The sequence below is a fragment of the Canis lupus genome, chromosome 34 (assembly GCF_048164855.1).
Source record: "Canis lupus baileyi chromosome 34, mCanLup2.hap1, whole genome shotgun sequence".
Taxonomy (NCBI): Eukaryota; Metazoa; Chordata; class Mammalia; order Carnivora; family Canidae; genus Canis; species Canis lupus.
The window spans coordinates 2,225,059-2,297,147 of NC_132871.1; the positions used below are offsets into that span (position 1 = coordinate 2,225,059).

At 36.7% G+C, this 72,089-nt stretch overlaps 1 long non-coding RNA gene across 1 annotated transcript; it reads left to right on the forward strand.

Annotated features, from left to right (window-relative positions):
• The first annotated feature begins 2,255 nt into the window (after nucleotides 1-2,255).
• LOC140624289 (uncharacterized) lies at nucleotides 2,256-57,332 on the forward strand. The gene is made up of 3 exons (XR_012023774.1): nucleotides 2,256-2,318; nucleotides 33,631-33,673; nucleotides 57,247-57,332. It is a non-coding gene; the product is annotated as an uncharacterized lncRNA (long non-coding RNA).
• The last annotated feature ends 14,757 nt before the right edge of the window (nucleotides 57,333-72,089 follow it).

Consider the following 72,089-nt stretch of genomic DNA (forward strand, 5'->3'; position numbering starts at 1 on the left):
TAGCTTTTTATTTCCCTCAACTCCGAGTTTATGACAAAAATGAATTTTTAAAATTATCAGTATATCTGAGTCCTGTTGGGAAAATATAATTAAAAATAAAATCTCCTGCCAACCCCGTGAATCTTTTCCACAAGGTGTAGGTAGCAAAGAATGAAACAATTTTAATATTTATAGTCATTAAACCCAACTGTGGTGTGCATCACAGGCAATATGCTAAAGAGATTGCAAAGACAAAAGGAAATACTCCTTTTTTATGTAGCCAGGCAGATACAATCCATTACACACATGTTAATTGTCTTTATCCAAGGAAGAATAAAACTGCATTTATCTTCTTGACAACCAGGAGGTTACAACTTGGAGCCCAGGCACCTAGGCTCAACTCTGACAGAGACAGGGAGCTGGGGCTTCGTCCTCCCTGATGAGTTCACAGGTTAAGGGGACAGTTCAGGCCTCCACCCCCAACCCCTCCCAGAAAGACCTTCCCAGAGTACAAAGCTGCCAAAGAGCTCATTTAACATTTTTTGGAGGATCATTTAACTTTTAAGAAGATTTACATATATTTAAATCTCGAAAGACGGAGAAAGCGTTTATTTATTTATTTTCTAAAGATTTTATTTATTTATTCATGAGAGACACAGAGAGAGGCAGAGGGAGAAGTAGGCTCCGTGCAGGGAGCCCGACGTGGGACTCGATCCCAGATCCTGGGATCATGCCCTGAGCTGAAGGCAGATGCTTAACTGCTGAGCCACCCAGGCGTCCCGAGAAAGCGTTTATAATTTCAGATCTTTTAGAAGGAATGCTAACGGTAAGGGAGGGGTGGGGAAGTGTGACCCAACCCACATGAGTTTGCACGTCACAGAACTGCACCAGGTGAGTTGTTGCACAGACAACTTTACTTGCAGCAGATAAGGAGATCCTGGGAAGGCTTCCAAAGCTCTAACTCTCTGAGAGGGGGTGGATGGGTATCTTTTGTGTAGGGCTGGGATGCATATTTAGATAGGGAGGCCTCCTTGTTGTATGTAGAGGGGGCATGAAGTCGCCCACCCATTAAGGGGCAGTGCCTTTACATACATTGTATGTTATGTAAATGAGGCTGAGGTTCCTCCCTGGGTGGGGAGTTTGCTATGATAATAAGGTAAACGTAACTGTAGGTCTTCCAGAGGTTACTCCATGGTCCGTCTGCGCAGTTGGGAGTCTGGGGTGTAGCTCCACCGCCTGGGAGGTCTGGGCCGGGGGGAGGTCTCATCAGGAAAGTCCCCATCACCTGAGGGCTGGTTTCAGGTGTCACTGCATGAGTGAAGAGGTGAGCTGGAAGAAGAGCTGAAGGAAAAACGAAGACCAGCATTAGTGAGGGCAAAGCAGATGAGGAGTCAAGGTCAGGTCTTGGGTTCGAGCTGGCGACACAGTTCTGCGTTCTCCTTCACAAAGGGGGAACTTTTACACGGAGATATTTTAGATTTGTGTTCACCCTTATAATCTGTGCAACTTTCTTTTAAACTATTTTCTCCAACTTTAAACTTACAGGACCAAAGGTAATGTATTTAACCATTTAGCAGCTAAAAGTCCCAGATAAGTGCTTCCTTGGTTAAAGGTATCCTTTGTGAATTATTGAGACCACCTTGACATTTTATCAGAAATTATTTTTAAAACCTCACAAAATCTGTTTATTTAAAACACAATAAAAAGGAATTAGAGGCATATCTGAATTTTTTTAGTGATTGCAAATCAATGAGTTTGAGTAAGTAATTAGTTTGAATAAGTAATTAATTGTGAGAACATTTATTTGCCTATGTCTCTATTCTAACTGTGCCCAAATTGCACAGCAAGATTCTTAAAGCTTCACATTTATTCATGAAATTGGAAAATTTGGATGGACATATTACTTTCAAACCGAATCATGTTTAGAATTTTTAAATTCGTTCTTTCATTCATTCACGGATTATTTATTGAAGGTCGACTCTGTATAAATCACTCTTCAGGGATCGGAGAAAGATTTAGTGAACAAGGGACTAGATGTTTCCAGGTGCTAATGTTTGTCATGATCCTACAATGTTCAGGGAGTCAGAATGAAAATAATATTTGCATTTATATAATGTATTGGAAAGAAATATGTGTTCCTTAAGAAAAATGTTAATAGATATTCGTGCATTTCCATATTTTAAGGTTCCTCCATTTGCAACTTTTCCACATATGCCCGCGAGGTGATCACTTACAGTGTTGCTGAGGCACAGATTTTTTTTTTTTTTTTTTTTTTTTGAGGCACAGATTTGAATTTAAGTTGCTGCAAAACACGTGAGCTGCAACAAGTAAATGATCTGGTAAGTGAAGTTAGCTGGCTGCCACAAAGCACATCACAATTTGACTCTGTAATTCTCTACTTATTGTTAAGTGTGAATGTAATAATTCTTGTGAAGTTATTTGGTTTTGGAATCTTGGAGTAAATTTATATCCATTGTTTCCACGTTTAAGAGAGTTTTAGGATATATCATTTCGTAAGCTGAGATTATTTTATGCTTTTGGTGATTCATTGCCTCTTTTTTAGTTTTTCACTTAGCATTTTTATTAAACCTTTTTTGGAAAGTTTAAATGGTAGCAGTGGAAGGATAAGAATGTCTATCAAAGATTTTTTTTTCTTCTTTTTTTTTTGAGGTTGTTGATGGGTCAAAGCTATAAAAACTTTATAAGGAGTGAGCAGAGTGAGGAGTAACATTGGGGTTGGCGGTACTGATCAGGGTAAAGGAATCCCATGGAGAAGATCTAACAGGACCAGAATCACTGCTCAAAGGAAGGTCATTACCCAGGAATAAAAGAACTCGAACTTGCGTTTTTCTTCTTTTGTTTCTTTTTGTTTTTAATGCAGGAGATCATGTTCCATGTTGGTAAGACATACAAGATATTAATTATTCCGAGAAAAAAGGCCGTGTCGTTTTATTTAGAATGGTTTATTTTGTTCAAGTTCTTAAAGTTTACCCAAGGAAGGGGAAGGTTGAGTAGTTTTTTTTTTTTTTTTTAATACTGGTTGTCACTCTTTGGCCTCAGACTCTTCAATCATTTTTCGCTGCTGTTACAGTGAAGTCCAACGTCCCCAGTGTGGACTGGGAAGCCTTCCACGGTAGAGCCCATGGTGACTGGTCTAGGCCTGTGCTTCGCAGTGCACAGTGACAGTTCTCTCTGCTGTGCTGTTTCAAGCCGCTGCGACTTGGCTGATTCTTTCCCCATCCTGCCCTCCTGGGAGCGAATCACTCAGGGAAGATTTCCTGGGTGATAGGACACCTTAGCAGAAAAATAGCTTACTCAAAGAGTTCTCAAGCTCTGGAGTTTGGAGAGTACTCCAGAAGCTCGCTTGTTGGACTACAGATTCCTAGGTTTCCAGGAAATTTCAGATTCAGCAGGCCTGGGAGGTGAACCCCAGAAGCAGCATTTTTAGCAACCACTACAGGGGATTCGATGCAGGCGGTTCATGATCACGCTCTGGAATAACCTGCCTTACAAGATGAGGGGCCCTCAGAGAGGCAGGAAAGAGTCTGGATAACGGAATAAAATGGCATTCCAGGCGCAGGAACACCTTGAACAAAGCCATATAAAAGCGGTGGTATGCTGGAGCTCGCTCATACTGGCTTGCCAAAGTTGGCAGCTAAATCTTCAGGAATTTTGTGTGCTGCTTGTTAAACGCAGCCATTATTAAAATTAGATTTATATGAATTTGCAATTAAACAGATCACATTAAAAGCATCAGTAATAAACAGAAAACTCATCACTTTCTAATTATTTCACCACATTCACTATTATCTATGCTTTGTTAAGGTTACTTATGTCTGTTGTGTCTGTGTGGTGGGACCGCTACGTAATTATGTGCTGCTGGGAATGTCTTCCTAGGTCCATCTTCAGTGACTCCATGCCGGTAGCTTGGCGTAGGCCGTAACAGGAGTATTTGCTGTTTAGGAATGAGCAAATGTTACAAACCAGGTTCTACCTACATCCCCTTCTCCCCCAGGCCTATTTATACCGCTTCGCTGCATAAGGAGTGAAAACAGGAATTGGTTATATCTCGTAAAATATAAGCAGTGTGATACTTCTGGAATTTCCACTGGATGTAGCTAACTATGGAACTCAGGAAGCAGGCATTGCCGTGTCGCAGTGTGCTTTGTGACCCAGTTTTGAGACACACGGACTTCATTCTATTGATGACGGGAAACCATTGTGTCAGGTTAGGCTGTAGAGTGCTTTCATCAGATTTGTTTTGAAAAGGGGGCTCCGCGGAGGATAATTTTGAAGCTGACAAAACCGAAGACCAGGAGACCATATCCATTTAAGCATTGGTGATGAATTGGACCATGGTATTGGGGAAATATTTAGAAGTTAAATTTGATAATGATTAGGGAGATCGTGAGAAAGAGGCAAGGGTCATGTACGACTGACATCTCCAACCTAGATGACTGGGTGGGTGACGATAACAAGCCAGTGAGATAGAGAATCCAAGACTAAGAAGAGCAAGTCAAGATGAGGAAAATGATGTTTACACTAGAGATTTGTTGTTAGATATGTTAAATCTCCTTATCGCACTTCCCAAACTTTTTCATGTTATGACACCTGCAGAGAATGATAATGTGGCATATGAGCTAAAAGGAAGAGGCTACTTAAGATTAGATGGAACCGAGTTCTGGGTTCTAGTCTCCTTGGCTCCTGCTCTGATTGGATCAAAGCTGAAGAGATCCATATGGTGACCCACATATTACCCGGGGGGACATGTTTCATTTCAGAAGCTTCCATATTATACTCATTATCGTCTTGTATCTCTAAACTCATAAGCAACACCAGGAAAGGGCGTTGGGGTGAACGTGCATGTGTGGGAGTGTATGTTTGTGTTACATAATACGATTCATGTGGTCAAACGCTCACAGAGCTCAGTTAAGTTACACATTTAATATTGATGTGACCCGCTGGAAGGTGAGAGAGTTGAGAATGAGACACATAAATTAAGACTCTAGCATTTCTTTCAAAATTAGAGCAATTGCAGTCACTCTGATTGAGGTTTCTGTCACCACCACTATAGCCTTGTGTTTCTTTGTTATCGCTGAAAAGAAGGAGGAAAATGCAATTGAGAATTGAGTTCCCTTAATCTAATTGGGAGTGCAAAAGGAAGCAAGTTAATGTCTTTTTTTTCCCCAGATAATCTTAATTGGCAATTATAGTACAAAGAAAATTGAATATTTTTAGTAGAAATTGAGAGAGGAGACTGCCCAAGTTCTGGCCTACAGCCAGAAGACTTCTAACAGTAAGAAATACCTAAATGTCTATATCCTTTAAGGCCTGAGAAAGTTGTTATTTTTATTTACGATAACGTACCAGCGCATATGACTTTATTTTCTTTCTCAGACCCATATCCAGTTAAATCTATGCTTGTCATCATATTTTTGTATGCTAAAAATGAAGAAGTAGCATCCCTGGAATGTTATTCTGTATTTATGGCAGCCATGAGATAAACTATATGATAAAATAAAAAGATCCAGGTTGGTATAGAAACAGTATCCACATGAGTGTTACGTAAAAATTAAAAACCATTTCATCCTTTTGGAGCTCCCAGGTTGGGCAGGAGGAGACAAGCACACCGGCAGTGTGGTGGTAGTATAAATACGGCAGGTGCAGAGTGTGAAGGAGATGCTCTTTACTCCCGGAGCCTGAGAGGAAGGCAAAGGGGAAGGCCAGGGAGGTAGTGTGAGTGGGGACCAAGTCTTCCAGGCACATGAGGGCATCAGAGAACACTGTTCCTGTGGCATTTCAGGTGGTGCTATATTATTAGGTTTTATGAGACGATAGAATGGGAGATGGGATAGGCAAGCAAGGACCACAACATGGAAACCAGGAAAAATTGCTGAAAGTTTAGAGCTTAGCCTGAAAACAAATGGAGACCCATTGGGAGATCTTATAAGGGGACAGATAAGAATAGTTTTGAGATTCTTTCTTTCTTTCTTTCTTTCTTTCTTTCTTTCTTTCTTTCTTTCTTTCTTTCTTTCTTTCTTTCTTCTTTCTTTCTTTCTTTCTTTCTTTCTTTTCCTTCTTTTCTTTCTCTTCTTTCTTTCTTTCTTTCTTTCTTTCTTTCTTTCTTTCTTCTTTCTTTCTTTCTTTTCCTTCTTTTCTTTCTCTTCTTTCTTTCTTTCTTTCTTTCTTTCTTTCTTTCTTTCTTTCTTTCTTTCTTTTCTTTCTTTCTTTTCTTTCTCTTTTCTTTCTTTCATTTTGAGTTTTAGAGAGGATCCTTCATCAGGGATGTGGAGAATAGAGAGGAGGGGGGATGACCGAGGTAGCAGGGCAGGAGACCAGTTGAGGGACTTAGTAGTCCAAGTGAAAAGTCCTGTAAACCTGAATTTAAGCAATGGCAGTGTGGGTATTGAAGAAGGGAGGGATTCAGACCTGTTTAGGAAAGGGAGTTTAGAGACTAGTTGAGAAAATGAGACAGAAGGGGCAAATCGAGATTCATTTGGTCTAATGTGTTGGGTACATAGTGGTACTTTTTCCTGGCAGAGACGATAAAGCAGTTGAGCACATTGCAGTGCGTTACACTGATTGCCATCACTACCAAAGCCTCTATGTCTAACGACATCTTGTCATCACCAAGATGACGTCTTATGAGAAGTTAATTATGGATGTCACATGACTGGAATAGTGAGAAGACAAGAAAATTAATTTTGCATTTCTGATGAGAAATGAACATTTCTACGAGGAAATATATGTAAATACTTAAGGTAACAAAGGTGTTGCTGCTGCATATTATTTTTTTTATAGCTACAACTTCTTCTACTTGGAATGACCGAATAAAAAGTGGTGCAATATAATGAGGTATTCGATAAATTAGGCCAGTTTAGTTATGTGAAGAATAGATGTTAAAACAAGGGTAGGTTTTACTTAACAAGGTGAACTGTAGGAGATAAAAGTAGTTTTACTTGTAATTTTGAAATCTGTATGCCCTGCACCATTTTCATATTTGTGATGTATTGGACATCTTCTGGCCATTGCTAGTGATTGCTAAGGAGTGGAGAAATTAAATAAATCTTCTCAACTTTACTGTCAAAGTTATGCACATGTAGCTTAAAAAGTTGGGAAAATATGTAGATGATGATAGATGTACTGTGGCTGTAATGCCTACCCTAACACAGTAGGCCCGTGACACGTTTCTTCAATTTGTGATCTCATTTAAAATATGTACAGAAGATACTAGAGTGAATCCCTTGTTCGTATTGGGAACCAATGAGTGAGGAATAAAAGCAACTTTTTTGTTGGTTTCTAATCATTGCATATTTCATTGAATGGATTTAAAAAAATATTATTGTGAAAGCATAATTTTTTTTTTTTTTGCTAAAAATGGTCATGTTTACTTTACATTTTGGACCCAGACCATTTTTCTTTTTCTTATGAACACACGGGGTTAGAAACCAGGATGTTCTTCATTAATTTTGATAAAATGTCAGAAATGTTATATTTTAAAAAGTCGGCAGTCTGTAGTTATGACTGCCAAGGTCAATGCAAACACATTACAAAGATTAACAAGGAAAATCGCACTAAAAACTTACACAGAACTTTTTCTGTGTAAGAGCTGTGAAAACCTGAAGCCTAATGATATGTCAGCCTACTCTTATAACAAACGGGCACAGGATGCCTTTAAAGCAACGGGATGTTGGTATGAAGTAATTACTGAGAAGCAAGTTGAGGTGTTAAGTTTGATACTTGGGTCTCTCCTAGCTGGTCCAATTTGCCTCCATGGTAACCGTTGCTACTTCTCCAGCCTGACTACCATCCGGCTCTCAACATTTCCTTTTAATGAGAGATCTTCTTTGGTTGGGTGCAATTTCACTTACCACCATTTAGTTGGATTTTTTAAGCAAAATAATTCAATGCTTAATTATATGTAAACTGTTGATCTTCAGGGTATTGATCTATGGAGAAGTTTATGTTTAGAATTGGATTTCTGGCCCCTTTCACTTTATGCCTTTTACTGGACTATGTATTCAGTTAAAAAAAATTTCACATTAGCTTTGAACACCTTAGAGAAAACAACCACGTAACGGTCATGACATCAGTATTATGAGTTACTGGGTCCAAATTTTGCCTCAGAAAGCTGAGAGGACAAAGAGCCATGAAGAATATTATGTTAATTTTTCATACTCACCTATTCAATGTTTTCCTTCTTTAATAAAATATCAATAAAATTTTTATATTTATATAATTTATATTTTATAATTTATAATTTTTCTCTCACACTTTCCCCAGATATTGAAAAATAATTACATGCTTTTTTTTTTTTTTTTTTTTTCTGTGAGAAGAACCTGGACTTCGGAGGTAGATAATGTGCACTGTGAGTCTTGCCTTTGCCACGTACCACTGTAGCCTCTGGTTAAGTTACTCAACATCTGTTTTTCACCATCCTCATCTGCATCGTTAAGAGCAATCACATTTGTTCTATCAAATGATATGCATGACAGTTCCTAGCACAAAGTAAGAAGTGAGAACATGTTACACAAAAGGTAGCTTTATTTTTACAAAAATTTATAGTTTATTTGTTTTTTTAAGTAATCTCCATACTCAATGTGGGGCTCAAATTCCAGACCCTGAGATCGAGAATCGCATTCCCTCCCGAGCCAGCTAAGCACCCCTAGCTCTATTTTTGTTCTAAGGATAGGGAAGAGTTCTGATTATCTAGGGTTCTTCAGAAATCTTTGTGTTCTATCCCAATTTTATATTATTTTTACTTAATTTTACTTAATTTCAAATCACAAAAAATGATTTGAAACCATTGATGAACACAACAGTAAGTATTACAAATTTTTTACAAGGAAAATGGTGGTTCTCCTTTTGAGGTCTTACATGAAATTCAAGAAAGTATTGTGTGACGCTGTTAAACAGGAATTAAAATATAATAAAGTGGTGCATGCAATATTCAGTCCTGAGAGCATTTTTTTCTCTAGAAATATATAAAATCATGAATTTGAGTATTTTTATTACTATTATAAAAGTAAAACATGTGCTACATGATGCAAAAAAAGAATTGAGAACACTCATTGCCTATGCTCCTACGATCGAAAGAGAAATGACATTTAAATTCAGATCAATGTGAAGGGAATTTCAATTCTGTACAAGTAAAGAAGAAAAGTCTTTTTCCACTGGCTCAAAAGCTCTACATAGGAAACTTAAAAAGATTCAATTTTTTCACAGTAATTGAATGGCCATGTAATTTCGGTTTTTACCCTATAACTACAAAAGTGAACCTTGGTTATGGGATGGAAAAAACTGAAACTATTTAAGTTTTACTTCTACCCATTTTCTCCTTCCACAGGCAATTATATAAAATGTATTTTTATGTTGCTATGGAAGAAAATGCAGTATTAACTTTTTTGCAATATTAAATATTTATTCAATGCAATATTATATATAAAATATATTCTAATTCTATTAATTTAATTAGAATAGAAAATAGTTCATGTAGAATATATAACAAAATTTTTGAGGGGCTTGGAAAGTAAAGGAGAAAAAGCTCTTTAGACTAAATAATATTTGTTAGTAAAGAATACTGTCGGTATCTAAATAGAGGGAATAAACGTATTGAAGTCTATTCTTGCATATCTTACAATAATTATGGTATCCTGCACTGCACTCTTGAGCTTCCCTGAAAAATTCCTTTATGTGCCATTTTTTTTTCCTTTTTTTTAAATGGAAACACCATCTATTTGTTTGCTTAAATCAGAAATATGTGTTACTTTAACCCCTTCCCCTCACCTCACATCCTAGCAATCAAGGCTGTTAATCCTGCCCCCTCTCAAAAACTTTTCCAGGCTTATTCACTTCTCTCCATTTCCACCGCCATTGCCCTAATCTGATTCGACTTTTTGGCAATTATGAGTAATGCTGTTAGGACCATTCACGCTCACATGTTTGCATGACTATGATCTCGTTTCCTTAGGTGTAAACCTAAGGGTAGACTTGCTGTGTCATATGGTTATAACTATGTGTTGAGCATTTTAAGAAACTGTCAGGCTATTTTATTCTAGAAAGATTGCACCAGTTTGCATTTCCACCAGTCAAGTATGGGGATTCCAGGTTTTCCCACATCCTCACCAATACTTGTTACTGTTTATCACAGCCGTGCTCGCAGGTGTGGAATGGCAGCTCTTTATGATTTTGATAATGATGTTGAGCATCTTTTCATGTGCTTATTGGATACTCACGGATCTTTGGAGAAATGTCTCAGTAGGGCCTTCCTCCCACCTTTCTTAAAAATAAGCCCCATGCCCAGCAGAGTCCAAACCAGGCTTAAACTCAACCCCGAGATCAAGATCTGAGCTGAGATTGAGTCCGATGTTTCGCTGACTGAACCACCCAGTAGCCCCAAAGTAGGGCTTAATTCTTAAATGTGAGTGGTCAACCAAGGCTCTCGAGGGATAGAGAAAAGCCTAATCCACAAGAATTGAGATAAACATATAGAAAAAAATGACCCTAGGAAAGCAGTAATAATTCAGGAGGCAGAAATAAGCAAAGAAAACACACTGTGATAAGCAGCCTCCGAGACATGTGAGATCTACGACAGCCACAAGAGGATGCACAGCAAAGACTGTTTTCCTGAAACTTCTCCAACGGGGGAGAGGTGAGCTCGGAGACATGCAGCTGGGGGTGGAAGAGGCTCGGGACCCAGAGCATGTGCTTTCCAGGTAACGCGTGGGTTAGTGGGTAGTTTCTTCATTACATCCTGTTGGGGATGAGCTCATCTTGTACTTTGAGGTTTTTCTTTTGTAGGACATGGTTATTATTTTCTGTCCTTGAAACAGAGAAATACATCCTGTATTAATGTTAATTAGTCAGATAATAAGCATGTTTTGGCTTAAAATGTAAAATTTATAAAAGTGAATATTGGGGACGCCTGGATGGCTGAGATGGTTAATTGTCTGACTCTTGGTTTCGGCTCAGGTCACGATCTCTGGGTCCTGGGATCGAGCCCCACATTGGGCTCCATGCTCAGCAGGGAGTCTGCTTGAGATGCTCTCTCTCTCTCTCCCTCTCTCCCCCCTCCCCGTCTAAAAAATAAATCTTTAAAAAGCAAAAGTAAGTTGGGTACTGACTGCACATGAAGACCTTGAATGATGGAAGAGTCCTCAGCGTTGATAATGGCCTAATGGAGAGGGACTGGTGATGATTAGTCTTTATCTGCTGGTCTGGTAGTAGAGAAGGGGGCAGAGCCTAACTCAGGGCTTGGACTCTTGTGGGACATTAACTTGTTTGATCATAAGATGCTTAAATACCGGAGAGAGATAATGGGGTGTTTGTCCTTCCTGTTTTCAGGCTTCCCCTCTGAGCCCCCATTCACGAATTTCTCCCGGTCACTCAGCTAGCAGTAGAAGGGCTGAGAACCTAGGGGTGTGGGTTAGTTCCTACGCTCTTAGGACTCTGTTGCTTGATTTTGAGGAAAAGCAGCAGAACGATTTGAACTTGGTAGCCATTCGGGGGCTTTGTCTTGGTTTAAGAGCGTTCGTTTAACACCATCTGTGGCTGACGTCCGTCCCCTGTGGAAGAACGTCTACCCTAAAGCCAGCAGCAGAGAGTGGGAGAAAGGGCAATCGATTCCTCTTTGCTCTTTTTCTTTTCATTCCCTACGCACAATTAATAGGCCTTTCCCCCTGTTTAGTGCCTGCTAGTATTAAGTGAACTTGGGGGAAATAAAAGGGAGCTCTGTAAGGTAAATCAGATTTCCCGCTCTATGGTAGTGACTCCAGGCCCCCCAGCATCAGGGGTGTCTGTTGGCCAGAGAGCGTGTGTATAGCTATTAAAGAACTAAAAAGAGAAAAAAGGAAACGCCTGACTTTGGTGTATAAAATTAATACTAATGATCGTTATCAATAAAAGTAATGAAAACTGGGTATCACCTGTGGATAATTACCTTCCGTGTAACAATGATGATGAGTATCATTAATATCTGTCAAATTATTCCTGTAGATTTTATTTGATTACAACACTAAATCATGTTCAGCCTTGCCCAGGTTCGTGGGTTCGCTCTCTGAAGTCTTAAACTGGAATATCCCATTCTCTCATCATCATCATCTCCTGTCCTGCGTAGTTAAGCATCTACAGCGAACTCATTTTAATTCTTTGAACCTGAGTTTGTCCATCAGTAAAATGCACGGTGTTAGGAAGGGTTAGTATAAGAACTAAATACCATGTGGCTGGAGTGCTTGGTAGAGGCAGGCCCATTGCTGACGTATGGACGTGTCCTCCTCCATTTCCCCCATTTTTTTTAGGTCTTCAGACTCTTGACCCTTCAAGTTTACCTCAGTTCCTCTCTTGCCTTTATCCCTGGGCTCCTCCTCTCCCTGCCCTTCTTACAAATTACTTCATATTTTATGTAGTGGGACTTCTCTCTCCTATGCCTGAGTGCTCAGCGCAGGAAAGAAAATTACATGTTGATGGATTGGACCCCCTACAAGTTCAGTTTCTATATTATTTGAACTCTCAATCCCCTTTATCTACCCTTTGCATTTTCTTTGTTGCGTTCCCTTTCGTTTGCACTTACTTATTGTTTCCGAAGTGTGTGTCTTCTGAGAATCCTCCATCCAAGGTTCACACCTTATTTTTCTCCTGTGGTTTGAACATGTCCCTCCCTCCCCAAAAATTCATATGTTGAAATCCTAACCTCCAAAGACGCTGTTACTGGAAGGTGAGCTCCTGGGAGGTGCTTGGCTCCTGAGGGTAGAGCTGACTTCTAAATAAGAAAACTGTCTTTTGTGCCTGAATTATCTATACATTTTCTAGAATGACCTCCGAGTAACACCAAGATTGTGCTTCCTCGCCTTATAAAGAAGGATAATGGAATTAAGTTTGTTTTGGCCTTTTCTAAACGTAATGTATTCATAACAGTTGTGATTACCGAATTTGAGATAAAAGAAAGGCTGATCCATCAAAAGAAAAGTAATCTTTTAAATTTAATTATGTATAAGGAAGAAGATTAATATAAATACACTTCAGTGATCGTGTGGCTTTCAAGTTAAAGGAAACATGCTCATGTTTATGCATAAATACTGGTACAATATCTATCCATAAAATGATTTTCTTCCAAGGTTTCATCAGTCAGGGGTAATAATAGTACGTTATAATATAAATAAGAAGTCCTCACAGGTTTTCAGAGGCACTGTTCATAATACGTCCTTATTCCCAGGGTGATCTTTGACTACGTCCTTATAAATTAATTGCGTATTGTAACTTAGGAGAGCATTCTGCTCTTCCAGTCTGCGAGCGCTGATTAACATAATGCATTAGCCAGAGCTGTTAGCTTCATTACCATGGCAGGGATAAATTGACTACATTTTAAAACCTGCACTGATGAGAAAACTTTAAAGGTGCAGCCAAGAATGTCTTCTGGCCCCACTTCCAACATAATCCTGGCAAAACGGTAAAGTTGCTGTAGGGACTGGAAACTGAAGCCTGGAGGAGAGGCTGTTCCGGGGCACCCCAAAAATACACTCGCCTTCGCAGTGAGATAATCAGCGTTTTGGTTATTATACACGTATTAATCAGGAGAGCTCAAGGTTTCTCTTGTCTGAAAGCCACCGCTTTAACAGGAAAGAGCCTTCCTTGGCCTTATGCTTTCCACCCGGCAAGTGTCTGCCTACCTCTTTAGTGACCGTGGAGCTCATTTCACAGTCCCAGTCATGGAAAAATACTGCAGACTCTTATCTATTAGCCAGAAACTACATTAGTTCTTATGGCCTACAGTCTTCTGGGAAAAAAAACCAAAGGAACTATGGTATTCTGAAATGCAAGCTTGCGAGATTCACTGAAGATCTTCACCTGCCTTGGCTCTAGGTGCCCCTTTGAGCCCTAAAGACAATTAAATCTACCCTTTCAGGATCTCACAGGTTGTCTCCATTTGCACCTTGACAGCTCTCCTAATGAGTCTCAGTATCTCAGCTTCCATGATAGACGTCACCCTATACCATGTGGACATAGCTAAAACTGCCAAAGTAATACTCTCAGAATTATCACCGCAAGGGAAACTGAAAATATTTATAACTGAATGAAAATGAAAGTACTGCATGTCAGTGTTTGCAAGGCAATGTTAAAATGATGCTTAGAGAGCAATTTAGAACCTCAGTTATATTTACTGAAAAGGGCAGAAAGCTATGCGTTGTCAAGAATCTAGAAAAGAACAGGGTAAACGGCCAAAAAAGTAGAATAAAGCAGTATGAAGATATGAGTAGGAAAAAATCACATAGAAATATTTTTAAAATAATAAGTTAAAAAAACCCAAAGACAGTTATTGGAAAAAATTAGTCTGTATAAATTCTAGGCAAGAATGATCAAAGAATGAAGAGAAAAAGCACAAGTAAATAACAGTTGTGCCACAAAAAGGCAACATGACCTGAAATATATTAAGATTAAAAAAAAAAAGTCTTAGGAGAAGTCTATGAACAATTTTATGCCAAAACTGTCAGAACTTGAAAAAATAGATAATTTTGTAGTAAATATAAATGAAGATATTTGATCAAATAATAGAAATCCAAGAAAATCAATGAAAGTTAAATGAATTGAATTAGTAATCAAAATCTGACTCAGCAAAAGACACTACACCTAGATGGTCTTCAAGATAAATTTTATCAAGCTTCCTGGAAAAGTATATTTCTTTTTTATATATGTGATATTTTAATTGAGATATAATTTACATATAACTGTAATTTTAAGATGTATAATGTATAGATTTGATACACATATATTGCAGTATGATTTCCTCTGTATCATTAGCTCATGCCTCCATAACCTCATATTATCACCTCTTTTTTGTGATAAAAATATTCAATATCTAACCTCAGCAATTTTCAGGGATATAATATTTTGTTATTAATGAAAATCACATTGCTTGGCATTAGAACCCCAGAACTTATTTGTCTTCTGACTGCAAGTTTGAAAAACATATTTGTAATATTTTTATGAATATATACACACAAATGTAGGTGTATATATATTTTTTCAGGGTGTAGGAACAGAGAAAATCATTCAGGTAGTTTTATGAGGTCGCTATTACTTCGGCACAAAAACAGAGTAATTATAGTGCAGATAAATAAAATTGTAGACTAATCTCACTTATGAGTTGAAATAGATTCTAACTATATACTCGCAGATCAAGTTCAGCATTATGTAAAAATGAATATATCTCAACCCGATAAAACATAACAAAATGCAAGAAAGTTTCAATATCAATAGATTGAGGAGGGTGAGGGATCACTTCTATAAGTGTAGAAAAGTGCCCTCTCATCAAGTGCCCATCACCCGGTTACCCCTTCCCCTCAGCCACCTCCCCTCCAGCAGCGTTCAGTTTGTTCCCTAGAGCTAAGAGTCTCTTGTAGTTTGCCTCCTTTTCTCTTTTTCTTATTTTATTTTCCTTCTCTTCCCCTATGTTCCTCTCTTTTGTTTCTTAGATTCCACATGAAAGTGAAATCATATGGTATTTGTCTTCTTCTGACTTATTTCACTTAGCATAATTCCCTCTAGTTCATCCACATCTATGTAAATGGCAACATTTCCTTCTTTTTGATGGCTTGGTGATATTCATATATATATAAATATATATACACACACATATATAATATGTATATATAATCACATCTTTATGCATTCATCTATTGATGGACATCTGGGCTCATTACATAGTTTGGCTATTGTGGACATTGCTGCTATAAACATTGGGGTGCAGTTACCCCTTTGAATGGGTATTTTGGTATCCTTGGGTAAATACCCCAGAGTGCAATTGCTGGGTGGTAGAGTAGCTCGGTTTTTAACTTCTTGAGGAGCCTCCACACTGTTTTCCACAGTGGCTGCACCAGCTTGCGTTCCCACCCAGTGTAAGAGGTGTCGCCTTTCTCTGCATCCCACCAACATCTGTTTTTTTTTTTTTTTTTTTTCCTGAGTTGTTGATCTTATCCATTCTGACTGGTGTGGGATGGTATCTCATTGTGGTTTTGCTTATATTTCCCTGATGCTTAGGGATGTTGAGTATTTTTTCATGTGTCTGTTGGCCATTTTTAAAAATATTTTATTTATTTGAGAGAGAGTGAGCATGCATAAGTGGAGGGAGGAGCAGAGGGAGAGGGTGAAGCAGACTCCCCACTGAGCAGGGAGCTTGACACAACGGCACAGGGCTTGATTCCAGGACCTTGAGATCATGACCTGAATCAAAAGTGGATGCTTAATCTACTGAGCCACCCAGGTGCCCCTCTGTTAGCCATGTATACGTCTTCTTCGGAGAAATATGTCTGTTCATGTCTTTTGCCCATTTCTTGACTGGATTTTTTGTTTTTTGGTTGTTGTGATTGGTAAGTTCTTATAGATTTTGGATATTAGCTCTTTATCTGATACGTTGTTTGGGAATATTTTCTCCCATCTGTAGGTTGCTTTTTAGTTTTGTTGATTGTTTCCTTTGCTGTGCAGAAGCTTTTTATCTTGATGAAATCCCAGTATTTTGCTTCCCTTGCCTCTGGAGACCTGTCTAGGAGGAGGTTGCTATGCCCCACATCAGAGGTTGCTGCTTGTGTTCTCCTCCAGGATTTTAACAGATTCCTGTCTCATATTTAGGTCTTTCATCCATTTTGCATTTATTTTTGTGTGTGGTGTAAGAAAGTGGCTCCATTTCATTCTTCTGCACTTGGCTGCCCAATTTCTCCCAACACCAATTTTTGAAGAGGTTGCCCTTTTTCCACTAGATAATTCTTTCCTGCCTTGTCAAAGATGAGTTGACCATAGAGTTGAGGGCCCATTTCTGGGTTCTCTGTTCTGTTCCATTGATTTCTGTGTCTGTTTTTGTGCCAGTGCCACACTGTCTTGATGATCACAGCTCTGTAGTACAGCTTAAGTCAGGCATTATGATGCCCCCGGCTCTGGTTTTCTTTTTCAACATTGCTTTGGCTACTTGAGGTCTTTCCGGGTTCCTTACACATTTTAGGATTATTTGTTCCAGCTTTGTGAAAACTGCTGAGGGTATTTTGATAGGGATTACATTGAATGTGTAGATTGCTTTGGGTAGTACAGACATTTTAACAATATTTGTTCTTCCAATCCATGAGAATGGAATGTTTTTGCATTTGTGTCTTCCTCAAATTCTTTCTTTTTTTAAAGGTTTTATTTATTTATTCATGAGAGACAGGGAGAGGTAGAGACATAGGCAGAGGGAGAAGCAGACTCCCAATGGGGAGCCTGACATGGGACTTGAATACAGGACCCCAGGGTCACAACCTGAGCCAAAGGCAGATGCTCAATCACTAAGCCACCCAGGCGTCCTCTCAATTTATTTCACAAGTGTTCTATAGTTTCCAGAGTATAGATATTTTACCTCTTTGGTTAAGTTTTTTCTTAGGTATCTTACAGTTTGTGATGTCATTGAAAATGGGATCAATTCTTTGATTCTCTTTCTGCTACTTCATGGTTATTGCATAGAGATGTGACAGGTTGCTGTGCATTGATTTTAAATCCTGTGACTTTGCTGAATTCCTGTATCAGTTCTAGTAATTTTTTAGTGGAGTCTTGGGTTTTCTACATAAAGTATCATGTCATCTGCAAGGAGTGAAAGTTTGACTTCTTTCTTGATTTGGATCACATTTCTTCTTGTTGTCTGACTGCCGAGGCAACGGCTTCCAAGACTATGTCGAATAACAGTGGTGAGAATGGACGTCCCTGTCGTGTTCCTGACCTTAGAGGAAAAGCTCTCAATTTTTCCCCATTGAGGATGATATTAGCTGTGGGTCTTTTGTATATGGCCTTTATGATGTTGAGATATATTCCTTCTGTTCCTACATCAAGGAGGATTTTTATCAAGAAAGGATGTCGTATTTTGTCAATGCTTTTTCTGTATCTATTGAGAGGATCATATAGTTCTTGTCCTTTCTTTTATTAATGTCATGTACACATTGATTGATTTGCAAACATTCAACCACCCCTGTAGCCCAGGAATAAATCCCATGTGATGGTGGTGAATAATCTTTTTATTTTTATTTTTTTTTGAATAATCCTTTTAATGTACTGTTGGATCCTACTTGCTAGTCTCTCGTTGAGAGTTTTCACATCCATGTTCATCAGGGATATTGGTCTGTAATTCTTTTTAGCTCAGTCTTTATCTGGTTTTGGTATCAAGGTAATGCTGGCCTCATAGAATGAGTCTGGAAGTTTCCTTCCATTTCTGTTTTTTTTGGAACAGGTTGAGAAGAATAGGTATTAATAACACTTCTTTAAATGTTCCGTAGAATTCCCCTAGGAAGCCATCTGGACCTGGACTCTTGTTTGTTGGGAGATTTTTGATGACTGATTCAATTTCTTGACTGGTTGTGGCTCTGTTCAAGTTTCGTTTTTTCCTGTTTCAGTTTTGGTAGTTTCTATGTTCCTAGGAATGTGTCCATATCTTCCAGATTGCTCAATTTGTTAACATATAACTACTCATAATATTCTCTTATAATTGTTTGTATTTCTGTGGTGTTAGTTGTGATTTTTTTCCTCTCTCAGTCACGATTTTATTTATTTGGGTCCTTTCTCTTTTCTTTTTGAAAAGCCTGGCTAGGGGGTTACCAATGGTGTTCATTCTTTCAAAGATCCAGTTCCTGGTTTCATTGATCTGTTCTACTGTTGTTTTATTATTTTTTTTTAATTTCTGTATCATTGATTTCTGCTCTAATCTTTATTATTTCTCTTCTCCTGCTGAATTTAGGCCTTATTGGCTGTTCTTTCTCCAGTTCCTTTAGGTGTAAGGTTGAAACCTTTCTTGTTTCTTGAGGAAGGCCTGTGTTGCTATAAGCTTCCCTCTTAGAGCTGCCATTGTTGCATCCCAAAAGTTTTGAACTGTTGTGTTTTCATTTTCATTTGCTTCTATGTTTTTTAAAAAACTCTTCCTTAATTTCCTAGTTGACCCATTCACTCTTTAGTAGGATTCTCTTTACCCTCCAAGTATTTGTGGTCCTTCCAATTTTTTTGTTGTGGTTAACTTCAAGTTTCATATCATTGTGATCTGAAAGTATGCATGGTATGATCTCAATCTTTTTGTACTGGTTGAGTCCTGATTTGTGACCTAATATGTGATCTATTCCAGACAATGTTTCATGTGCACTTGAAAAAGAATATGTATCCTACTGCTTTAGGATGGAATGCTCTAAATATATCTGTGAAGTCCATCTGGTCCAGTATGTCATTCAAAGCTCTTGTTTTCATATTGATTTTCTGCTTAAATTATCTATCCATTGTCGTGAGTGGGGTGTTAAAGTACCCTACTATTGTATTATTATCGATGAGTTTCCTTGAACTTGTTATTAATTGATTTATATATTTAGCTGCTCCCAAGTTAGGGGCATAAATATTTACAATTAGATCTTCTTGTTGGATAGACCCTTTTATTATGATATAATGTCCTTCATCTCTTATTACAGTCTTTATTTTTTAAAAATTTTTATTTATTTATGATAGTCACAGAGAGAGAGAGAGAGAGAGAGAGAGAGGCAGAGACACAGGCAGAGGGAGGAGCAGGCTCCATGCACTGGGAGCCCGATGTGGGATTCGATCCCAGGTCTCCAGGATCGCACCCTGGGCCAAAGACAGGCGCTAAACCACTGCGCCACCCAGGGATCCCTTATTACAGTCTTTATTTTTTTTTATTTTTTTATTTTTTTTATTATTACAGTCTTTAAAGGTTAAAAATCTAGTTTGTCTGACATAGGGATGGCTAGTCCAGCTTTCTTTTGATGTCCATTAGTGTGATAGATGGTTCTTTGCCCCCTCACTTTCAATCTGCAGGTGTCTTTTGGTCTAAAATGAGTCTCTTGTAAGTAGCATATCAATGGGTCTTATTTTATAATTCATTCTTTTTTTAATTTAAAGATTTTATTTATTTGACAGAGAGAGAGAGAGAGAGAGAGAGAGAACTTGCCCAAGAGGAAGAGTGGCAGGCAGAGGGAGAGGGAGAAGCAGACTCACTGCTGAGCAGAGACTCTAATGTAGGACTGGATCCCAGGACCCTGGGATTGTGACCTGAGCCAAAGGCAGATGCTTAGTTTACTGAGCCACCCAGGTGCTTTTTTTTTTTTTTAATCCATTCTAATGCACTGTGTCTTTTAATTGGAGCATTTAGTTCATTTGCATTCAAAGTAATATTGAAAGATATTAATTTAGGGCCAACGTATTATCTGTAAATTCATTGTTCCTGCAGATTGTCTTTGTTCCTTTCTGGTCTTGTTACTTTTGGGCTCTTTCTGCTCATAGGTTCCCCTTTAATATTTCTTGCAGGGCTGGTTTAGTGATCATGAATTCCTTTAGTTTTTCTTTGTCTTGGAAACTCTTTATCTCTCCATCTATTCTGGATGATAACCTTGCTGGGTAAAGTACTCTTGGCTGCATATTTTTCCCATTTAGCACCTGAATATGCTGAATCATGCCAGTCCTTCCTGACCTGCCAGGTCTCTCTGGACAGGTCTGCTGCTAACCTTATGTGTTTGCTTTTGGAATTAAGGACATTTTGTCTTGTGCTACTTTCAGGATTTTCTTCTTTTCCTTGTAATTTGCAATTTTCAGTATAATATGTCATGGTGTCAACCTATTTTTGTAGATTTTGAAGAGAGTTCTCTGTGCCTCTTTGACTTGTTTGCCTGTTTCCTTCCTTAGATTAGGGAAGTTCTCAGCTATAATTTGTTCAAATACACCTGCCCCCTTCCCCCCCCCCCCCCCCCCCCCCCCCCCGCTCTTGTTCTCCTGGGACTCCTGTAATATGAAATCACTGAGCTCCCTAAGTCTACCTTCATGTTCTAATAGTTTTCTTTCCCTCTTCTTTTCAGCTTCATTATTATCCATAATTTTTTCTTCTATATCACTGATTTGCTCTTCTGTCTCATTCCTCCTCATTTTATGGCCTCCACTTGAAACTTCATCTTGGTTATAGCATTTTAAATTTTGGCCTGACTAGATTTTAGTTTTCTTATCAGATAGTAAAGGATTCTCTCATGTTTTCTATGCTTTTTTTCAAGCCCAGCTGGTATCTTTATAATCATTCTGTTAAATTCTAGTTCAGGGGCACCTGTGTGGCTCAGATGGTTAAGTGTCCATCTCTTGATTTCAGCTGAGGTCATGATCTCAGGGTCATGGAATCGACCCCTACATCAGGCTCTCTGCTCAGCAGGAAGTCTGCTTCTCCCTCACCTTCTGCTCCTCCCACTCCTCATGCTCTCTTTCTTACTCTCTTTCTCTCAGATAAAATCTTAAATAATTTTAGTTTGGACATCTTACTTAAATTCATTTTGATGAGTACTACCTCCTATTCTTTCTTTTGGGTTAGATTTCTCCATCTTCTCATTTTGGCCGGAAAAGAAAAGAAGAAATAAGGGACAAAAAAAAAAAAAAAAAGAACAATAACAAGAATGAAAAAACAAAAAACAAAAAACCTTAGATTCTGGGTGTCTTTTGGTCTGTTTAAAATAAACTAGATCCCAAAATTAGGAAGAAAATATATAAATAAAATGCAATGAAAGGAGACAAAAATTTAGAAATCTATATGAAAATAAAAGTTAAAAAGAACTGGAAAAAATAAAGTAACTGAGACAATAAAAGACTGAGGAATAAAAATACAAGGAATGCTGTATAGCGTTTTCCCCTGGAGCTGAAGCTTTGCAGCCCTCTTTGACCAGCAAACTTAGTGTGAGCAAGTTGGTCCAGCTGGCCTGCTGGGGGAGGGGCCTGTTCAATGATTCTCAGGTGCACTTCCCTCATGGAAACGTGCCCCCCTAGTGCAAGGCCTTAGGGCCTGGGGTAAGCCCCTCCGGCTCCACCCTGCAGTGCTCTTTTGCTGCCTGAAGGTGGTCAGTGCTGACGCCTGGGATGAACGTGGTAGTCCCAGAGCTGAGAACTCACAGCCCCCAACTCTTCAGTGGCCCCTCACGGACGAGCAATCACTCTCCTTTCTTCCATCAGAACTCTGCTCACCTGGCCTCTGTCCGAGTGCTTTTATCTCAGGTGTTCAAACTGAGTTTGAAAACTCAAAATTTTAGCAACTTCCGAGGTGCGCACCCGCACCTTTCCTCCCAGGGAGGGTGTTGCTAGCTCCTGCCATTTGCTGGGCCTGTCTCAGGAAAGTAGTTGCAGCTGTTTGAGGTTCCTGGCAACGCAGCAGAAACCAGCAGGAGGCTTGCTGTTCTCGACTGGCTTCCCCCTCCTGAGCCGGGAGCTGTGCAGATGCAGGCACCAGCCCTCCTCCTTGTGGCCCTGGGCATCCTCAGGCCTGTCACACCTGGGTCCCACCCCGCTACCCCGGGCCTGTAGGTAGCCCTCTGTGGCAGACTTCTCAACTTCTCCAAGTTCCAGTTTTGCACCCTGCTGCCTACAGTATTGAGTGGCAGGCTCCTTAAGCAGTCTCCTCTCCGCCGCCCTGTCCCCAGCTGTGTTGCATGGGAGTCCAGTCTCTGCACCTCCTGTCTCCCACCAGCCGTCCCTTTCCCGCTTGTAGAATCGCAGCATTTATGGTCTCTGAACTCCGCCTGATTTCTCAGGTGTGCAGAAGGATTTGCTAACTATCTAGTTGTATTTTGAAGGATGAGACAAATCCTTCACTTTGAGGCTCCCACTCCACTATCTTAAATCTCCAGTGCTGTTGTATTTTTTTTTAAAGACATTTGAAGCTGATATAATATCTAGCATCCAATTATAGATAAAGCTGTATTATATTTCCATTATGTTTTATACATTTTTTTTTCTGTATGTTTGAAACCCTTATAACAACAAAATAAAGACTGGATCATTCTGGGATTGGTTCCTGGATAAGGAGAATAATTTTACTTCTACAATTATGTAATTTTGTTTAAACAGGTACAATTAAGATAAAAGATGAACAAGTGTGTAGAAGCTGTAGCTTTAAAATAGTCAACTTGGTTTTCTTTTTAATAGAACAAGTAGTTATTGTATATCAGCATCTTAAGGAAATTATAGTGTGGCCCTGTTATCTGTCTTTAATATAAAATATAACCTTTTTATTATATATTGAAAAGACAGAAGAAATACTGAATATAAGAAAAAGGTAAATGTTTTGAAGGAAATTGTAGTAGATAAAATTGAAATATACGTACTTTATAATTCATAGCTTATAAATTATGTAGGCTGATGTTAGTCTATGAATTGTAACTCCATGAATACATTAATGTTTCCTCTGTCTTTTAACTCAGGAATTTAAGGTGAAATAATATTTTGTTTAGTATAAATTATATGTGCATGACAGGGAAGTTAATTTTCTTTCCAACCATTTCCTCTGAAGTGGGTTATAAAATCTACCTCATGAATTTTCTCTTTAAAATGTATTTCTCTGGATCAAAAAAGAGTTTGATCCAAAAAATGTAGATATTACATATCTCAGGTAAACACTATTCATATAACAGTTTATTATGCATTAAATTCTGTTGATAAACAAAATATGGGTAAAGATAAGAAAACAGATCAAATTTAGGATAATAATTACACAATCCCAAGATGGTGATAGTTATCGTATCACTTTTGTGTGTTCAAATTGAAGGTGCTAGATACAAATCTTGATGTACAAATATGTACATTTTGGAAGTACTTTGTAGGTGCAGCAAAAAAATTGCGAAGAGTCTGGTTTCTCTTTCTGTTGGCTAGATGCCCAGTGTACTTTATACGTTTATGTCAGTTTATTTTTCACCTTTTGTGTAAACAACTTGATCTGAGTTGTCACCTACAAAATATATTATGGTTTGTGTTTGTTTTCTATTGCTGTGTGACAAATTTCCACACGTGTAGTGGCTTAAGACGTCACACACTCACTATTTTACAATTTCGGTGGGTCAGGAATCCAGCACGGTATCACAGGTCCTCTGCTCTAGCTCCCACAAGGCTGAAATCAAGGCATCGGCTGGAGTGGGTTCTGTCTGGAACTCAGGGGCATTTTCCAACGTCATTCAAATTATTGACAGGATTCAATTCATTGCAGTTGTAAGACTCAGGGCAACTTCTTTTCTCAAGGCCAACAGGAAAATTCTGACTTCCATCTTCTGAAATGGAGTGTTATGTAGCCTCGTCAAATGAATGACATCCTAAAAAAAAAATAAAAAAAAATGAACAAAAAAAAATCAGTGACATCCTATCATATTCACAGGTTCTACTCACACTCAAGGGATGGGGATAACATAGGGTGTGCACACTAGAGGCAGGAATCTTGGGGGGACCTCTTAGGATTCTGCAGAGTGTTTTATGTTCTCATCCTTATTTTAACTAACATAAAAACAAAAACACTAACATCTTATTTCTGCTCTTTGTGTTATTGTTCCTGAGCAACTAAAAAGACTATTTTCTGATAATAACTTGCATGGCTAGTGGTGGGTGCCCTTCTGATCTTTGAATTAAATTTGAAGAAGCGGATAATTATAACCAGGCTCATGTTGCTTTAGCGATCGTGAAATGATTTCTGCATTTAGGGGTGCATGAAATGCTGTGAACCTTGTCTGTCAATAATAATAAATCGCTTGATAGGAACTAGTATTTATTGAAGTAAAATTTGAACTTTTAAATAAAATTGTTAGTGATTATATATACATATTTTAAAGATTTTATTTATTTGTTCATGAGAGACACACAGAGAGAGGTAGAGACACAGGGGAAGAAGCAGGCTCCTCACAGGGAGCCTGATGTGGGACTCCATCCTGGGGCCCCGGGGGTCACGCCCTGAGCCAAAGGCAGATGCTCAACCACCGAGCCACCCAGGCATCCCTGTTAATGATTATATTTGAAGAGCAAAATTAGTGGAATAAAATAGTCTGTTGTCTTGGAGATCTATAAAAGTGAGCTCTAAAATTTTATGGTATAGTGAAAAACTTCAAGGAAATTCTTATTTTTAGACAAGATACCACAAAAATTTTATGTTCCCTTTGTCTTCTTAAGCAATGATAATCTTCATTTTGCTTTTTACAAAATAATGTGAAGTGGATTAGTCATGGAAATATACTTGTATCATTTTTCTCTTTGTTTTTTGAAGAGCAGAGAATTGAGTTTCATTTTCTAAACTAGAATTATTTTGAGCAGTCATGAAATTGGTTGGGGTCAAAAATAGAAATATGTAAGTCAAAACTCTGTATTTTGTATTGTTGGCCACTTTCAGGACCTGCTAAATTAATGGGGAAATACTTCAAAGAAAAGATACTAAAAAAGCTGAAGTCTGTATGAAGCATATTTGGGTTCTTCAGACATAGTCCTATGAAAGAAGTATTGTCTGAAGAAATGGATTAAACTGCGAATCCAGGTCCTAACTCTTGCCAGTCTGGGTAGACGATGACTTAGGTCACCTTATGGGACCCATACAATGCAACAAGTGTGAAGTCTTCACATGTCCAACCTCTGTGCTGTCCTCCTCTCACCCAGAAGGGATTAAAACAGTTCAGATAAGAAATTCTAGATGTAGTTCTTCTGTCCTTTAATATCTGCTTCAACTAATAGATTTCATGGTTAGTCCTGGAAGGTTTCAAGTGTGAGATTGATGACTAATAATTCCCAAGTGCTATTAAAAATAGCATCAAGAAGTTTAAGTAATGATTGCAGAGCTGGTTTTCTGGAATTTTCCAAGTTTTATTTCTATTAGAGAAAATTTAAGCACACAGAAATTATGTGAACTTTTATAGTTTGAGGCAGTTATAATTGATTATATTAATCATTAATTACATATTGAAGATCCTGTTGCATTTAATGGCCTTTGCTTTAAAGCAAATTATAATTTTGATCTGAATTATGTTTAACTAGCATTTATTTAAACTATATGATTTTGTAGATTTACCTAACCCTAAAAATTTATAGCTTAGTTTTTCTAAGCAATAGAAGAACTTCCTTTATTTATGGTTGACACAAAAGAGATAGTACATGAAGGGATAATAGATAATTCTACTCAAATAAATTCTTGAGAGTTTCAGAAATACATTCTAATAAGAATGGAAAATACTGAGATTCTTATAATACTTTTTTATAATGCGTGTTATCTATTTAGACTGTGGGGCATTTTTTCTTTCATGAAGATTTAGATATTGGATTATATATGATGACTATGATTGTACTTTTCATTGTATAGAACCTGAATCAGAACTTTGGTACATTATTTTAATTATTTTTGGTACATAATGACAGTTAAATATTTTAGTTAATAGATAATATAGAACCAACTTAAGACATATATAAAATCATCTTGGTGATAATAAAGATGAGTCAAAGATTGTAAGAAAAATCATACCACTCACCTCTTATATTATGTTGGAATAACATTTAAGCCATTTATCAGAAATATAAAAGGTATTATTTATAAACTTCAGTCAATTAAAAGCAATTGGCTTTAATTTTTTTTGAATAAGATTTGGTAAGCGTATCATGTATTTCCAGAAATTAGAAATAATACCTTAAATTAAACCAAATTCTTTTGAGATATATCATGTTAGCAGGAAGGCAGGGAAATGTTTGAAATAAAGTGAACATATTAAAATGTGCTAAGCTGAGTTTCAATAAAAATTAGGAAAAAAAGAGACTAATACAACAAAGCAACTACTTTTCTGCATATTGAATAATACCTTTAGCAACCAAAACTAATTGGTTTAAGTAACAAATGAGTTAATAAGCAGTTTAAAGATAGAATATAGAAATGCAGATAATTGCTTGTGTTCCTTTGAAGTAGTGAGCGGTATTCTTTTTCATGTTTTTCATTTCCAAAAGGAAATATGCAAGCTATTTATGTCTGATGAATTAATCTGAACTCAAAATTAATCAAGCTTTTTTATTCCCCCTTCTTAGTATATTCCATTGTTAAATGTAAATGACTAGAGTCAATTTTAAAAATGGATTTAAAGTGAGGAAAGTGGAGGAGTGTTAATGATAGTGGAGTTGACTTTGATTGGGGCATAAGTTCAGCAGAAGAATAGCAAGGCCCTGAATTAAGTACTATAAATAGAATGTTTATATTAGCAAGCTGTAATCATTCTGAAACATATGAACTCGAGCAAAGTATCTACAAGTTGAGATGTAGTCAACTTTTAAAATAGCAGTACAAGTTATTTCTGATGTCTTTATTCTCTATTTTATCATGGGCTCTGATAGTTCTGTTTGACACTGCTTTATCCACTGAAGCAACGTCGTCTCCAATTTTCCCATCTTTATATTATATCAGGACATCAAGTGACAAGATACTTCAAAATAAATTTTGTTGTTAGAAGTTTTATCACGTAAAGTAGATAGATTTGTAACTCTGCCTCTTACCTGCTATGAGATCTTCAGGGAGAGTCTCTTTGGTGAGATGGTATTTAAGCTGAGATCTGAATAGTAAATATCAGCCAGTTCTACAAAGATTAGGAGGAAATAGTTCTAAGATCAGAGGGAAGAGAAAATGCAAAAGTGAGAGTGAACTTAGAGTGTTAAAGGAGCAGAAAGAAGGTCTGTTTCCCTGAAGTTGTGATGAAATGGGGAGAGCCCAGGATGAGGTGAAAGGGGACGCAGGGGCCTCATCGTGTTGGCTTTTGTCCATGAAAGTTGAATTCTGAATTTTATTCTTAGGGTGATGAGAAAGGCAGCCACTAAAAAGTTTATATATATATATATATATATATATATATATATATATATAATTTTATTGTGAAATATACCGTACACACCAAAGAGTGTTTATCTATAACTTAGCTTAAGAAATAGATGCTGCCTACATTACCAAGACGCTGAAGACTACTTATTCTCTTCCCTACAGGGTTTCCCTCCCCCATGCCCCCCAGCAGCCTGAATTTTAAGCTTTGTCTTCCCCATTCTTTCTAGTTGTTTCATATGCTGCAAATCGTGGTTTAATTTAGGTTTCCCTCTTTTGAATATTATGATAAATACAATTCATACTTTATTTTCTGTGACTTGATTTTTTGGCTCAATATGATATACTTTCATTTGCTTTTCCTGCTGGATAGTATTTCATTGTATTATGACACCACAATTTATTTGTCCATTAAATTATTATTGATATTTGACTTATCCCCTCCTTTTTGTTTTTTTTGCTCTGAAGAAAAGTGAATAAATGATGAATAAACTTGCACTATGCTCCTTGCATGGTATCCTGATGTACACGTGCAAGAGCTCCTCTAGAGAATTGTTGGATGTAGAACGTGTGCATTTCCAACATTAGGAGGAAATACCAAATAGTTTTCCCAAGTGATTGTATCAATTTACATATGTATCAGCAGAGGATGAGAGTCCCATTTTTCCATATTCTCTCCAGTACTTGGTATTGTCAAATTTTAACTTTTTAAAACCGATCAAACCAATCCAATGTAGTAAAATATTAATTCCTTATGGTTTTACATTGGATTTCTCTGAATGTCAATAAGGTCAAGCATATTTTAATGTTTTTCCTTTTTTTTTTTTTTTTGGTCTTTTTTGGGGGATTTGTTTTCATTTAATTATTAATTTATAAATGTGTGTGATTTTTAAGGCATTTTCTAAATATGAGCCTTTTTAGTTTTATTTGTTGCCGGTATCTTTCACCATATGGCTTTTCTTTTTAATTCTCTCAATAATGTCTTTTGGTGAACATAAGTTCTTGATTTTAATGTATTCTATTTATGACCCCTTCTTTTTAGTTAATGCTTTTATAATCTTGTTAGAAACCCTTTAATACTCCAAGTCATGAAATTTATTTTCCTATATTATTTTCTAAAAGCTTTATTATTTTGCATTTTATACATGTTTGCAATTACTATCATAATCAATTTTAGTGTTTGCTATGAAATCAACTTTCTTCTCATATGAATCTACAGTAGTATGTGGCTTTTACTAACAGTCATAATTATTTGCTTATTTGTTTAGTGATAATATCTAATTGAAAAAACTCACCCTTAAATCACTTCTCTTTTGTCCTGAACTTGCTGTAAATCAAGGGTCCACCTATATGCTAACTCTCACTCCTTACAGATAATCTCCCTTTTTTCAGCCTTTTCTGCATTTTTATTTCAATATATTAGGTGTGTTTCCTCTTTTCTTCTGGAAGGAATCTTGGTATACATGTTCTGAAATTCAGTTCTGGACAACTCTTGATCATTACCTCTTTACATATTACTTTTCTCTCATTCTGTCTGTTACTTCCATGTGGACCTCTAGTGATGCATGTGTTGAACATATCATATCTTCTAACCTGTTTTCAAATTTTTCATCTTTTTTCTCTTGGTGAATTTATTCCAATTTGTGTTCTAGGTTATTAGTTTTCTCTCCAAATAGGACTATTCTGGTTAATCCAAGCATCGAGTTTCTAATACCTATTATTTTAAAAAATTCTAGATATATATCTCTGGCTATTTTTCTAATCTGCCTAATATATATATTGATAATTTTTTTATTTCTTTGTCTTATTCTTCAATGTCTTATTTTTATTTCCTTAACATATTAAGTATATTTATTTTATATTTTAAAAAATATTTTATTTATTTTTGATGTATATTTTTCTCAAAATTCAATCTTAGATACAGTAATCATGAGCTTTATTTTGTAGTCTGTGGCCTTTGCTAACTCATATTCATGATTTCTTGTTTCCTTGTGAACTTAGTAATTTGTTACTATGAGTTTATATGTTAGGCAATATAATGGTCTTTAAAGATGTGTATGTCCCAGTCCCTGGGACCTGTGGATATGTTATTTAACATGGGAAAGGGATTTTGCGAATGGTCTTAACATTATGAACCTTAAAATGGGAAGACTATTCTGGTATATTTAGGTGGGCCAAGGCAAATCACATGAAACTTAAAAACTGAAGAGAAGGGAGGAGAGAGGAGACACCAGAAGGGATAGACCCAGCATTACTGGCCTTGAGGATGAAGATGATACAGGAGAGCTTGGTTCTTGTCTCACAAAGAATCTCCCGGACAACAGAGTGAGCAAAGCGATAGAGGTTTATAAAGCAGAGATACAGAGACAGCTCTCAGGAGTGAGAGGGGTCCCAACAGGGTTGCTGCTGAGAGCTTTTATGGTCTGTCCTTTATAGGGACTGACCCCGGGAACTTGGTCAATTCCTTGTCCATATTAGGGTGGATTTGTAAATGTCATGTCAATCCTGAGAACAAACATGGGGGACTTATAACAACTGAGATGTTCTTGCAAATATCATGAGCCCAAACAAGGTGTCCTCTTCTCTCTGGTTAATGTCTCCTCCATAACATCCCTCTACAGCTGGGTTTCTGTGAGCCTCGGCAGGGAGCCCTGGCCTTGACATTCCTGTGTCCTCAGGGTTTGAGCAGGGACTATGACCACACCCTAATGACCTATTTCTTTGTAGTCTGGTGAGTTTCTGTGATTACTTAGTAGCCATTAAAGGGGGGGACTCCCTAAAATTTTGGAGCTAGGGAGCTAAGTTTTTCTGATTTTTACTGTCTTATCTTTGTTTTCTTTTCTTTGGATGGGTAGAAGCCTGACTCTGAGGCCTTTCTCTTATCTTTCCCTGCCTAGCCCTGTCTGCCCCCTAACTGGTTCCTACATCAAAGGTAATCATGAACCAAGGAATGCCAGTGGCCTCGAGAAACTGGGGAGGGACATCACTGACAGAAGCAAGGATTTGAGTTCTTGGTGCTAAAAGGATAACTACTATCCTGATTTGCATTTATATTTACTTTGTTTTTTATTAGCATACATTGTGTCGTAGGTAAATTGACTTTAGTTCTGTTTGGTTTTATTTTTTTAAAGATTTATTTATTTTAGAGAAAGAGCACAAGCGAGGGGAGGAGTAGAGGGAATGGGGAAGAGAGAGAGAGAGAAGCAGACTTCCCCACTGAGCATTGAACCTGATTTGGGGCTTGATCTCATCACTCTGACATCATGACCTGAGCCAAAATCAAGAGTCAGATGCTTAACCAACTCAGCCACCCAGGCACCACTGGTTTTTTATTTTTAAGGCAAGTAGATAAGACTTCCAGTTTTTGCTCTAACTTGAGATTCATTACGTCTATCCTCACAACAGGAAAAACACTGAACAAACTGGAAATTGACAACTCTCTATAGATTCATCAGAAAATTGAAATTAAGTGGCAGATTTCTGCCCTGTAAATCAACAGGTGAATCCAGAGAATCAATTTATGGGGAGTAGAAACCACAGTAATAACTGGTAGGAAAACATAAACAATAATTAACAGGTTTCTGGAGATTAAACTCAACCAACTCTCCCGGAGCTAATAAGTGATTATAGTAACTTTACAGTATAAAAGTTGCTAATATATGTCGGTTGCTTTTCTATATACCAGCCATGAACAATGTGAATTTGAAATTAAAAACATTATGACTTACAGCAGCACCAAAGATGGACATTTTTAGATATAAATCTAGCAAAATATATATATAAAAGAAAAGCTTCAAAATTGATGAAAGGAGTCAAAGAAGATCTAAATAAATGCAGAAATATTCCATATTCACGGACAGAAAGACTCCATATTGTTAAGATATCAATTATTCCCAATTTGATCAATGCATTCAATGAAATGCCAGTCAAAATCTCAGCAAGTTATTTGGTGGATATTGGAAACTGATACTAAAGTTGTATGGAGGAGCAAAAGAACCAGAATAACTAATTTTGAAGGAGAAGAATGAAGTTGAGAGACTGACATCTGATTTAAAGATTTCATGTAAAGTCATAATGAAGATGATGTAGCACTGAAGAAGGAATAGACCGATAGAAGGATGGAACGGAGTAGAGAGCCCAGAAATAGAGTCACACAAATATAATGAACAGATCTTTGACAAAGGAGCAAAAATAATTCAATGGAGAAAGGATAATTTTTATAATAAATAGTGTTGGAATGACTGCCTACATGCAAGAAAGGAAAGGAAGGGAACAGAAAGAAAGGGGAATCTAGACACAGTCCTTACACCTTTCACAAAAATTAAATCCATAGGCTCACAGGTTTCAATGTAAAACACAAAATTTATAAAACTTATAGAAAATAACAGGGAAATCTAGGTGACTTTGGGTTTAGTGATAATTTTTAGGTACCACACTGAAAGCACTATCCGTGAAAGAAAAAAAATTAAGTTAGACTTCATTAAAATTAAACATTTCTCTGCAAAGGGCAATGTTAATGGAATGAAAAGACAAATCACAGATTAGGGAAAAACATTTGCAAAAGACTTATCTGATAAAGGACTTGTATCCAAGTATACAAAGAACTCTTAAAACTCAACAGCAAGAAAACAAGTAATTCAATTCAAATATAGTTTGCAAAAGATCTGAACCTCACTCAAGAAGATACAATAATAGCACAGAAGCATATGAAAAGATACTCAGCATCATCTGTCATTAGAGAATTGCGCATGAAAACAACAATAAGATGATATTACGTACCCATTGGGAAGGCTAAAACCCATATCCATAAGGCTGACGGCGCAAAATAATTGGCAAGAATGCGAAACAACAGGAATTCTCATTCATTGCTGTTGAAAATGCAAAATTGTACTGCTACTTTGGAAGACGGTTTGGCAGTTTCTTACAAGCTAAACTAGTCTTACCATATGATCCAGCGATTGCATTCCTAGGTATGTACCCAAATGAGTTGGAAACTTATGTCAATGCACAAATTTGTTTATGAATGCTTATGGATTTTTTTATTCAGAATTGTCAAAAGCTGAAAGCAACCAAGATGTCCTTCAATAGATGAATGGATAAACAAACTGGTAACCCATGCAATGCACTGTTATTTAGCAATAAAAATAAATGAGCTATCAAGCCATGAAAAGACATGAAAGAAATCAATAAATGCATATTGCAAAGTGAAAGAGGCCAGTCTGTAAAAGCTATGTACTGTATTATTCCAACCATATGACATTGGTAAAGCACCTGGGTGGCTCAGCGGTTGAGCATCTGCCTTTGGCTCAGGCTGTGACCCTGGGGTCTGGGATCGAGTCCCACATCGGGCTCCCTGTATGGAGCCTGCTTCTTCCTCTGTGTCTCTGCCTCTCTCTCCAGGTCTCACGAATAAATAAATACAATCTCTAAAAAAAAAAAAAAAAAAAGGATCAGTGGTTGTTAGAGGTTTGAGGGGAAGAAATGAGTGGAGAAGGAGAGAGAGATGAATAGGTGGACCACAGGGCATTTTTGGGGTGGAAAAACTGTTCTGTAGAGTAGTGTAATGCTGGATACCTGACATCATCCATTTTGTTAAAACCCACAAAATTGTACAACACAAAGAGCAAACCTTATGTAGTCTTGGACCTTAGTCAATAACGATATATCAATATTGCTTCATCAGTTGTAAGAAATATACCACACTAATGCATGATGTTAATAATAGGGGAAACTGCACAGGTTTGGGAATAAGTGAGACACTCTGCACTATTTCTTTGCTTTTTCTCAAAATTTAAAACTGCTCTACAAAATAGTCTATTGATAAAGCAAAAAGAGAGTATTAGACTATATCTTCTACGGTTATTTTTACTCAATGTTTTGCAAATGAAAGCAATTAGTTTTTTTACATATTTATATATTTTATATTATTTACACATAATATTTGTTATATAATATTCCACTTATGACTAGACTACAATTTGTTAATTCTTCTGTCAGTGTTTTTTAAATCACTTCAAGTTGCTTTTTTCTTTTTTCTTCAGTGCTGCTATGAACATTCTTGAACGTATCCCCTGGTCTATATTGGTGAGTTTCTTTTATGGCTGTATCTACTGTAATACTATTTTAATTTATACTTCCACTGGCAAAGTATAAGAAATACTATTTTTAATACATGTAATGTAGGCCTCTTAATTTTTGCCAATCAAGTGATAAAAATGGGTTCCCTTTGTTGCATTCCCCTGTCCACTAGTGGAAATGACAGTGTAGGTATACATTTATCAATATATGCTTTTTCCTTTTCTGTAAAATGCCTATTCATGCCTTTTCTTCATTTTTAATTAGGTTGTCTTTTTTGTAATGATTTGTTCTTACTGTGTCCTTAATATTATTTTTTGTTTTAAAAAGTGTCTTTGAATTCAAATTCTTAATTTTAAATAGTTAATATATCATGTCTCTTGTTTTGATAGGTTTTATTTGTTTATTCAGAGGGCACTTGAGTGGGGGGAGGGGCAGAGGGAGAGAGGGAACCTTAACCAGACTCCACAGTAAGCTCAGAGCCCTACTGGGGGCTCCATCTCCCCACCCTGAGGTCATGACTCCAGCTAAAATCAAGAGTCAGACACTCATGACTGAGCCACCCAGGCGCCCCAATATATCATGTCTCTTACAGTTTGCACTCCTTTCTATTAGGTTTATGAAATACTTCTAGGGACACCTGGGTGGCAAAGTTGGTTAAGTTGGTCGGACACTTGATTTCGGCTCAGGTCATGATCTCAGGGTGGTGAGATAGAGCCCCGTGCTGGGTTCTGTGCTGGGCTCCACACTGGGCTGGGAGCCTGTTTAAGATTCTCTTTCTCCCTCTGCCTCTCTTTCTCCAAAAAAAAATAAAAATAAAAAATAAAAATAAAAATAAATAAAAAAAAGAGAGAGAGAGGAACTCTGTACCACAAAACCAGAGAGATATTTACTTATCTTTTCTGCTAATAGTTCTAAAGCTTTGTTTTTTACATATAAGTCATTGGTTCACCTGGAATTTTTCTTTGTATATAATATAAGGTAAGGATGCAATTTTGTCTTCTTTTTATATTTAGATAATTTTTCAGTATCATTTATTTAAAAAATACCACCTTCTTCCCTAATTTGGCAGAACATCTTAGTTATATACCAAAGTTCCATGTATGCATATGTCTGCTTCTGGCCCCTTTACTGCATTGTTTGATTTGTGCCTAAAGTAGCACCATGGTGTCTAATTACTACAGCAGGAGACCCAGATTCTAGCAGGACGATTCCTTCTCTGTGTTCTTCTGTCACTGGCTTTTTACATGTCTGTATAATTCTAAAATAATTTTATCAGTTCTAATTAAAATATACCCTGCTTGGATGCAGACTGCGATGGTACTGTGGCTAGAGATCCACCTGACGAGAATTGACAACTTTAAATATTGAATATTTCCATCCATGAAGATTGTATTACGTCCTTTAATTTTTTTTTACTTTATATTTCTCCCCTTAGAGCTTATAAACATCTTCCGTTAGACCTATTACTCATCAGTATTGGCTTTATTGTAAATAATGTTTTGTTTTTATTTGTCTTGTTGACAATTCTTGCTTGCATTTAGAGATGCAGTTGATTTTTGTTTTGATCACATGTCTGACCATTTTGTTAAATTCTAAATATATTATGTGGAAATACAAAAGCAATAGTGTGCACAGAATGAGGAGCATAGTAGAGGGAACTCAGTTTTCTTGAAGAAGATACTTCTGGGCTGAGATTTTTAAAAAGCATTTTAAATTCTAAAAAAAAAAGACAAGCTTGTAAAAGTTCGAAGTATAGTAAAGCACATAAAGGGATGGGACTCTATTCCGCTACCTCATCCTATGATAATAATGATTATTCTCAGTGTATCTTCTCAGACTTATTTTTCTCTCTCTTAATACTCCCTTTATGTATGTAGGTTGTTACTAAACAGGGATAATAATTTACATATTATTTTATTTTAAATAGCTATTTTGGACTTTTAAAATGTCAAATTGATGTACATTTTTATTATAACTCTAAACTATAATCCATTCCCTCATTCAGAAGCACTCTAGTTTAAGGATCATAAGTTTTATTATGACCCATAATATGATTCATCATAAGTCTTAAATCATCTACTGGAGTTTCTACTTACCCTAGAAAAAGGGAAAGTGCTTTGGACAACAGCACCAATCTCCTTGTCTGACCTGATATATTATACACAGTTCAGCACAATATTATGAACCAGTTTATTTCATGGCAAAACCTTTTTTTTTTTTTTTTGATGCTATGCTCAAACAGTAACCTTGTCAAAAATAACAGAGAGAGTTCAACTTATCTTAATTCCAGCCCCAACCCTCACCAAACACACCCTTTTGTGCTAGTAATTCCCACTGCAACTACCATAACTAAACTGCTTTATGGTAGCCCAGTAGTATTTCCTCTTCATTAATATTTCCTGTTTTCAAAACTAGATTTACCTCACTCTAGCTTTTCTATTTCCTCCTATTTTAGGTTTCATAGTTAGATTTTTCCTGCTTCAGTCTTTTTCTCTCAGAATGGTTTGAGTATTTTGCTATTGTTTTGCTTATGATCACCTGATACGATCTAGCCAGAATTTGCTCCTTTTATTCAAACTGATATAATTTTGAAAGATCTTTAAAAATGAGAAGTACCAAATTACATTATTTTAATTGTTTCCAAGTAATCTTGATAATGAATTCTTCTAAGTTAGTTTTCAAATATAAAACATTAAAAAAACTATTAATTATAGAATGATACTTAGGTTTTTCTGCACTGAGGCACTGGGATGGGAAAATCTTAATTTCTTCTTTTTCATAAAAGAAGAGACCTTTAAAACATTACCTATGTTTATGTTTAGAAATATATGTAAACTTTTATTTCACAAGATACTAGGTTTCCTTTTTTACCTGGCAAATATCAAGAAGATCATTGAGAAATTTAGGGAAAGGTGAGTTAATTATTTATGTGAGATATTTATCTTTGTTTTAATGATTTTTTTCAGTTCCTGATTTATGAGAGACTTGAATGACTTTTTATGACTTTTCTGATCAGAAAATAACCAATTAAATACAGAAATTGAAAGTTCAGGTCAAGTTAAATGCTTTTATGGTTATAATAACACTTCCCCTAATTTTAGAGAGCTCTGATCAATACATTATTTCTTTTATGAATACTACTTTGGCATATGTTTACCACTCTATTTTTCTCTTCCTCTTCAGAAATAGACATTTATCTAACTCTTTGATTAATACATAAATTTATAATGTTTGAATGTTTAGTATTCATGACCATTTATTAAAATTGCCATGACTTGATTTTGCTTATTTGTGTATACAAAAGTTAGTTACAAATTGGTCCTTTAAAAAAAAAAAAAAAAAGAAGGTCTTATTTATTCATGAGAGAGAGAGGCAGAGACACAGAAGGAGAAGCAGGCTCCATGCAGGGAGCCCAATGTAGGACTCGATCCCAGGACCCTGGGGTCATGCCCTGGGCCAAAGGCAGATGCTCAACTGATGAGCCACCCAGGTACCTCCTGTAACTTCTTTTTTGATCTGTAATCTTATACTAATTTGCTGGGTCTAATTATAGACTCAATCACATATACATTACTTCTCACATATACAGTGTAAGTCCTAAACAGTGTCATATTGGTACAATATTTCACCATGTAATTTGTGTGAATTCAGTCATATTAATCAGGATTACCTGCTCTCCCTTTGTACAAATCTTAAAATTTATACAAGATTTTATAAAAAAGAACAGTATTTTTTCTTTTCTCCATTCCCAATGATAAGTGGAAAATGAGGATCTTTAATAGAGTTGTGTCAAAAATGCTCTGTGCTCACCTTTCAATTGTTGGTATTTCTCATGGCTTTCTTTTGGAATTTCTCTTCGTAATTTTTCTGGGTACTATCACCACCTTCTGGGGCTTTTCCTTCATAAATAGTATTTTGTATGCTGATGACTCTGGTATATACAGATCATATCTCTTTCCCAAGTTTAAAATCTAGTTTACAAAATATTATCGATCATCCTATATGAATATATTACAAACAACACAAAGTCAACATATTAAAAATTGCTTCTTAAGTTTCTTGGTGAAACACACTGTTCCCTTTTAAATTCTGTTTGGATAGTGGCATTGCTGCTCATATAGTCTTAAGCAGGAACCTTTGTTGGTCCAGAAATAAACACCCAGGCCACATCTGAACTCTGAGAAAAGAGTTTCTACTCTTCTGTTGTCAAGATTTGTTAACCAAACCACTCTGTGATTTAGTTAATTCCATTGTAGTTCCGTTTCCTTAGCCATTGGCTAGTAAACCCTGGTGTTCTCCCTAACCTGCTCTTATAGTTAACTATTGATGTGTTCAAACTGATATGTAATGGCTCAAAACAATATTGTATTATTGTTCAGGTCGATGGACTCAGCTAGGCAGTTCTTACTTGGATCCTCTCATGCATTTCCAGTCAGATTTTAGATTGGATTGAAGTCTTCTAAAAGATTGACTAGGCTTAACATGCAGAATGACCCACCACACAGCTGACTGGTGGTGTTCTCCTGGGGCTCTTAAGCAGAGCGCGTACCTGTGGCCTCTCCGGGTAACTTGGACTTCGCCCAGCATGGCAGGTGAGCTCTGAGAAGTGTCCTGAGAGCAATTTTTACAAAAGGCAGGAAGCAAACGCACCAAGGCAGGTAAGGGCTATTCCCGAGAGTGACAAAATACCCTTTCTGTCCTGTTATATTGGTCAAAGCAATCAGAAGATGGTGGAAAAATAAACTCTGCTCCTCACTGGAGGCAAGGTCACCTTGTAGAAGAACATAGGAGATGAGAGATACTTCTGCGGCCATTTCTAGAAAATACAGTCTTCCATGACTTGCAAATCTGAGACTCTGGGTAAATCTACGAAAAGCTCGGTTGTTGAAAGATCAGTTGACGAATGACCTGTATTTTATTTTACCACTTTTGCCGATTTATCTAAAACTTACTTATTTAAATTATTTTTAAAATTTATAGTACTACTTAAGGGGCCACTGGAAGTTTTTGAATGTTTTGGAAATCCAGGGCTCTGGAGCCTTCAGACTCTTCCCCGTACCTCAGTCTTACCTTTTTATGCCCTCCTCTTCCCCACTCCTCCACTGATCCCCCTTTCTACTTCTCTTTTTTCATCTCCTATTCTTTCTGCTTCTTTCTGTCATCTCTCAGCCCGTCTGCCAGTCCTTGCAGTGGCGTCTCAAGCCTGTGCTCAGTATTGATAGTCTTTTCTGTCTTTCTCCCAGCAACTCCATTTACTCATTTTTTTTTTAAACATAACACTCCCATAGTACTTATCACATTGCTTATTTATATTATTTACTTTTTTATGTCTCTTACTAGACAGAGCAACTGGAGGTCAAAGACAGTGTCTTATTCATCTTTATAGCTCCATTACCAGGCTTGACTCAAAGTAGGCTATCAATAAATGTTTGCCTATTGAATTACTTATGATTCAGAAACATCTTTGATAGCTTTTAGTGCAGGTCCAGAAACAAGAAGATGAAATTTAACAGCAGTAAATATAAATTTCATTATTTAGGCTCAAATGGTTTGCTTTAGTGCATTTGTGAATGACTCTGCTTGTTGGCAATTCATGTGAAAAAATTCTCATGGGATTTTGGTAAATACAATTTCAGTATTAGGCATTAAAAAATATAGTGCAATGTTAGGCATGATGAAGACCCTGGAAATAATTTTGTTTAAGGAAATACATAAAAGAGAATGAATGAATGAATGAATAAAATGTGTGACTTGAAGAAAACTTTGAGAAAATATCATTTTTTCAAACAACTGATAAGCTAGCATGTGGAGATGCTGCAAGCTATGGAGTATGTCTGTTTTGCTTATACATTGTGGATCTGGGGAAAGAACCAGAGAACAAGTTCAGGGACCCACTGAATTCACTGTGAGATGTACCTGAGCTGAAACTCAAATGGTCACCTACCCACCATACTCTGGCCACAAACCACATGATGTTTTAGGTCTTCTGGAAATAGGTCAGTTCAGAGCCAGGGTGCAATAGTCACAGAAAGGTCTGATTATTTCTTTTAGCCCAGTCTGCAGTTATAGGTCCCTTTGAGGAGCACTGGGAGAGTGATTACCAGTATAGATTTTGACTGTGTATTGGGATCCTTCCTCAAGGGGAAGACCTCTGTTTCATTCATGGGATTCTGGGTCTGATTTAAATCAGGAAATTGATTGAGGAGCCATGACTCCTGTTTTTATGATTGAGGTTAGACTTTTGTTTACTTGACCTAGAACTTTCCTGCTTATACAGATCAAGTAAGAATTTGGTGGGTTTTCCTTTCAGTTCTAAGAACACCATGATCAGTAAGCAAATGTCATACTAACTTGCGGTTTCTAACTTGCTCACTCTGGGCAATCTTGATCAGTGTTTTAGCCAATCAGTCGACCAAACTGTTAGAGACCTCTCTGATATCCCCAAACTGGAACGTTAGATGAAGAATCTGCTCAGCGAGTTCACTCAGTAAATTCAGCCTGATTTAGCTTTGTGTTCCTTCTGCCATTATCCCATACCCTTGGATGTCCATTCCCACACACGTTCTCTGGATTTCTGTCTGTTTAGAAAACTTAAGCAATACTTTTGGAATGTCAACACATCTCATGGGTCACACTGTACCACATGAGAACTATTGGTATGTTTTTAATCTGAATGCTAGTGAGCTCAAGATCCAGGGAGAGTAGATGTTTCAGTTTGAATCTGAAGGCAAGAAAAAAATAGATTGATTCAGTGCTAGAAGCATATTTCTTTAAGACTCAGTAAATTTACTTCTATAGAAAGTATTCAGAAGAAGAAGACAGGTGCTTGGGACCTTTGAGATGGCTGCATATCATCAGCTAGTTTCCCCTAACAAATACTTATTCAGCAATATGTGCAAGATGTACTTTATGCTAAAAAACAATGTGTTTTAATTTAAAGAGTCAACGGCAGAAGTGGGACTGTAAGAGCACTGAATTGGAGGATGAACCAAGAGGGGTGTAAGATTCTTTCAAGTGCTACAATTCTCAAAATGATACAGGAATGCAAACAAACTCGTTCTTTCTAATGCTGATGGCTCATTTCTTAATTCTTTATAACAAGTTGACACTTTAAGAAATACCACTTTTGGAAACAAAACACTAATTTACTTATAAATTATAAATGTGTTGCATTTGCAAAAATACCTAATTCAGCATAAAAAACAAGTAATTCAATTGAAAACTGGGCAGAAGACATGAACAGGCATTTTTCCAAGGAATTACAGATGGCCAACAGACACATGAAAAGATGTTTATCATCACTCATCTTCAGGTAATGCAAATCAAAACAACAATGAGATATCACCTTATAGCTGTCAGAATGACTAAAATAAAAAATGTAAGAAATGAGCGTTGGTGAGAATGTGGAGGAAAAGGTACCCCCCATGCATTGTTGGTGGAAATAAAAATTGGTGCAGCCATTGTAGAAAACAGTATAGAGTTTCCTCAAAAACTTAAAAATAGGGTAGCTCTATGATTCAGTAATCACACTTTTGAGTATTTACCCAAAGAATATAAAAACACTCATTCTAAAGGATGCATGCACCACTATGTTCATTGCAGCATTATGTACAATAGCCAAATTATGGCAACAGCCCAAGTGTCCATTAGTAAATGAATGGATAAAGAAGAGGTGGTATATATACAATGGAATATTATTCAGCCATAAAAGGAATGAAATCTTGCCATTTGCATCAACAACATAGATGGAGCTAATGCTAAGCAAAATAAGTCAGTCAGAAAAAGACAAATACCATATGATCTCACTCATATGTGAAATTTAAGAAACAAGTGCACAAAGGTAAAGAAAGAGACAAACCAAAAACAGACTCTAGAGAACAGATGGTTACCAGAGGGGAGATGGGTGGGAGGATGGGTGAAATACGTGCAGGGGATTAGGAGCACACTTATCTTGATGAGCACTGAGGGATGTACAGAATTGTTGAAACACTGTATACTTGAAACCAATTTAACACTGTATGTTATCTATACTGGAATTTGAAAAAGTGAATTGATGCTCTCAAAAAAAAAAAAAAAAAACCAAACTAATTAGGCCTACTTCTGGTGTATCTTAATGGGTTCAAGTATTTTCTTTCAGGCCAAAAATGTTCATAGAATTTTTAATTTTTTTCAGGTTTAATTTTAAAAAGTTAACTGAAAAAATGGGCTTGGGAAGTGACCTGAACTGTTTAAATAGGTTGACTTATGTTTCAAAAGGGACCATAGCTATAATTTTGGCAGAACCAAAAGAAAGAACACAGTATCTAGAACTGAATACTTTTTTTTTTTTTTTTAAGATTTTATTTATTTGAATGAGAGAGAGAGATCACGAGCAGAGGGGAGGACAGGGGGAGAAGCAGACTCCCCAGTGAGCAGGGAGCCCGACATGGTGCTTGATCTCAGAACCCTGAGATCATGACCTGAGCCAAAGGCAGATTCTTAACCATTGGAGCCACCCAGGTGCCCCGAAACTGTTACAGAATTAGATGCATATTCTAGAAATTATTATCAAAAAAGACGTTTATGTTTTAAAAGCTAATAGTAGTAACAATAATCTGAGTCGATGTTTCCAAAATCAGTCAAGACAAAAAAAGAAGGGAATGAGGTGATAAAAGACCCAGCACAACTTCATTTTCTGTATGGTGCTGACAAGAGTAACTGCTTCATTTTTCACTTAATACTTAGAGAATATAGGCTGTCATGGGTTTCCAATGGTTAGTTTTTTCCTCTTTTCAAGAGTTACATTTGCTGGTATATACGAGACTGTGGAATTTTTATTTGTCCTTCTTGAGTTGTCCATTTTTAGTTTTCCTTATGGTAATGCACTCTCTCTATACCCACCATCTCCTTGTGGAATCCCATTTTATTTGATGCTGGTTACTGAAAATTCACGAGCACAGATACCTCTGCAGTGTGCTCCTCTATATTCCCTTACTCTGTTATATATTTATCCTCCACCATCACCCAGAAGAGTTTGAGTCATTGGGGAATATTTTAGTGTAGGAGAGGAAAATTAAATCTGTGTGCTACATGTGACTAATCTATGGGAAAGCACTCAAAAAGTAAGACCCTTTACAGAGACTTCTTACTGGTCTGCTCCACTTCCTTGTCTTTGCTTAGATCTGGGCCTCACTGACAGGAAGAGAATCTCAGGTTGCCTTTTCAAAGATGTCTAAATATAGTGATGGTAAAGTTATAAAGTTCGGAAATAAAATAGCCAGGCAAATATGAGTCAAGAAAACTGGGTTATAGATTTAATTTTGGGCAACATGGAATTAAGGGCCAAAACATCCTAGAGGATAGAAAAGAGATATAATATAGTCGTGAACATATTTGCAGGCAACAATATAGCTTTAACATAAATAAAGGAAAAACTGACAGAGCTACTAGAATAGGTAAATAAGTCAACAACGAGCAAAGGTTGTTTTAACATATTTCTCTGAGAACTTGATACTAGGAGAGAAATAAGCAAAGGTATTTGAATAATATCTTTTGCTTATATATACATTTATGCCCATCATGGAGGGAGAGAAATAGTCTCTCATGCACACATGAGATATTTATAAAAATCGACAAGAAACCCGTTCCTAAAGAAAGGTTCAATAAATACCCCAGATCCATTCCACGAAGAGTATACTGTCCCGGAAGCCCAAAGCTGGTGAACAAACCTTGCTTTAAAGAGGAGCTGAGAGGAAGAGGGGCACCTGCGTGGTGCTCTTGGCTCTTGGTTTTGGCTCAGGTCATGATCTCATAGCTCTGTGCTCAGTGGAGAGTCTGCTTGAAGATTCCCTCTCCCTCTTACCTCCTGCTCTCTCCCTCTCTCTCTCTAAAATAAATAAATACACAAATCTTAAAATATAAAAAGGATCTGAGAAGAAGAGTTATGAAATTCCTAGAAGAGTGAAGCACAGCTACGTCAGCTGTGTATTTAGGGTTTGTGCACTTTCTGTGCATGTGTTCTGTTTCAGTAATCATTTATTTAAAGGACTAGAAATTGCTCAGATTTTTAAAAAGTAGAATTAAATCCCACTGGAGTTTTGGTTGTGATTACATTTAACCTTGCAAATAATTTGGAAAGGATGAACATCTTTAAAAACTAACATTAATTTTGAAAAGTCAACCTTTTGACAGCAAACAGCTATTCCAAAACATGTAGCTTATAGGAGCTATATTATCTTAGAATGGCATTCTTAAAATCATAGAACTTGATTATTTTGTGTTCTCGATATTGGATCACTTAAATGATCCAAATGTTTTGGTTAATGCAATTGTTTAGATCATGGTACAGATAGATGAGTTCAATGTTGTAGCTCTTATCGATCCATTCGAACTCCTATGAATGGGAAGTCAATATCAGCATTTTATTTACTGAATATATTTGAGTAAAATTGCAAATAGACCGCACGTTGTATCAAAGACGAAACTTAATTTATATTTTCTGCATTTCTTACGGAAAGAGGTTGATTTTATTGTCAACCAGATAACAGGCCGTACCCTTATAGTTTGCTTATTTTACTACTGACTTGAAGGATATTTTAAATTTTAAAAAATGCCTGTCGTGGGCATATCTATCCAAGAGGCTTGTTTATTTCTTTACACAAGGAACCTTTTTGAAAGTAAGATTCGAAAACAGTAATAAAGCGATCACAATATCAGAAACAACTAGCAGAGCTTTCACAGATTGGGTAGGAAATGAATCGGTTGCTTCTCTCTGTCACTTCTGAGAGTGTAGTTCTTTTATGAGTTCAGAAATCTATTCAGCATATCATCCTGATTATAATAGTAAATTCCTGTTTATCATACTAGTTACACACCATTTAAAGAATAATTACATATATTATTTGTAGCTTGTTTCTCTGGTTAAATTTGATTTGCAATTTCAGATAACACAAATATCTTAATTTCTAAATGCAAAGAAGAATGTGTGCCTTGTGTTCTTTTAACATACTTTAGAAAATGGTGGTGGTCTGTTCTTTACAAATGTCTTTTCAACGTATAGTAATGAGTTTGTAAAGAGCTGTTATTACCAGGAGAGATGCTAGCTTGATCCAGATGATAGGATAAATATAATTCGTATAATTTTAATAATTAGCTTCTCTGGTTGATTGTTATTTAAACCACCTTAAATAACCCCGATCTACGTATTTTTTCTTCTGAAGAATTCTCTTTTTTAAAATGTGTGACTGGAATCTATAATACTTGTTGCATTGCATTCATGACGGACAGAACAAAGTTAATTCAGTTTCTCTTAATTTCTCACTTCTCTACGTTTACAAATAGTTGCTGATATGAAATTCAGTTTCCTTTAGTTTTTGGTTAGAATTTTCTGCTGTGGGTTACTTAGTTGATCTATGATGGGCGTATGTGGTACTTTTTTCATCTTTTCTAGGGAGAGGTATGAGCAAATCACCTGGGCACTATTCAAGTCATCCTTCTTCTGTTGTCTTGAGAAAGGGGTTATAATATAAGTATGTTTTATTTAGATGCCCAATGCCTGGGCTCAATCCTCATGGAGGGGATTGGGATTCTTGGGTTACCAGAACCAGCTGAGACCCCATGCCACTGTGGGTGGATTCATCATTTCATGGATGAAACGAGAGGTTAGCCTTGAGGATAGTGCTTTAGGGCATCCTCACGATGCCATGGTGTTCTGCACAGGTACAGGCCCTTATGAAAAAGTTGGGGAGGAAAGCAATGTCATTTAGTGTTAGGCTCTTCCTTCTCCCAGAACCTCCACATCTGTTTTATCTCTTACTAAAAATGGAAATATCATACTGTTGAACTTTTCTCTTTTCGATAATTTTTTTTTCCAGTTGTTGGTGATCTTTCTAGAAAATGAAATTTCCAGAAGTGGATGTCGAAACCAGCCTGTTAACTGTGTCAAGTAATTTTTTAAGACCCAGTTAATTTTATATTTAACCTGCGTCTTATACGTTGACTAATCGAATTTAGATTAAATGCGTGTCTCAAATTTGTTTTGAAGAAATAAGTACCTGCTCTTCTATTGTATTTTCTCTTAAAAAAAACCCTGAATTGGAATTTTGATGGCACACGTTTAAAGCTGAAGTACTTCTGATTCAGGAATATGTCATTTAGTATCTTTAGGCAAAGAGGTGTGTTTTGATGAGTGATCAGAAAAGTTTGATGTGGTTTCAAAGCATTGCTCCAAACATCAGTATTCCAGGCAACCAGAAGATGTCACTATTGTGTGCAGAATGTATAAAAGAAGGTGGGAGAAAAGCCAATAACTTTTGTATAGTTCCATTCTGTCTCTCCTAATCTTGCTAAATTTCCTCTGGAGCTCTTTGAAAGAAAACACTGGGGTGAAACATTGTCTTCAAGTTGACAGGGAAAAAATTACTACATTCATTGGACGGGCATGCCAGTCAGTCATCCTCCTACATCTTTTCATTTGAAAAAAAGAAAGTACCTTGGCAGAAAAGTTCCACCTCAATTAATAATTTTGTATGGTGCTAAGAGAGAATTAATAACCACACGTATATTTGTTTTACGCTGGCAAAAAAGAGTGTGTCTATCATAAGTAAATTTAGTAGACATTAATTAAGAAAAATCAAACTGTTTTTGCAAATGCCTGTGATTAAAATAATAGTTCATTTAAAGCAGAGCATAAGCTGCCAAAACATATGTTTTAATGTAAGATTAATGCGTGTCACTTAGAGAATACATTCTTAAACAATTCTCCAACAAATTAGACAAACTAAAAAATTCTTTTTATAATGAAAGTGATGGCATCCCCGTACTTGGTGCCATGAGGGACGTTTATCAGAGTTGACTTCAGTTCTTGCAAAGTTAGTTTTCTGTTCAGGCAAAAAACAAACAAAAAAACAAAACAAAAACCCCAAACCCCAAGCTGGGTGGGAGCTTGTTTGTGGGTGAAGAGCTTCCCAGCGCATAGTTACTGTAGGAGCACACGGGGACGGAGGGCAGGTGGACGTGAACTGGACCCCACATGCCTGAAAGGCCTAGAAACTGATGTGGTCTGAACAGCTGCACTTAATCCGGGTCACTGGTTGGTTTGACAGGCGGGTGTCGAAGGCCAGGCAATTAGACAGCAACAGAAATAATTCCCACAGAGCACACGAGTGAGTTATTTTTTTATTTTTCATGAAATGTTTTGTTGTTTTACCCTTCCCTTCATTTAGTCCCTAATCGAAGTCTCCCTCTAGGAAATGTATCCTATGCTTTGGGAGAGAACTTGAGAAAGTCTGAATCTAAAAAGCATTCCCTTATCTAAGTTAGTGAAAACAATCACTAAATCTTTTTCCAAACTATGTACAATTTTAAGTTCTTGGAGACTTTATATTTAGCTAATGCTTATCAAGTGCCTAATTGCACCGGGTATTATTTCAAGTGCTTTGCACAGAAGGTCTCCTCTTAACAAATCTGTCGGGTGGGTCCTAATGTGGAAACACGGACGAGGAAGCCGGTGAAGCTGTGTTACCAGGCTAACGAGGGGCAGAGGCGGCGCTCGGACCCAGGCATCCGACACTGGGGACGCAGCTTTAACCACGTTGTTCCATATTGCTTCTCTAAAATGTATGAGGCACACCCTTTAGGTGTGGTTAACTGTATCATCATATTTGTCATTGCAATTTTCTTTTTTTCTTTTTTTGTCATTGCAATTTTCTGCTGAGAATTCAGGGCAAGTGCAAAGAAGAGTTTTCATGATCTTCCCCATCCTACTAACATAGCTGGAAATAATTGATCCTGTTAAACTCTGGACACTGACTTTATTTTTTCTATTCATCCCAACCTATCTCGAATATTTAGAAGAGCTAGGGAACATTTAATCTTTCTTCTGTATGTAGTTTTCTATTTTTTTTAAAGATTTTATTTATTTATTCACGAGAGACACAGAGAGAGGCAGAGACCCAGGCAGAGGGAGAAGCAGGCTCCATGCAGGGAGCCCAACGCGGGACTCAATCCCGGGTCTCCAGGATCAGGCCCTGGGCTAAAGGCAGATGCTCAACCACTGAGCCCCCCGGGTGCCCTGTAATGGCAGGATTTCCTTCTCTCGTGGCTGAGTAATATTCCGTTGTGTGTGTGTGTGTGTGTGTGTGTGTGTGTGTGTCAGCCCAAAACAATTTCCTGTTCCTCTCACCTGAGCCCTGAGTGGAGTCAAAGCCATGTCTGGACAAGGGGTGCTTCAAGATAGGAGGGCAATCTTCTCACTCCTCCTTCTCCATCATGCACATGGCAGCCCCAAAGCTGAGCAGGGCTAAGGACAGGGTTCTCCAACCCCCAGCATCCTGACTGGTGACCACCACCCCTCTTGTCATTGCCTTTCACCCACCTTAGTCTTTGTTGGGCTTCCCATCAACTCTCAGAACTGTGTGGGGTTTCCCTGGGGCCTTGTGGGGGCTGAGACCTCATGAAAGACTCCCCTCTTCCCATTCTTGTTTCCTGGAGAGGAGGGATCACCTGCACTGAGAATGAGACAGTTTGACACAGATCACAAAATAAAAATCTTCATCGTCTTCATCATCAGCTCATCTGTTGATGGACACCTAGGTTGTTTCCCTTTCTTGGTTATTGTGAATCATGCTGTGATAAACCTGAGCATTCAGATAGCTTTTTGACACTCTGTTTTCCTGTCCCATGGACGTACACCCAGAAGTGAGATTGCTGGATCATATGGTAGTTCTATGTCTAATTTTTTGAGGAACCTCCCTACTGTTCTTCATAGTGGCTGCATAAGGGTTCTTATCTCTGCACGTCCTTACCCACACTTGTCATCTCTTGTCTTCTTGATGACACCTTTCTAACAGGTGTGGGGTGATACCTCACTATGGTTTTGATTTGCACTTTTCTGACGATCTGTGATGGTGGGTGCACCCTTCCATAGCTCAGCTGCTAGAGTGGGGGACGTGGACTGGACGCGTGAGGCATTTGTTTTAATCATGTGTAACGCTTTAGACTACAGCAGGAAAATCCCAATTCAGATGCCTTACTTCTTATGAAATGTATTACGATGTGATTTTGAATAGATAGATTAGTATATTATACTAAGTATAATATAAGTATTTATTAAATACTTGTCATCTTATTATCAGATCAAAGAGCTCAATGAGGTATATGTGACGGTAAAACTTTCTTATTTATTTGAAAAACAAAACAAAACCAAAAAAATCGTCTCTTATAAACCAGAATGGAAGGGGCAGGGATTGCGCTTATTTCTATCTTGTAGGTTTATAGAATATATAATTCTCATTGCTTCTTTCTGTTTCTAGAGTAGATAACCTCGAGTAAGCAGTGTAGCTCCTTATAAAATTTTTGGTCTAGTCGGGGAAACAAGTCATCACTCTCTTTCTGTATATCTATAGATTTATGAGAGTATAATTAATTATCCAAGGGGAAAAAAGATAAAGCTAGATGAATTATATAGACCATCAGATTTTTCTGCATTCAGGGGCGAGGGAGAGCTTGCTGTAGACCAAGGAAATCTGAGAAGATTTTGTGGGTGATAGGGAGCTTGGGCTGGGCCTTGGGAAGTTGGTAAAGTTTAAAAAGAAGAAGAAACAGCCAAAGGGACTTTCCATACAGAGGCAGGTGTAGAGCGCCAGCACTGGATAGGGACGGTAGTAGAGGAGTCTGGTCAAGTTAAAAGTTTCTGGGAGATAGCTTTTGGTTGACTTAACGCAAACCAATTTCTATTGGCAGAAATCCTCTTTCGAGTACACATGATTCTGGTAATAAGGTCTAGGATTGCCTTGGGTTAAAGAATTTCATATTAATTCCATTCAGTACTACTGAAGGGAAAAAAATTCTCTTTTTATTTCATTTTCCCATAGGAGAAGAATATATATTTCCTATCAATTAAATTACCCTGGTAATTGAATTTTATATGTGTGCTCAATAATATATAGTTCCAATATTTCTGGGATTACATTTGTGATAAAATTTGCTCTGAAACAGAATCCACTAGAACCATCATGGCTTAAGAATTGATAAGGCTAATGCCTTTTCCTCTATATCAAGGATACTGTTTGAACAGTGTCTTTTTGGAACTGGAGGAGATATTAGAGTACAAAGTGTGAAGACATTTATGGAGTTTTCCTGAAAAAAGGGATTCTATTAATCTAATACCGCTCTTAAATACTATAATGACAAAATGACATTCTCTGAGCGAGGGAGACTTTTTGATATAAAAATAGAATTAACCTAAGGAGTAGAAAACAAGTTTCCATCTCTAACTTGAAATTTGACATGTATGTTTCTGTTATAGGGAAGAGTTTCCATTTTATTTCATGGCTACATAATTAGAAATATATACGGTAGAAATAATTTTGATAAATGACAACATAGTGCTTGTTACAGTTGGGTTGTACATACTAAATATTAACAAATTTTGAGAGCAGCTGATAAATTGAAACAATTTTTAAGGGGGTGATTATATAAATTTTTTTTTTGTCAAAATAATTGCAAGACTTGAAAAGGGATCTTTTTTGATGGAGTAAAAAATTTTTGTCTGGTTCTCAAAAGCAGATTTTAACAAACTATTTTTCTCTGATAGTACTCAATAAAATTTAGTTAGATGCTTCAGTGAAGGCTGGAATGGTTACACAGAATGCCATATTTTGAGAAATTGGTTAGTTTATCCCAATTTAAGTATGATTACAAGCAAGTGTGATTTTAAGCATATTTTTCTTAGCTAAAAATTGATAGAAATTTAAATATTCAAAAACTTTTATCAACATCCAGTCAGGAAGTTATTCTTAAAATCATACTTATCTTTAAGATAGTTGCCGTGATAAGTCACAGCACCAATTCTGTTAAATTATACTCCACTTAGACTTTTTTGATGGCCATTAAATGTTAGCAACTGTGGCACTTACAGAAAGTATCTTTTGGGGGAACCTGGGTGCTCAGTGGTTGAGTGTCTGTCTTCGGCTCAGGTCGTGACCCCAGGGTCCTGGGTTCGAGTTCCACATTGGGCTCCCTGCAGGGAGCCTGCTTCTCCCTCTGCCTGGGTCTCTGCCTCTCTCTCTCTGTCTCTCATGAATAAATGAATAAAATCTTAAAAGGAAAAGAAAAAGTATCTTCTGGTGTTTTGAGGACTGTTACAGTCCTTGATGTTCAACAGTCATATGAACAGAGACTTTGTAGGACCAGAAGCAGAAATCAGATCACCATTTGCTCTCACTCTGTTGGAAAAATATAAAAAAGGGTTATTAGGGATCTTGTCTATGGTGATGGTATTACAGGTTTTAGCACACCCTCAGTAAATATAGTAGCTGTTCCTCTTAAGTGTAGCTTATTCTACCCTTTTCTGAAATCTCTGTAGATTTTATGCCTGGTTAAATATCTTTTATTTTCTAGTATTTTTATTCGACCCTGCTGACTGTCTTTTCCATTACATTTGTATGGGTTGGATATATGGCCTGTGGTCTCTATCTGTTCTCCTATCTAATCATTTTCCTTAATCACATGGATATTTGTTTTCCTATATCCATAGTGTGTGGGGGTTTCAATGAAAGTCGTTAAATTCACTTTCTGTGCCTAGCTCCCTGCGAGAACAAGAACATAGACACACACACACACATACACACACACACACACTTCCTCCCCTTATGAGATGGTTTACCAAAGTTTGGCTAAAAAGAAACTCAACTCACTTTGATTTTAGTGGAAGTTGGTGATCGTGGGGATTTCCTGAATATTCAGGAAGAATTATGAGGCACACATGTCTGCTAGGGGGAAAGCTCCAGATCCTGGCCTTTCGTTTCCACGTGGAGAGATGTCATGGAGTGTAAAATGTCCAGCTTCCGAGAGAGTAGCCCAACCTGATGACTTTGGGAGAAGAGATGGAGCAACTTGACTCTCTTTCTCGCTCTGTCTCTCATCATCTTCAAGTCTGGCTGCCACAAAGTGCGTCACTGGGGTCCCTTTCTGGCTGCCTTTGGTTGGAAACCTGAAATAGGCCCAATCTGCTTTTGCCTGAAGACACATCTGTCTTATTGGGGGGGGGGTGTGGAGAAGTATCAAGATACTTGGCAAAATTCCAGGCCCCAAACCATGATCTCCAATGTTTCATGAGAACCAGAAGTGATATTTAGTGTGAAACTTGAGTCCATCTCCCAGTTGTTTTCAAACCTATGAGAGGAAGAGCGAGTATTATTTATTTGACTCCTTTGAGCCCCTAATTATCCCAACATGCCCCCTCGCCACTTTTTTTGGTTTTATTTCACATGATAAACACTATTTCACATGATAAACACTAAAGGTCTTATTTTCACCTCTCTGGGAGAAATGTTTTGTTATCTCAGCACTTTTTCCCTGGCTCTAAATGTTAAATTTAACTCAGGAGAAATGAAGTACTATTAAAAATCTCTAATGTATGGCCTTGGAATATGAAGCAATTCCAAAAGAATCACAATTTTAAGTTTGTTCATTACCAAGTGCATGGAGAGTGACTCTTTAAAAGTGATTTAAATTTTTTAGGATTTTATTCATATTTTATGTTTAATATTAGTTCAACTCACAAATTGTAGCAAACTTTGTCATGTAATTTCACAAAAAGAGTTTGGTCCTTAGACAAATTGAAAAGTGACTGTGATGAATTAAAATATTTTCCATACTTTTATAATGACTTTTCATTTTTCTTTCTGCATTTCTGTCTATATTTCTCTTAGGGATAGAGATTTGAGGAGTCTCCTTATGCTTAGAAAATGTAGGGAAAAAAGTAGAGTGGCTGTCATATATTTCAGTTTGCCAGGTAAAGTTTTGGTATATGCTTGTTGTCTCAGTATAATTATTAGTAATAGTTCCCTTCACTCTGGAAATATTAGTTAGGATGATAAATTATATGATCACCCCAAGAACAAGATACATAGTTACTGGTATTTGTGTGTGTCATCCTACTTTTAGGTGCTTTAGTGTTATTTGTTTCATTAATATATCTAAATATTAATAAAAAATTTGTTAACTCGAACTGAAATTTGTTGCTGTTTTTTCTATAGTTTTAATATTAATTTTTAAAGTGGAGACGGTAATAATATGCACTACCTCGGATTAGTAAAAGGAATTAGTCCAGCTATCTGTGTATCCTCTAGCACAGATTAATTAATATCTCCAAATTTTAATTTAAATTCCAGTTAGTTAACATGCAGTGTAATACTGATTTCTGATATAGAATCTAGTGATTCACCACTTACCTCCAACACCCAATGCTCATCTCCCCAAGTGCCCTCCTTAATGCCCATCACCCATCTAACCCATCCCCCTGCCCACCTCCCCTCCAGCGACCCTCAGTTTGTTCTCTAGGGTTAAGTCTGCTTCTTGGTCTGCCTCTTTCCCCCCCACATGTTCATTTGTTTTATTTCTTAAATCCCACATATGAGTGAAATCATATGGTATTTATCTTTCTCTGACTGACTTATTTCACTTAGTATAATACCCTCTAGCTCCATCCAAGTCATTGCGAATGGCGAGATTTCATTCGGTTTTAATGGCTGAGTAATAGTCCATTGTGTATATTGCATATACACCATGTATATATGTACAACAATATACGGTATATATTACATAGTGCCTCTTTATCCCTTCATAAGCCGATGGACATTTGGGCTCCTTCCATTGTTTGGCTATTGTAGATAATGCTGCTATAAACATCAGGGTGCATATATCCCTTCAAATCAGTATGTTTGTATCCTTTGGGTAAATACCCAGTAGTGCAATTGCTGGGTCATAGGGTGGCTCTATTTTTAACTTTTTGAGGAACCTCCACACTGTTTTCCAGAGTGGCTGTACCAGTTTGCATTCCCACCAACACTGTAAGAGGGTTCCCCTTCTCTACATCCTCGCCAGCACCTGTTTCCTGTGTTGTTCATTTTAGCCATTTTAATAGATGTGAGGTGATATTTCATTGTAGTTTTGACTTGCATTTCTCTCATGATGAGTGAGGTTGAGCATCTTTTATGTGTCTGTTGGCCATCTATATGTCTTCTTTGGAAAAATATGTAGTCATGTCTTCTGCCAATTTTTAACTGGATTATTTGTTCTTTGGGTGTTCAGTTTTACCAGTTCTTTATGTATTTTTGGATAATTTTGGTTTCCCTTGCCTCAGGAGACCTATCTAGTAAGAAGTTGCTACAGTCTATGTCAAGTTGCTACAGCCTGCTTGAGATTCTCTCTCCCTCTCCCTTTGTCATTCTCACTTGTGTGCTTGCTTGCTTTCTTTTTCTAAAATAAATAAATCTCAAAAAAAATAAAGTCACCTGACTTTCAGAGTGTTGGTAAAAATGTCTGACTCTTAAGATGAAATGTTCTGGTGCTAAAATAACAAAAGTTACCCCTTTTTTCTACACTTGTACTCATGTTGAATTCTTTTAGCAGTTATTAAGAAAGTATTTTTTTTGTAGTAAGAGATCAAGCCACATTGTATTTTAATATACGACTAAGTTGTTTAATAAACTGTGGCTTTAAACCGGCAAGAAAATGACATGGAGTTTTTGGAGAAATGTGCTTCCTTTATCGTATAGCACTGAGACAGAATAGTGGCGGAAGTTAATGTATAAGTAAGGTAAAGAAAAGGTCAATTTTCATATTAACATCATTTAAATATTTCACAGTAGTTCAAATAGAGAAGTTTTGGAAGAATTAATTCATCATGGGATTCAAAACTCAAAAGAACTAACAATGTAATATGCATGTATGTGTGTGTGTTTACCATATTTACGTCTTGAGAAGATGTTGCCCCCAAATTCTGCCTTTATATGTAATGACTTTAATCAGTTAGTTTTAGTAAATGTTTAAATAAATACACAATAAATTATTTTTGATGTTAATTTTTTTGTTATTCACTATTAAGTAGTCTATTAAAATAATACTTTAGTATTATTAACAGTGAAGTTGTTTAACCTAACTGTTAAAAAAACATAACAATAATGTTGAATGAGGTCGCAGCATCATACCCCAAATCAAAGAAGTCAGTTTAGTAACACTTATGTGTAGTGAAATCTATCATTGACAATGTAGATTCAGAAGACATTCAACATATCAATTTTTTTCAGTTTAGTTTGAATATTTTAAAATTTGTTTTTGATTAGAAATTTATATTTTAATTTATGTGGACATATTTAAGATGAAATTATTTGTTAAGAATAGGATTTAGTAAATATTATTTCCTTTGAAGAGAGTTCATTATATGGATGTTTGATAAAGTGCCCTGAAAGACATGACTTCTTTCTAGAACTGAAATATATAGAATTATATATATTAAAAAATATATATATATAAATATATAGATTATCATATGAATGATAATGATTTTGTCTTTTAGGGTAGAGATGTCAGACTGCTTAAATTTAAATCTTAGCTCATTGCCCAAATAGTTTTATAACCTCAAATTACTTAACTCCTGTAAACCTTATTTTTTTTTTGTCCATAAAATGTGAATATCTTATAGAGCTGTTCAAAAGATTGAATAACAACATATATGTGGAACATCCAGCACAATACTTAGTATATATAAAGCTGCATAAGCGATAATAACTATTGCTTTTAAAATATTTATTTACTTACTTTAGAGAGAGAGAATGAGAACATGAGTTGGACGAGAGGCAGAGGGAGGGAGACAGAGAATTTCAAGCAGACTCCCATGTGGGGCTCAATCTCACAACCCCGAGATTGTGACCTGAGCTGAAATCAAGAGTCCAACAGTTAACAGACTGAGCCACCCAGGCACCCCAATGATAATTATTGTCATCCTTTTATTAGTAATAATCATTTCAATTTGTATCTCTATTTATATCTCTTGAGTTATGCTTTATTTTTTTGTTCCATGTTTTTACGACTGTTTTGATCACTTCTTTGTCACCTCATTAGTGAGGGAAGGATTCTTGCCCTAGAATTGCCCTAGGATCATGGGGAAGGCCAAACAAATGGCTACTAATTACATACTTGGGTATTATCCAAATGGCCTTCCCCTTCTGTCTGGACCGATGAGACAATAGCAGTTTATTAGTCCCATGTGCTCACCGTCTGATGGAGGAGGATACCACACACCATGTGCCAGAGGATGGTGATCTTAGGAACAGAGGAATAAGTGGAGGGCTGAGGGAGCAGGCTTTGTAGTAACCAGAGGGTGAGATGACTCTGGGGTCCTGTGGGAGGATGTGATTGGCTTGTTCCGGTAATTCTGCAGGCTGGTGGTGAAATGAAGCCTGGGATACAAGAATAAGCAAGCATGATGCCTGGTTTTCATGATGAGTTTGTTTGGCGAGGGGATTTGATCTCTGAGAGCAGAGTGGAGCAGGGAACTGTGGTTAGGCCATTTGAAGCCTTGGGATCAGATGTCAGGGCAACACGTAATATTTATTTCAGGCCTTAAACCACAAGGACACTGGTTTAATGCCAGAGCTGGATATTAAGAGGATTTAGGTTATTAGTATCAATAAATCCACATTACAGCTAACATCAAACGATATGGGGGGGGGGAGAGGAAAAGGCCTTCAATTCATATCATAAAATATACTTAAATCAGTTTCTATGGACTCAGGTGGTAGTTTTGGTTTAAAATAAAATTTCTGTCAAATTTACAAAAGTTATTGTGTCTTTTTAAAAAATATATCAGCTATTCTTTACATTTTGTGTTTCTAAGCTTTGGGCTGATGTAGTCACTGTGTATTTTCAGTTTAAGTGTTTCTGGGTGTGATTACAAGGAAACACATTATACCAATGTTCTATAATCTAAATGAATACCAACTTGCTGAAGTAAAATTTAAGATGGGTGTTTTAGTTCCTTAAGTACTATTTGGTTATCTCTTTTATGTGCTTTCATTATAATTGTCATCACACAATATATATGGTGTGGTAAAATAGAGACTTAAGGAGTACTATTCTTTGATAATTATTCTCTTAATTCCACATAGCCCCAGGTTATTGACTTAGAATGGGTTTTATATAGAATGCCAATTTTAAGCTCTTTTCGTAAATGCTTAAAGTTTTTCATTACTAGTTATGGAATCATACATTTCTGATTTCTAAATTACTTCCTCTGTTGGGTTTAGAAAGCTGAACTAAATCTTTCAATTATTGGAATACCATTTTGGTAAATGTTAATGAAATTCTATAAGACCCCCTAACTTAGCCCCAGTTTATTAGATCCATTATAACTGACAATGACAATGAGCGTACTTAACATAATTTAACATTTATAGTATTTGAACTAATATATAATGCTAATATATAATATTTGAACTAATATAATATTTGAACTAATATATATAATATATAGTATATAATACTTTATAATTAGTTTGAACTAATAAAGTGATGTGAGTTTTACAAAGTCCACAAGGATAATGCCCAAGTATGTAATTAGTAGGCATGAGTGTTGACTGTTGACTGGTAATTTATCATATTTTTCTAGTTATTAAGTTATCCTTTCCTTGGACTTGAAAATGTTACAAAGAGAAAAAGAATTAGGAATACTATTAAAATTCTTGATCTGTCTGTGGGGTAGAAACTGCTTGCTGCCTGTTCAATATTCATACTCTCCTTTTTTTCTTTATTTATAGAGTCCTGATTGTGTGTCTTACAGGAGTTCACATCTTCCCACATTCCTCCGCAGGTAGATGGAGATGGCTAAAAAGATCTAAGGCAGGTTACCAAACTTTCTCTGTTATAGAACTTTTAGTGTCTTAGTAATTTTTTCATGCTGCTCTTAAGCCAAAAGAAATATCTAACAGTTTGATCCAAACAATTTAATAGATATCTATGTTCTAATATAAAGTAGTATCCATTTGAAAAAAATATAAGTAAATTAAGAGAAAAACTATTTTTATTATGTTCTTGACCAACCAAACATTGCATAATGGGAGGTTTGTGCCTTGAATCCTGTGCAACTTTTCAAATCTTAGAATCACATTGGACCCTGTTGCCCTCGTTTTCTGTTCGACATTGATTTGCGTATGGTATTTGCTTTCTTTTTAACAATAGTATTGTCAAAATCCCAGCTTTTCAAGGATATGTCATTTCAATTAACCAGGATCGAATGTTGCAACCGAATTTGCTCAAGTTAATTTTTCACTTAGTCTGATAGATGTTGAATGTCACGGTGCTCTCCTCAAGAACTTGAAGTTACCTTGTCATGTTGCCATGAATTAGCTGATGCCAGGAGGTCGTTTGACACACACTTTGGGAACTATGGGTGTCCGGGAAAAATCACTGGAAGGGACTCCAGGGAATATTTAGAAGTAGACCAAACTCAGCTGGCCTTTTGTCTTTTGCCTTCCATCTTTCTGCTGCTTCCTGCTTGGAATGCAGGTACGATATCTCAAGACGGAGCAGCCATCGTACAACCACCAGAATGAAAGTGGCACCCTACAGATGCCACAGCAGTAAATCAGGGGGAAACTGGGTCCTGGACAACCCTTCTGTCAGCCCAGTGGGTTCTGGATTGATCGCAAATGGACTTCTTGTCCCACAGGACCCACACTGTGGTTGGGTTTCTACTGAATGCTGCTCACTGCCATCCTAACTGACTTCATCTAATTTTTTCGCTCTGCCCTCCATCAATGTACCAGCCTGAGTTTAGTAGTTGAGTTTAGGAAAGTTTGTTTATGCATATTTAATAGATGGCCTGACTAACTCTATTTATCACAACCTTTCCAAGTTTTTTTTATGTAAGATATGAAAGTGCAGAGACATCGGGCTATTACCATTGAAATAAATGAAAATGCCAGTACCCACCGGTGCAATATTGGCAATCCTGCTTCTTTTCAGTTTCACTTTATGTCTTCCTTCCATGCTTCCTTGCTGTCACCGAGTATGAAGGGTCCAAGGACAAATGCTCTCACTTTTATTTTAAAATTCATCCTTGAGTTTGACTTGAAATTTAATTTAAAGAGAACACTTAACTCACTTGCAGGCAACAGAGAATCCTCCTGGGACTGTGAGTGGTAAAGGAACAAGAGTCAACTATTTCAAATACAAAAACTCTATTCACAGTTTATCAAAGTTTTTAAATGTTAAAAATGAGTATAGAGTTTCTTGTAAATGGGTCAATTCCTTGATTTCTCTTTCTGCCGTTCCGTTATTGGCATATAGAAAATGCAACAGAATCCTGTACGTTGATTTTTGTATCCTGCTACTTTACTGATTTGTGTATCAATTTTAGCAATTTTTGGATGGAGTCTTTTGGGTTTTCTACGTAAAGTATCATATCATCTGCAAATAGTGAGAGTTTGACTTATTTCCTGATTTGGATGCCTTTTCTTTCCTTTCGTTGTCCGATCACTGAGGCGAGGACTTCCAGTACTGTGTTAAATAACAGTGGTGAGAGTGGACATCCCTGTCGTGTTCCTGACTTTAGAGGAAAAACTCAGTTTCTACCCATTGTGGGGGTATCAGCTCTGGGTCTTTGGGTCTGGGTCTGGTGTTGAGGTGTGTTCCCTCTATCCCAACATTGTTGAGGTTTTTTTTTTTTTTTTTTTTTTTTAAATCAACAAAGGATGCTGCTTTTTCTGCATCTGTTGAGAGGATCATATGGCTCTTATCCTTTCCTTTATTAATGTTGTGTATCACATTGATTAATTTGCAAATATTCAACCAACCCTGCCGCCTAGGAATAAATCCCATGTGATTGTGGTGAATAATTCTTTTAATGTACTGTTGGATTTGATTTGCTGGTAACTTGTTCAGAATATTTGCATCCATGTTCATCAGGGATATTGGTTTATTAATTCTCATTTTCAGTGAGGTCTTTGGTCTTAAAATCAAGACTACCTGAGGTGAAGGCAGGTGCTTAACTGACTGAGCCATCCAGGTGCCTCAGGCTTGTTTTCTGATGGTTTTTTGAAGAGTTGTCTGTCAACATCATTGACAATCATAATTGCTGTGTACTGAAGAATTAACCTTACCCACAGAGAGAGATCTTACCTTTGTTCATGAGAGATAATTTCTAAGTCCTTGGATTGACCTGCCAATAAGAATGTTGTTGTTTATCTGTGGGCCTTGGGTCACACTAATAATCTAATAAATGTAAAGTATGGTATGGGCTTTGGGCCACCCAGCTCAACCCCACAGGGGCTGACAACTACAGGTCAGTCATGTCTGTGTGTTGAAGCCCTAATTGACTCTGGGTTCCATGGCTTGAGGACACTTCCCTTGCAGGCAATACTCTATGAATATTGTCACATGTCATTGGCTAGAGAAGTTGGCACCATCCACAACTTCACTGGGAGAGGACAACTGGAAGTTAGGGATATGGAACTATTTTGGACCATGTCCCCTGCGTCTCTTCCCTTGGCTGATTTTTGCCTGTATCCTTCTCTTATACCATCACCATGAGTAGAAGAGCTTTCGGTGAATTCTGTGACTCTACTGGTAAATTATGGAACTTGAGGATAGTCTTGGGGACTTGCAATTGATGTCAGAGGTGAGGATTGTTTTGGGGACTGCTGAACTTTACAGTTGATGTCCGAGTGATGGTAGTGTTGGGCACCCCTGAACTTTGTAAGCAGGTACTCAGTGATGGCACAGCACACTCCATTTTGAATAAGACACTCAGGGATAATTCTAAGACAAATTCTTCCTTCTCTTTCATGGTAAGAGAAAGAATAGACACAGATTAAAGACTAAGAGCATCCAGTTATAGCTTTAATATATTACAATATAAACAAATGCATTCTATGTATTTAAACACCAGAGGGTATAGAATAAATTAAAAGCCATAATAATATTATTCCATTCTGTTTGTACCTTTCCTGATTTGCCAGATTTTTTATTTTTTTGAGAGAAAACATGCTCGTGAGGGGGAGGACGGGCAGAGGGACAGGGAGAGAGAGAAAATCTTAAGCTCCATGTCCAGTGTGGAGCCTGACATGGGGCTCAGTCTCACAAACCTGAGATTATGACCTGAGCCAAAATCCAGAGTCAGACAGTTAAACAACTGAGCCACCCAGGTGCCCCTGATTCCCTAGAATATTTATAAGGAAGCTTTACTTCACTGAAGAGGAAATTTGGGCTCACACAGAATAAGTATCCTCCCCAGACCCATGAGAATAATAAAGTCCTTACACCTAGGTTTCCTGATTAAAAATTTACAGTTGTTTCCTTTTTAAAATACGTCATATCTTATCCTAGTTGCCTCCCTAGAAATCTACAAGTGCACATAAATTTCTATGAAATAAGATTCTGTGATACACATTGTTTTGTCCCCTCAGCAATGTTTCACCACAGCATGAAAGTTTTTGACACATTCTCATGTGTTTTCTTTCGGTATTTTTCTCTCTTTCCTTATCCCATTCAGGCAGGTAGTAAATTTTGTGATTTTTTTTTTTTCCACCTTGGGAATTTCCTGGCTAGGCACAAGTTCTGGCTGGATAGAATAGAACTTGTATACCAGGTATTTCTCCTGTTTCTTGTCTTTTGTTTCCAAAATTTTAAGCCTACTGAAGACAATAGAGGCCAATGAAAGAGAAAGAACTTTTAAAGATGTAGAGAGGGATTTCCACAAACTACAAAAATTTTCCTTGTTTGCTGGTGATGAGTGGAAGGTCTGTGGATTTCATGCACTAAAAAAATCTCCTTGTAGCTGATCTTAGCTTAACCCTAAGGAGGAATCTCAAGAATGACTGATGTCTGGATTTCATTCCAGCTTGGCAAGATGGTGGCTTGGAATTTAAATAAATTGTGTACAAAAAAGTAACAAATCATTCAAGAATTGCATATATACCTAAGTTTGTGAACTCATTTCATATCTGCGCATCATTCCTTTCCTATTTTCTTTCTGATTAGGATGTCATTAGTATATCAGACCTTTTGTTCATTTCAATCTTTTAAACAGAAATTTGGTTTAGTTGTGTGTCTTAGCATGTAATTCTAGATTTCTAACCAATTTAAGTGCTTCTGTCTTTTAAAAAGATTATTTTATTTATTTATTTTTTTTTTAGAGAGAGGGCACAAGTTGGGTGGGGGGAAGGGCAGAGGGTCCGGGAGAGAGAATCCTAAGCAGGCTCCACACCTGGCAGTATGGAGCCCTATGTAGGGCTTGATCTCATGTCTCTGAAATCATGACCTGAGCTGAAATCAAGAGTCAGGTGCTTAATTAACTGAGCCACCCAGGCGCTCCATAAGACTTTTTTTTTTTAAAGCAGATTTAGGTTGACAGCAATATTTGAGAAGAAGGTATAGAGACCTCTCACATACTTTTTACCCCCATACCTGCCTAGACTCTTGCACTATCAACAGCACCCGCTGGAGTGGTACATTCGTTATGATTCATGACCATGTGTTGACACATCATAATCATCCAAGGTCTATGTTTATATTATGATTTGCTCTTGGTGTTATCTATTCTGTGGGTTTGGACAAGTATATAATGACATGTATTCATCACTATGATATCTTACAGAAGATAGACTACATTTAAAAGAATTGGATGTGTAACTTTTAATGATCTACTGGTAACTTAAAGACCGTCAGATCCAGTTATCTGTGGCAGTGATTTTAATCACCTTTTGGAGGAATTTTAGTAGGAATACAAACTTTTCTAGTTCAGATAAAAAAACCTTCTTATATTAAATGGGAATCTTAGGAAAAAATGATTAATAATGAGGAAAAAACCTTTAAGAATATGCTATTTCTGTGTTTTCTCATCAGAAAGCTGGTAGGGGATATAATTTTATTTTCAATTTCCTTTGAAAAAATCTTTTCCTAAAATGACAAGAAGTAAATAAAATAGCTTATTCATAAAATAAGTTTTTTTGATAAAAATGATTTTCCTTTTTAATCCAAATAGTATGGGATGAGTAGGATAAATGATAATGTTAACATAAAATGTGTATAGAATCTCTCTTTCATTCTTAAATAAATGATTACTTCATTTCTGCTTATTTCTGTTTATAGGGTCTATCCATCTTTCGTCTGTCTGGAATAGATGGAATTTACTTTATGAGACGCACAAAATCGAAGCTATTACTGGTTATTGAAACAAGAGCTAGTAATTTTTGAGAGTTTATTATATGCCAGGCCCTTTCTTTAGTGTTGTACAATAGTATATGAGTTAATCCTCACAATATCTCTATGAGGTAGGATTTATCATCATTTCAATTTTAGGATTAAAGAAATGGAGGCATAGAGAGGCTCACTTTTTTGCTGATGTTGCTGAAGTTAGTATTAGAGTATTAGAATCGGACAACCATACTCCTAACATCCATCTTTCAGTAGTGTTTATTTTACTAAGTTTTTGGAAGAGGAAGTTGAAACTCTATTGTCTCTATTATCAAGACATTTACAATGTATTTCCATAAAAAGCAATTGTTTTAAAGGGGTAAACTGGTTGAATAGAAGTAGTAGCATGAAAGGCTCCCTAGAGCAGTCCGAGATTCACAGAAAAGGTAGAAAGAATTTGAGTTGAACCTTTAGAATGAATAAGAATTTTCCAATCGCTAAAGCTAAGGTTGGTGTTCAGATTGAGGAAATAGTGGGTGAAATTCTAAAGGCTTTGAGAGTTTTGTGTATCGGAGAAAAAAATTATAGATATTAAAGTTTAGAAGCAGAGTAACTCCCTTAAAAAAAAATATGTCCTGAAGTTTTGACACAGTGTTCTCTCTCTCTCTCTCCCTCCCCTCAATTTTATATACACACACATACACAAAGTTGCCTGAGAAAAGATATGCTCTAGTCTTCTAAATTACTGAGAAATGACACCTCTATATTTTCCACTGTTGACAGCTTGACACTATTTTTTCCTGCTCAACAAAATAATTTGGTCCTTATTGGACAGCCCTAAAGGTTTAGAGTACAGACTGTCCAGCAGAGCAATTGCAGTTTTCTACTATTTTCACTTATTTCCATCCTTAACAACACAATTACAAATAAATGGTGACGGCCCTAGCTGTTGCTGAGACTGATGTGGGGGAAGATACAGTAGTAACCTGGTAGGCTTAGGCATTTAAAACTGTGAGTTACCCAAGGTAGGGAATATCCAATTTCAATACATTTATTTAATGAACAAAACATTTTCAGTGGAAGACTAAAGTAGCTTTAGCATGGGAGAAAGCTAAACTATAGTCAATAGGTCATATTTTCAAAGTCTCTTTGTTTCCTTCCTAGTTTTAAGAAAATGAAAAACTAATAAGAGGATTGGTATATACAGCTTCACATTTAGAAATCTCATAGTTGTACAGCCTTAGTAATTAGAATAATCATGGAACCCCTATATGTATACATTTCATCTCTAACTTCATCCATATAGTTCAGATGTTCATGAGCATTACAAATTACAATTTATCTAGTACAAAATAAAAATATTATGAAAAAAACTCCATACCAATGGGGAGAAGGGAGACAAAACAAGATTTCTCATAGTCTTACTATCCAGAGAAGGTTTTGTTAACACCTGGTGATTCTTTTAAATATCTTCATGAATGAGGTATGAATATTGCCATATTTTTACATCTATTGTAAGGAGCATAGATTTGTAGGCTTATAATACTATTAACTATTATAATTTATTTATATTTATATCATTTATATTTATTATAACACTAATAACTTGATAATTATAGTATCTTATTACACAACTCTATATAATATTCATATTTGAATTTGGGTTGACAGTCATCATCAAATCTATGGAATTTTGCCCATAAAACTATCACATTTTACTCCTTACGTGGATCCTCTCCGTTAAATACCAAACAATGTTTTACTTTTGGGTATATAGCAAATACAGTTGATATGTAGCACATGAGGTATCATTTTTTGATATGTAGGAAATGCACGTTCATTGACATTACCTGGTGGCTGTATGACAGTTTTGGAAAACTAATATAGCCTGATTATCAGGTGGGGTTTCCCTGCCACTTCAAAAGTGGGTAGGTTAGGTTGACCCTTTATGTCAGACCCTTCTAGGTTCACAGTCCTCTTTGGCACTTGTGGGAATTCCCTCAGGGCTTTCGTTCTTCAGTAACCACTTACTCTGAGCCTCTGGTTCTGTTGATTTGGCTCAGGTTATGGATTATCTCACCCCCTTCACTGGGTGCTCTGGTTACTCTCTCTGTTGGCCCAGACCTGGAATCCATCCCTGTTTCATGGTTTGCTTCAAGTTAATGAACAAGTAAACAAAACCCTCACTCAAGCCATGTGCCTACTTAGTTTTACAAGGGAGGTGTGTGACTGCATGAGTTGGGGCCTATGATACCCTCACAAAATAACCAACTTTAAAAATGAATATTAAAATGAATTAAAAGTTCTTCAGCCACTCAACAAATGGGGATGTTTCACTGACCATCTCACATCATACAGCATTTCTGCCTCAGACAAGTATGCTAACTTCTCTCTCCCGTCATGTGCCTATATTTTCCTTTTCCCCCTTTTCTGCATTTTTTGCATATTCTAAGTAACCCCAGCTTATTCTCAATTTTTTTTTTTTGTGGAGAAGTGAATTCATGTCTTTTACAGCCCCTAATCTCAAAACATTGCATATGCAGACTCATTAAAGAGCCCAGCAGAAGAATGATGATTTTCATTTATTAATTCTAAGACAGCAGTATCATAAATATCATTATTTTTCCCATTACACTAGTTTTAAAAAATAAAATAATTCTCACTTTTTATAAAATACTGGCAACACCAAATATCTTATTATAGCAATTAGAAAATCAGGAAATACTACATTTCTTCTGTTTCCTTTTCCTTCTCCACTTCTTTTTCTTATTTTTCACCTTCTTTTAGCTCTTTTCATACAAATGACTTTATAAATATATCTTTATTTGAGTACTTTTAAGACATTCTGAAATTCAGTTTTGAAGTAAAGTACAGAAAAATTGTGTGGAGTTTTTAAAAATATAACGTTTTGGTCAGTAACTATGACTAGTGTAGTATCCTATAATACTGAACATTATATATAGTATAATATTTGTTTTATAGTATTTCACTGTTCTTATGGATAAGATGGCTTAATGTGTGCTAAGGTCAGAAGGTAAAAATTCCAGATTCAGAGGCAAGTTTGGAAATTAGGAACAGAAATACAAAGTAATTTTAGCTGTAGTAAAAATAACTAAGATCAAGATAAGTTGAGTTGTCATCAGGTCTCTGAATTTCCTCAGAATTCTATTATTTTCCATGTATCATACAGGGAATATTCTTTTTTTCACCAACAGCTTGCAACATAAGAATTTTTAGTTTCCTCATTTAAAAAACAATCTATTTATAACTAGTCTTGGGGTTCTAAAAGTGTGAGACACAATCTAGAATTTAGAGAAGTTTGAGCAGCTCAGTATGGCTGGAATGTAGAATTAGATTAGGAATATGACAGACCTTGAAACTGAAGATCTGGGCGAGGAATAGGTGAAGAAGTCCAGGTCATAGGGTTAGGGAGGCAGCTTTAAATTTATTAAAGAATGTGTACCCTATTCTGTTAGACAGTGAGGAACCATAGAAAAATTTAAGTTGGAAGTGATTTGGTCATTGTATCATGAGGTGTTCTTTGTTGATAGTCCTGCTCATTCATTTTCTAGTTTGCTTTTTGGGGAAGAAAGAGCAGTGCCATTGGTCTGGAACTGTAACAAACCCAAGGCCTATCATTTTATTGCTTGGACCTTTGAAAGTGACCATTACTGAGAAACTTAATAGCACTATGAATGAATTACTACTTTAGCTACATGCTTTTTTTCTTTTGGAATTTCATTTAAATCTGGCTGTGTACTTGTGAACATTTTTCATTGTGTTTCCCAGAAGAAAAGCAAATTGGGAATGGCCAAAGTAGAGAATGGGGAGAGAGGCCAGTAGGAATATCAGTTGTAGAGGATCTCTGTCATCTTCTTGAAATGTGATGCGATCCGTACAAAGTAAGTGTTTTTGTGGGTGGAGAAGAGGGAATGCAGAAGAAAATGTCAAGAGGTACAATTCCAGATTCAACAGTAGCATGTGGAAAATGAAGGAGAGAAGAGGAGTCAGATAATTGCAACTTTTTTTTGGTGAGGCTGATTTTACACTGAAATTCAGGGAAATTCAAATGGAGGATGAGATTTTGGTAAAAAAATAGGTTGTGTGGGGTGGGAGGATGTCCATTTTGAATATACTGAGTATGAATATTCTGATTTTCAATGGTTTTCAGAACCCTCTGCTACTTGCTTTAAAGTTATATTGACTTTTCAATAAAAGAGGAAATTCCATCTTTACAATTTAGCAAAAGCAGAACGATATCTATGGTGATATAAAGAATAATTACAAAAATAGAAGAATAGCCTCCAATTGACCTCTGCTTCTCAGTGGCAGCTGGAAAAGACTTTGGCCTATGCCTTCTATTCATTTTTCGTTCTTATTTATTACCAGCATTATATTTAAGACCTAAAATCTTATATCTAGTTTAAAGAAACTAGATGAACTTAACTATGATAAAATTACAAAACTTAATTGTCATTAATTATAACATTCTTTTTTCTCCAATTATTTTGTATTGAGGGAATTTTCAAATATATGCAAAATTAAAAGTAAGTGCTTAATAAACCCCATGAACCCATTACCCAGCTTAAGCAATCATCATGGCCAATCTCTCTTTATTTAATTCCTTCTCCTCATATACCCCACATCATTAAAAATAAAGAAGCATTTTGAGGCATAAATTACAAACTATAAAATTTACCAATTTTAGGTATAAAATTAATGACTTTTAGTAAATTTGCAGAGTTTTGCAAACATCTCCACATCCAGTGTTGGATTTTTTTTTTCTTTTTTATCATCACAGAGATTCTTTGTACCCATTTCCCTTCACCTACAACCACTAATCTACTTTGTGCCTCTATAAATTATAGAATTATTTTATTGGTAATGGGAACAATATTTATGATAGAGCTGTTTTGTGTGAGGAAGCATCTCAAGCCATATTTATATAATTTTTGGCAACCCTATGATATTTGGTAACCCTTAGTCATTATTCCCATTTTAGAGATGAGGAGACCAAGGATTAATTGATTAATTGATATATCAAGATCAGATCTTGGAGGTGGTGAAGAAGTCACTCAGTCGAAACCTGCCAAAAACCCAGCCTTCTTTTTCTAAGTGCACTGCTTTGTTGCTTATGCCATAGTGTTTACAAACGTTCTTATGTATTCAATTATCCATCATTTTCTATATTTATATTATCAGATTTGGGGTGATGTTTGCTTAGTAACTTTTGTTAAAAATCTGTTGCTACCCTTCCTGTTTAATCTTACACTGTGTTCCTGGTGATGTTTAAGTACAATATTTCAGTAAGTAGCTTTAAATTTATTTAACGGACTAACTTTTAAAGGTACACATCACTAAAATTTCTTACACCTCCTGGAATGCCACAAAATGAAGAAAAACAGTACCTCTCCTGTTGATACTAGCATGACTCAGAAGAGTCTACAATTTCTTCCTTTTCTGGTTATAAAATAAGAGGTTCAGGAGGGGTGAGGTGCAACGTAGTTAAATTTTACTGTTTTTTGTTTGTTTCCTCATTAATTCCTATAGTTTTATAACAGATGATTTTTAAAGGAGTCAATTTAGTCGTCTTCACTCCCTCCTAAAAACATTGTAGGAAAGATTTTTATGGATAAATTATGTAATATTCTGGTTCCCAGCCCTTATGAGATCATCAGAACTATCTGGGGAGCAAACACATAAGAAAAAATTTTGTTCGGGCCCTTCATTGGCACCGCTTTTCTCTTTTAAAGCATCCCAGGTAATTCTGGTGTGCAGTCAGAATTAAGTCATAACCTGCAAATCCAACGTAACATTTACTTGTGGATTTCTGTGCTCTCTGCCAAAGTCTCCTTCCCAACGTTGTATTTACTATACCGTGTCCAGAATTGCATGTAGAATTTTTTTATTGTTAGAGTACATATTATTTGATCATTTCAATTTGCCCTTTTGCAGGACACGTACAGAGCTCCTTGTCATTTTTACTGACTGTCAGATAACTGATTTCTCAGTTGTTCCCATCTAGTGTCCAAACTGCCTCAAACGTCCTACCTACATCATTTCTGACTTCTGCAACAAAGCATTTCATTGCTGCCTTAACTCACAAAATGTTATCCCGAAACCCACTTGACAAGTGTTACAGGTTTCACAGCAACCTGAAGGAATGCGTTTCCACTGATTCAACACCATTGCTTGCAGATTTTTCCGCAGCTCACAACCAGTGACAGCACATTTCCAGTCAGATAGAAAACAACTAGTGATTCTAGTAGGATCAGAACATGCAAATAGGGAAAGTATTTTTCTACAGGAAATCATTAAAAGGAATTTTTTATTTTAGAGACCTATAAAAACAAATTTACCTATGTGGGTTTGTGTGTGTGTGTGGGGGGGGGTGGGGGGGGATGAAAGCATGTAACTTTATTTTAAGCATATAAAAATCTCTAAATGTCTACTTAGGTTTTGTATTATGGGAGTGTCTAGGTGGCTTAATCGGTTAAGTGTCCGCCTTCAGCTTAGGTCATGGTCCCGGACTCCTGGGATGGGGATTGGGATTGAGACCCGCATCTGGCTCCCTGCTCAGCAAGGAGTCGGTTTCTCCCTCTGCCTCTCCCTCTGCTCAGTGTGTTCTCTCTCACTCTCTGCCCCTCCCTCCAAAAAATAAATCTTAAAAAAAAAGTTTCATATTGTGGTCAGTACAGCAGAGATAACGGTAAAAAGAAAAAGAGAGTATGAGAGAAAAAGAATAGGAAAGAAAAAAGAAAGAAATGAGAGGACAAAAGGACTATTTGCAAAGAGATTAAAGGAGAGGAAGACACTTGTATCAAACGAAATGAAATCTAGAGTCACCTCATTTCATTAGATGGTACTCAGTGTCCCCCACGTAGGGCCCGTGGAGAAGGGGGACTGGAAATAAACCACTGGCTTACTCATTAATCCTCTGCATCTTGGTACAGGGTTGCATGCCCCAAGGAAGGGGCATCTTAAACAAAAAACGACACCAAAAAACCAAACTTGTACAAAATTACCTCTGTGTTTGCAGAAGTCTAGAGGAAGACACCAGAGAAAGGAAAAAATGAAGAGCAAACCATATGCCAGTGGGAGGTCAGGGGAGAGGATGGAGAGAAGAGCTTCAATACGAAAAGAAAGGGAAAAAAAGGAGAGAGAGATGCAAGATAATGTCACCCGGTCTTCTTTGCAATGCTTCTCCTTCTACCTGGAATGACCATAGACTCATCGTTCAAGTTATAAACGCTGCTTCAGTAGGTCAACTTCAGCATCATCTCAGAGCGGAGGTCATTTGTGAGTCCCCGGGCAGAATTGATCACTCCTATACACATATGCACACGTACCTACTCATGTATGTAATACGTGACTTTGCCACATCCCCCATATATTTGTCATATTCTCCTACATATTTGAACAAATACTTTAAAACATTTATTTTGAACAATTCAAAATTATTCAAAATATTTGAACAAATAATTCACAGCCCACTAACATGTTTATCACAGGACTCTATCTTATGAAACATCAATTTTCCCATATTCACAGACATAATGATTCTCTTTATTTATAGGAACCTTAGATTTTTCTGCCAGATGGGAGATAGAAGATACCCCTTTAGCATTTGATTTATTTTCAAAATTCGGAAAAAGCTTTTGTCAAATTTTGTCAAAATTTATGACAATAACTTCAAAAGAAAGTTATAAAACTGTATTAGACAATCATTTAATAGACAAAAATAATGTTAGTGTCAGCAGTTGCCCTCAGCCAAGACAGCGAGCTTTATAACTCAGTAAAGCCAGCTTTGTCTAACATGAAATATTAGAGACAAAAGGAAAAGCCATATACGTTCTATTTGTTTGAGAAGTCTTGCCCCTAATTTGAACTCATTCGACTCAAATATGAAATCTCAGGAAATGTAAGCCAACAGAAATTCTACTTCTTTCTTGGCCAACATAGTAACACTGTGGAACAGCTGAAAACCACATTTTCGTGTGTTCGTAATTTAATTCTCTTCTACCACCTGCATGTGGCAAACAATTCTCTCACAGTTGCCAACTATAGATGTGCCAGCTGTTGGAAAAAATGGAGGATAAATTTAACTCCTTCAAAACATTTTGACTCACTAGTTATGCTCACATGTCAGTCACATATATTCTGGTCGTCATTCCAATTGGTCATCTAGAATTTTGCTGCTGCCTAAGTGGAGTAGGGTATTGTTGGTTCAGCTGGTTGGCATTGTCCTGAGATAATTATTGCTATTTGAGGTTATTTATCAGGGCTGTTGAAACTAAGGGAAAAGGATGGGCAAACCTGCCTTAAGTTTCTGTGCGTCTGACTAGTTGAGAGAGTTATAACAAAAGGAGTGGTTCAGCTGAATAGGTGGTTCGGCTGCACAATAAGTATGTGGGGTCCTGCTTCTTCCTCTTTCTGGCATTGTGACTTAGAAGCAAGGTTTATTATCTCTCTAAATTACACTTTCTGTATCTTTAATATAGGGGTGTATTTATCTTAAATATATATTGAGCTTTTATTATGTAACAGGCCCTGGATAAGTACTAGGGGTGCAGTGGTGGACAAAACAGCTGTGGTGATTGACTGCATGGAGCTATAGCACAGGGAGGAGACACACGTTAAGAAGAGCCACAAATAAATCCATTATTTCAAATTACAAAACTGCTGTGAAGGATAGCATTGTGAACTCTAAAAGATCGTAATGTGAGAATCTAATTTAGATTGAATAGTTAGTGAAGGCTTCTCTGAAAAAAATTCTGTTTTATTGAGATTGGAGTAATGAATTAGGAGACCCTCTGTAAAAAAAAAAAATAGAAAGGAGGAAAATATGTATTTTAGTAAAAGGAAACAGCATGTGCAAAGGTTCAGCACTTTGAAGGAACCGACGACAGAAGGAATGAGAAAGGTGTGGGTTGAGGCTAGAGATGGAGACTATAGAGGGACTTGGTCATATGAGGAATTTGAAATATCGCCTTGAAAGCAACATGAATTTACTGAAGAAGGGTTAAAGTAGAAGACTGATAAAATCAGATTTGCTTTTTTGTTTTGTTTTGTTTTTTTTGATTGGCATCTTTAAAAGATTACTTCATATACTGTTTTGAGAATGGTCTGGAGAAGGGAGAAGGTAGACAAAGGGAGATTGTCTTAAATTGGGTGGCTCTAGCTGTGGTCTTACAAAAATATGGTGGCTTCTAATGTGGTTGAATGAAAAAAAAAAAAAAAAAAGGATGGGCTTCATAGGGAGTTAACACATCATTAGACTTGGCAATTGATAGGTATAGAGTAAGAGATGGTAAAAGAGAGAGAGTCGTCAATGTTGGCCCTTTTTTCAGGCTTGAGGAACTGGTGTATGGTTGTACCATTCAGCGAACAAGGAACCCTCAAAGAAAATTACCTCTGAAAAAAAGACCTCTGAGATATGTTGGGTTTGAGGTGACAATGATGCTAT